The sequence below is a fragment of the Coregonus lavaretus genome, assembly GCF_964263955.1.
Source record: "Coregonus lavaretus genome assembly, chromosome: 2".
Classification (NCBI taxonomy): Eukaryota; Metazoa; Chordata; class Actinopteri; order Salmoniformes; family Salmonidae; genus Coregonus; species Coregonus lavaretus.
Window position 1 is genome coordinate 44,692,460 of NC_139989.1, and position 72,089 is coordinate 44,764,548.

At 45.7% G+C, this 72,089-nt stretch overlaps 1 protein-coding gene and 2 pseudogenes across 3 annotated transcripts; 1 reads left to right on the forward strand and 2 right to left on the reverse strand.

Annotated features, from left to right (window-relative positions):
• Positions 1–217: 217 nt before the first annotated feature.
• Positions 218–1,518, forward strand: LOC311147371 (galectin-2-like; annotated as a pseudogene). Its single transcript has 4 exons — positions 218–232; positions 602–681; positions 873–1,084; positions 1,372–1,518. The product of its transcript is annotated as a galectin-2-like (transcript).
• Positions 1,519–2,275: 757 nt separating this feature from the next.
• LOC311139186 (interferon-induced very large GTPase 1-like) lies at positions 2,276–6,553 on the reverse strand (annotated as a pseudogene). The gene is made up of 2 exons: positions 6,211–6,553; positions 2,276–3,442 (listed from the first exon to the last, which is right to left on the reverse strand). The product of its transcript is annotated as an interferon-induced very large GTPase 1-like (transcript).
• A 15,449-nt stretch (positions 6,554–22,002) lies between these two features.
• On the reverse strand, positions 22,003–26,839 carry LOC311105247 (cdc42 effector protein 1-like). Its single transcript, XM_084147333.1, has 2 exons — positions 24,989–26,839; positions 22,003–23,917 (listed from the first exon to the last, which is right to left on the reverse strand). Exons 1-2 carry the CDS (start codon positions 25,440–25,442, stop codon positions 23,274–23,276), a joined length of 1,098 nt encoding a protein of 365 aa, XP_084003459.1. The 5' UTR covers positions 25,443–26,839; the 3' UTR covers positions 22,003–23,273.
• Positions 26,840–72,089: the final 45,250 nt, after the last annotated feature.

The following is a 72,089-nucleotide window of genomic DNA, read 5'->3' on the forward strand; positions in this document are numbered from 1 at the left end:
TATTTTTTTATTTTTTATCATCATTAAGCACGCCTCATATTAACATGTTAATCAGTGAGTGACCTGTGTGAGGAGGGTTGCGCACATAAAAGGATAGTTCAAACTTGCAACTAACCTTTTACTCTCTGTATCTCAGGAAATAAGGTTATCTTGTCCGATCCCAGTCCGTCTTGCAACTCAAACAACATTCAGGGCCGCTTTCACCACTAGTGAAAACATGGCAATGCCAATGGTAAGTCTCATTAACTTTCATGCTTGTGCTGATACTTTTATTCCACACAGTTACTTACTGAAGAGGCTTAGGCTGTGTTTATATAGACAGCCCAAATCTTATCAGCCCAAAGCCCACATGCTTACTGCACTCAGATATGTGTTGCTTAGTGAATTAATTTAAACGGTCAGGCCCTTGAGTCTTGATTATGTTTCGACAACATGGTAATTGTTGAAAAAGTAATCTATGCATGCACTGTACATTGTGATTCCAGTGATTATTAAAAGCCAGTCATTAAATATTTTATAACCCAACATGACATATTAAAATACCAAATCCCTTTTACCTTATGTTCAAAAACACTCAATTTAATTATATGGTTTTTAATAGGAACTTGAGCTGAAGCATGTGGAGCTGAGAGCTGGAGACCAGTTCAAAGTGCAGGGAAGGATTATGGATGAGGCTGAGAGGTACATTTAACTGTTTTTTGTGTTTATATCACACAGAGGGACCCATAAGATTAATTTGTGCATAAAAAAATTGAAATAACTACCAGTTTCACAAATTATTGCTCAAAAGATTAGAGGACAGACCAGAGAATGGTTTAGTTTTGGTATACTGTATGTGTGAAATCAATTAATGTTAGACAGACATGTATTAGGGATTCTGGAATGATGTGATTTCCTATTTCCCATTTCCAGGTTCCAGATCGACCTGGGCTGTGATGAAGACGACCTGGCACTGCACTTTAATCCACGCTTCAACGATGACACTGATGGGACTGTGCTCGTATGCAACTCAAAGATTGCTGGCTGCTGGGGTGATGAGAAGAGAGAGATCCACAATCCACTCCAAAGGGGTTCTACATTCAAGGTGTGAAAATGGAGGTTGGAAAGATGGAGGGAGGGAGGGGGGTTTGGTCCTGACTAGACAAATGGAGAATCTTGGGCATAGTGTTTCAGGTGTTCAATATAACAGAAACAATTAGGGCCTATATGCATGTATTCTCCCGCTAGTATTGTTTTAAGGAAACCAGCGCTAATACACTGCACAGTGCAAGTCCAGCTTGTACGTTGCAATTGACCATGTGGGTGTAAGGGGGAATGTGCTACAACACTAATGATATAAACAAATGTTGTTTCTGTCCGTTCCCTCTCAAGATTGTGCTGAAGCTGACGGGCGACATGTTTGAAGTGGAGATGCCTGATGGACAGGAGATCCAGTTCCCCAATCGTGAAGGCCTAGACGTCATTACCTACATTCGTATCAAAGGAGACCTCAAACTTACTTCTTTCAAAATCTACTAGACCCCAATATATGAGGGGTGAATTAGTTAGATCAATGGGTTAGGACAGGATCAATGACATTTATCAAATCATTGTTCTAATATATGAATTAGCGAACTGTTGGACATATTAAATATGTATCTGGGTTGACCACAGTCTGTCATTGTTTATCTTTTTTCCCAATGGTATGGTATATTTGTTGCAATAATATTCACAATCGCACGTACACTAAACACAAGGGTAAAATGAGGATAAGGTTATAGTACCATTGGTCAATCACTTTGATTCCTTTACTACTACTACTACAAAAAGTGTTGCACCCACATCTTGGCCAGGTGAAATATTGGAGTCAATATGGAATTATATTGGTGAGAAAGAGCAAACAATATGTTTAATTCATAATTTCAGAGCATTTATTGAGTATTTGCTTACGGTAATACAATACAAATAGTACAAAGGCTTTATCACTTGACAGGAAATGTGATAAATTGTTCACACTCAAAACATTGCATATACATTTTTTATCCCAAAATGAGGCCAATAACTAGGCTTTTTCCTGTTAGTCTATCAGATTGAGTTAAATGATTGTATCAAAATAAGATGTGTAATAGGCCTAGCTGATTAGAATAATACAAGAGGTGCATTATTGTACATTGCTCAAGGGCACACTGCCAAGAGGTTTTTCAGTTTCTGACTATGTTCATGTTTACAATGTCAACATGTTTACAATATCATGCTTGTGCCATCATGTCTGTATGTTTTTACTATTTGAGCTCCCTTAGATTTTCTTTAAGCTTTCAATAGCTTGCTGTTTTGTGAACTTCCTCCATTCAATTGGAATTTCACCTTCACTCTGAAATTCTTTTTCATAAACCCTTTCCAGGTCTTTTTGAAATCGACAAACAAACCACTTCCAGTATGGAAGTTCAGAGAGGTCTGGGGTGATGCTCCAATCAGCAAATCTTGGGACAGCTTTTCTGTATTCTTTCAAAAGATATTTATCCTCTGATTCATGGGATGGGTAAAACCAGCCCATTACTTGTTACTGAAGTTGTACAAACATCAATACAAAATTCTACTTTGTCTTTGAAGTGCCATCCATTGATTGCTTTAGGGCGATGAAAAGGGACATTGTGATCCTTCGGTGGGTGTCCCTCCATGTTGTTTGTGCAGATGGCTTTACAGAAGGGACACTGTGCCCAGCAGCAATCACAAAAGTGTTTGATTAGAATCTCATCTGGCCTCTCCCTGAACTGCTTCATGTGCAGGAGTGACACATTGCTGAGGCTTCTGTTGATCTCCATGATTCTTTTGGTAAGACCTTGCCTTACCTCTTCTTCGAGGAAGTCAAAGTCGGTTATGTCACAGAAATCACTGAAATGCTTTTCAGCAAATTTCAGCTCATCTTTTAGAGCACTGGAAAGCTCTCTAAGCCACATGTTGGTGTCTCCATTCCTGTTTTTGACCGTGTTTGTTGCTGTATGCACTGCATGTCTCACACGCTGCTCTTTACCTTTTATGTTCCCTTCAATCATGGTGAGGACTTTGGACTTTTTTTCTTTCAGGATATATTTCTCTACCTCCTCTCTAATAAATCTCTCAAAGTGTTTCCTTGGGTTGTGAATGTAGGTCATGAATTTGTCAAAGTTCTCCTCCTCCGCCAGTGATGTCAGGATGTGTTTTTCTATGTTAGACCTATTTCCACTGAATGGTGGGTGACTTACTTGCATTTCTCCAGCCAAGTCAATGGCCGTCTGGTCATAGGCCGCCTGTACAATCGATTCTTTCAGTGTGTTGCAAATTAACTCCCCAAGCACAGCTGCAGATGAGGAACCTTTGCAGTAGCTCTTGAAAATCTTGTTGTACTGTGGTCTCTTCTTCTCCAGGTAAGTAAGGGCATCATTGTTGCTTCTGAATTTGCTATGGGAATCTGCTAACTTACTTCCTGCAAGCTCACACACATGAAGTGAAAGATCCACCGTAAACTCCATTTTGAATGCATATTCAAATTCATTCACGCTTTCTTTGACATTAGTTGCTATTTCTTGCATGTAACTGTCATTGTATCCCATATTTTCTATGGGCTTTGTCTCGATTATCTTCTGGCTTTGTTTGACAATATCATTGGTGAAAGCTCTTATCAATTCCTGATCTGTGTATGTTAGAATGTTGCTTGGACCAATGTGGTCAATTGTCATGTTCTCTGGAGACTTAAACCAAAGAAAACTCTTAAAAGCATCCCACACATTCTTTAGCTTCATTTGAGCATCTTTTGAGTGTTGATCATTGTTATGAAGATCTTGGTGCTTAGATACAATTACATACAGTGAGGGAAAAAAGTATTTGATCCCCTGCTGATTTTGTACATTTGCCCACTGACAAAGAAATTATCAGTCTATAATTTTAATGGTAGGTTTATTTGAACAGTGAGAGACAGAATAAAAACAAAAAAATCCAGAAACACACATGTCAAAAATGTTATAAATTGATTTGCATTTTAATGAGGGAAATAAGTATTTGACCCCTCTGCAAAACATGACTTAGTACTTGGTGGCAAAACCCTTGTTGGCAATCACAGAGGTCAGACGTTTCTTGTAGTTGGCCACCAGGTTTGCACACATCTCAGGAGGGATTTTGTCCCACTCCTCTTTGCAGATCTTCTCCAAGTCATTAAGGTTTCGAGGCTGACGTTTGGCAACTCGAACCTTCTGCTCCCTCCACAGATTTTCTATGGGATTAAGGTCTGGAGACTGGCTAGGCCACTCCAGGACCTTAATGTGCTTCTTCTTGAGCCACTCCTTTGTTGCCTTGGCCGTGTGTTTTGGGTCATTGTCATGCTGGAATACCCATCCACGACCCATTTTCAATGCCCTGGCTGAGGGAAGGAGGTTCTCACCCAAGATTTGACGGTACATGGCCCTGTCCATCGTCCCTTTGATGCAGTGAAGTTGTCCTGTCCCCTTAGCAGAAAAACACCCCCAAAGCATAATGTTTCCACCTCCATGTTTGATGGTGGGGATGGTGTTCTTGGGGTCATAGGCACCATTCCTCCTCCTCCAAACACGGCGAGTTGAGTTGATGCCAAAGAGCTCAATTTTGGTCTCATCTGACCACAACACTTTCACCCAGTTCTCCTCTGAATCATTCAGATGTTCATTGGCAAACTTCAGACGGGCATGTATATGTGCTTTCTTGAGCAGGGGGACCTTGCGGGCGCTGCAGGATTTCAGTCCTTCACGGCGTAGTGTGTTACCAATTGTTTTCTTGGTGACTATGGTCCCAGCTGCCTTGAGATCATTGACAAGATCCTCCCGTGTAGTTCTGGGCTGATTCCTCACCATTCTCATGATCATTGCAACTCCACGAGGTGAGATTTTGCATGGAGCCCCAGGCCGAGGGAGATTGACAGTTAATTTGTGTTTCTTCCATTTGCGAATAATCACACCAACTGTTGTCACCTTCTCACCAAGCTGCTTGGCGATGGTCTTGTAGCCCATTCCAGCCTTGTGTAGGTCTACAATCTTGTCCCTGACATCCTTGGAGAGCTCTTTGGTCTTGGCCATGGTGGAGAGTTTGGAATCTGATTGATTGATTGCTTCTGTGGACAGGTGTCTTTTATACAGGTAACAAGATGAGATTAGGAGCACTCCCTTTAAGAGTGTGCTCCAAATCTCAGCTCGTTACCTGTATAAAAGACACCTGGAAGCCAGAAATCTTTCTGATTGCGAGGGGGTCAAATACTTATTTCCCTCATTAAATGAAAATCAATTTATAACATTTTTGACATGCATTTTTCTGAATTTCTTTGTTGTTATTCTGTCTCTCACTGTTCAAATAAATCTACCATTAAAATGATAGACTGATCATTTCTTTGTCAGTGGGCAAACGTACAAAATCAGCAGGGGATCAAATACTTTTTTCCCTCACTGTAGTTCGAATAACTCCCCAAGGTACAAATCTGTCGGTATATTCCGCAACTTTTCCGATCATGTACAAGAGACAATTCATTACCGATCTCTCCAAGGATACAAGTCACATCATCCGATATGTTTATGTCCTTAATGGAAGGTGTATCTTCTGTCAACTCACCAACCCACACTCCCCAAAGAGTATTGAATTCATGCTCAAGTTCTTTTTCATCCTTTGCCTTGTCCTTCAGTTTTGAGGCAAGTTCTTTGCTCTTTTGGAAGAGCTTGTTTTCATACTGTGTCTTCTTGTCATCCAGCTTTTTGCATGCATCCCTCTGCTGAATAACCTCCTCTAACTTTCTTTTTGCTCCCTTCACAAGTTCATCGTGAAGCTCACAAATTTTAGTTTGAAATCTCCCTCGCCACTGAATCAAAATTTTTTAATCTCTGTCTTCATCAAAGTACTTCTCCATTGATTTGTCCACTTCTTCACGAGTCTTTTTCATTTCTTCAACAAGGTAATGTCTCTCAACCTTGTGAAGTTTTCCATTTTCGATTCGGTTTTGTAGTTGATTTTCAATGGTTAGCATGGCACTCCTGAGAGCCCAGATCCATTTTCCATACTGAATCTCAAGCTTTCTGTAAACTGCAATTTCAAGTGTGTTTTTGAAGCTGAACACAAAGTTTTCATTCAGCAGTGCATTCCAAAGGTATTGGATACTGCTTTTGAACTGTGATAGTGTCATGCCAGAAGACTTTGATGTTTTAGAGAGGATCGTTTTCTTTAGCTCCTGGACATTCTCACTGTAGCATGGGTTTGGAGGGGCCATGGGTGGGCTGCCCTCCCACAGCTGGGAAAAGTATTTCACATCTCTTTGTATGTCAAATGCAATGACATCGCTGAAACACTCTGCATTACTGTCCTCTTCTTTGGCAGCTAACTGGGTCATCTCGTCTAGTTTGTCCTGTAAGCGCCTCTTTCCCTCCATGTTTTTCTCTCCAGCCGTGATGTCGCCAACATTCTGGTGCACAAACACACAACTTGGAGACAGATTAACTTTCTTCATCCTCATGAAGGCCTGAACAGCTATCTGAATGATGTCCTGCATCTCAGCAGGATTCTCTCCAAATATGTTGATCAAAGTCATGTTTCCAAGGCCAATGACAAAAGTTGCAAGTTCATTGTCATGGTGCACTGTTGCCTTTCCTGCCAACTCTAAAGCTTGAAGTCCCTCAGTGTCAACAACGAGAACGTAGTCAAACCTAAAGTAATCTTTCATCTCCTCGGTCACTTTCACCAGCTGCATGAAAGCCCCTCTGGTACACCTTCCAGCACTTACTGCGAATTGCAGTCCAAACATTGCAATCAGCATTGTAGATTTCCCAGTGCTCTGGATTCCCAAAATGGACAAAACAAAGACTCTCTGATCTCCTAGTTTCTTGATAACTTCATCTAAAACCCCATTAATTCACGTCAGTGGCACATGAGCTGCATCACCATCCATTAGTTCCATTGGGTGTCCCGATATCATAAGTTCTGCCGCGAGCTCTGGAAGGTTAAACATGGTCACCTCACTTTCTCCTTTGCTTTCCCTGGCTAGAGATGCACGGGCTTCATAGATCTGTCCCATTTCCCTAAGGATGTGCTCAAATCCAAAGGTTGCTGCTTGCAGCTTTTCTGATATTTCTTCCAGCTCCATTTGTCTCATTTTCAGTTGCTCTGATTTATCATGCTTCTTTTTCAAAGCCAGGACCTCGGACCACTTTTCATCATATTTGTGATGAAGGTCTGAGAGCTCATCCGACGACAGGTCATCCAGTAGTATCCCTACCCACTTGAGGAAATATGATTTTTCTTTTTCTCCCAGAGATTGTAGATTTGTGATGAACATCTGCATGAGTTCTGTAAAGGCAACTTGTTGTTGATGGTGTCGAATTTGCATCATTTCACGTTGTATTTTACTTCTTTCCATCTCTAGGTTCCTTTGAAGACGATAAAGGTCTTTATTTTTTTGACACCAGTCATGCCACAGCCTTCCTTGACATGGAAGAAATGTTTCTTTGATCTTGGACAGTTCCATTTCCTGAAGCAGATCCTTTATCTGCAGAGCATTAGTCTTCCCTAGTTGGCAATCTTCATCATCCTCATCTACCCTAACCCCTGAGTCCTCTGCCATGTCCTCAAGTTTGAAGGAGCGACATGGTCTTGACAAATTATTTATAATGATCCCTTTTAGTTCCTCGGACACATCTGACTGATTTCTGTCTCTCAAACCCATTTTGTACTTTCCCGTTTTTTTTTCAGTTGCAACAGAATCCTCTTCAGTGAGCAGACATATCAGAGGTTTAGAAGACTTGAACAGCTCCTGCACGATTGCCATACTTTTGTCGCCTTTTCCAAGACTTGGTAAAAGGATAACATTGACTGAGGCTTTTTCAATCAGTATGTCCCGCTGAATTTCATTCGCTATGGCGTCACCATGGAGATTACAGAATGCAACACAGTCAGTGAAAATATCATTGGGCTTCCCAGCAGGACAATACCATGCAATCTCTACCACCCCATCCATTAGGAGGCAGGTTTTACTGCTTCCTGGACAGTGTCTGTGGAAGAATGTGCTGTGATGTTGGTTGATCAAGTTGTTCATCAGCTGAGATTTTGATGAGGACACAGAACCAAGCCTAAAGAACGACACCATTGGTGTTTCTGCCTTGTAAATAGGCATACTTTGGCTGGTGACCATATTAGAGCCATTAGTGGACTTCCAGGTTTTTCTGATTTGTCGAAATGTCCACAAAGGGCATTCAATCTCTTTGGTGAAGGGATTTGGCACAAGCAAAGGCAAGGCATACTGACACAAGGACAGCTTTGTGACCATGAACTGCCGAAGGAAACTGTCTGAACAGTGAAACACTGCCATCTGGACGTCCATTGGGTGAACATGCGTGTTCCTCTTTATATCACCAGAGACTGTGTTCTTGTTGAAAAGGGCATCAAAGGCACTTTCTTCTGTTTCTGCATTATCACTTCTGTTGTCATTTGTGTCATGCATCTCACTATTCTCCTCTCTTACAGGAATGTACCTGGCTCTGTAGTCCAGCATCAACAACCTTTGTAGGAAAGTAAGAGCTAGTTTGTTCTCTGTTTGGGGTTCATGTTGATGTTGAGCAGAAGAGCCAATGTTCAGGAAGTCTTCAGTTGTCAACTTATCTTGATATTTATCTTGAAGGTGAAGTCTACACATGAGCTCTTCTACTTTTGCTAGTTGTATATTTTCCGGGATGTTATTTTCATTTAAACTCCCGTCGATTTCCTCAAGTCTCATTTCTTCTCCCTTTAACGTTAACCAAACACATTTTAATAGCTTAGTAAGTCAAAACATCTGCCATACTATGAACAGACATACTTAAGAGGGACACAGAGTGATATTTAGGAGATACAGTCTCTAGTGAAATTTTACACACCCCTTGCACAGTCTTCCCTTTTTGCAGCCTTAAAATTAAAGAAAAATTGAAAAAAGGGATTAAATTAGATTTTTTTCCTACCGATCTACACAATCTACTCCACATTTTTAAAATGAACGAAAAATTATATGAATTGTCAATTTATTACAAATAAGAAAACGAAGATGTCTTGATTGTGTATGTCTTCACACCCCAGAGTAATAATTGGTGGAAGCACTTTTGGCAGCCATTACAAATCTTTACCTGGGCTTTGGTCCATTCATTTTTCTTTTGATCCTGACAAACACCCCAGTCCCTGCCAGTGACAAGCATACCCATAACATAAAGCTGCCACCACAATAGTTGAAAATACAGGAGGGTTTCACTCTGTGTTGTATTGGACTTGACCCAAGCCTGTAGATTTTAATCTAGGCAAAAAAGTTATTTAATTTTCTGTATTATCTTGCAGGATTACTTAACGGCGTTGTTGCAAACAATGGATGATTTGGAGTGAAAAAAAAAAAAAAGGATTCCTTCTTTTCACTTTGTCATACAGGCCAGTGATGTGGAGTGAATGCAATGTTGTTGATCCTATGTCTGTCCTGTGGTAGCATCATTTTATGGTTATGGTTGTCACCGGCACGGACTGGGGAGAATTTAATTTTTCAGCGAGACAATTACACACATTTTAATGCCAAAGACACCAGAATGGCTTTCCAATAGGTGTTGAGTGTTCCTGAATGGTCCAGTCTCAGTCCTGACATAGATATGCTTGAAATCAGACATAAGGTTTGAATATTGCTATCAATGATTCCCAACCAAAATAATATTGACAAAAACAATGGATATATGTTGTGCAAAGTTGGTAGAATCTTATTCAAAATTATTCACAGCTGCCAAAGATGCTTCCACCATGTGTGAAGACATACGCAATCAAGATACCTTGGTTTTCATTTTTTATTAATTTGGAAAATATTCTATAATATTTCTTTCACTTTGAAAATGTGGAGTAGGTTCTGTACATGAGTAGGAAAAAAATCGAATTTAATGAATGTTTTGATAGAATTTTAAGGCAGCAAAATGTGAAGACTGTGCAAGGGGTGTGTAGAATTTCACAAGGCACTGTATGTGAGCTTAACAGAGGTTGTGTGAGGTTATTTCAAATTTACCTTTTCTTTGTTTGCAACAGCATCTTCAGGCAAGTTACCTGGAACTGTAAGTAAGAAGGACAGGAAAAAGTAAAGTGTATATTAGACATACAGTATGATAAGCAGAAGTGTTCTCCTAATGTCTCAATCTTTGTGGCATTGATCCCTTTTTTACAGGACAAGTTACCATTGTTAACCAAGCTTTTCCCCCTATCTTCACATGTGAATCCGTTTACACACTTATCCCACTGTTGTCAATACCAAGTCTCGTAAATCCCAGAAAAAAAATGTGGGAATATTCCTTATTTAAGTTCATATACAGTGGGGAGAACAAGTATTTGATACACTGCCGATTTTGCAGGTTTTCCTACTTACAAAGCATGTAGAGGTCTGTCATTTTTATCATAGGTACACTTCAACTGTGAGAGACGGAATCTAAAACAAAAATCCAGAAAATCACATTGTATGATTTTTAAGTAATTAATTTGCATTTTATTGCATGACATAAGTATTTGATCACCTACCAACCAGTAAGAATTCCGGCTCTCACAGACCTGTTAGTTTTTCTTTAAGAAGCCCTCCTGTTCTCCACTCATTACCTGTATTAACTGCACCTGTTTGAACTCGTTACCTGTATAAAAGACACCTGTCCACACACTCAATCAAACAGACTCCAACCTCTCCACAATGGCCAAGACCAGAGAGCTGTGTAAGGACATCAGGGATAAAATTGTAGACCTGCACAAGGCTGGGATGGGTTACAGGACAATAGGCAAGCAGCTTGGTGAGAAGGCAACAACTGTTGGCGCAATTATTAGAAAATGGAAGAAGTTCAAGATGACGGTCAATCACCCTCGGTCTGGGGCTCCATGCAAGATCTCACCTCGTGGGCCATCAATGATCATGAGGAAGGTGAGGGATCAGCCCAGAACTACACGGCAGGACCTGGTCAAAGACCTGAAGAGAGCTGGGACCACAGTCTCAAAGAAAACCATTAGTAACACACTACGCCGTCATGGATTAAAATCCTGCAGCGCACGCAAGGTCCCCCTGCTCAAGCCAGCGCATGTCCAGGCCCGTCTGAAGTTTGCCAATGACCATCTGGATGATCCAGAGGAGGAATGGGAGAAGGTCATGTGGTCTGATGAGACAAAAATAGAGCTTTTTGGTCTAAACTCCACTCGCCGTGTTTGGAGGAAGAAGAAGGATGAGTACAACCCCAAGAACACCATCCCAACCGTGAAGCATGGAGGTGGAAACATCATTCTTTGGGGATGCTTTTCTGCAAAGGGGACAGGACGACTGCACCGTATTGAGGGGAGAATGGATGGGGCCATGTATCGCGAGATCTTGGCCAACAACCTCCTTCCCTCCGTAAGAGCATTGAAGATGGGTCGTGGCTGGGTCTTCCAGCATGACAATGACCCAAAACACACAGCCAGGGCAACTAAGGAGTGGCTCTGTAAGAAGCATCTCAAGGTCCTGGAGTGGCCTAGCCAGTCTCCACACCTGAACCCAATAGAAAATCTTTGGAGGGAGCTGAAAGTCTGTATTGCCCAGCGACAGCCCCGAAACCTGAAGGTCTGTATGGAGGAATGGGCCAAAATCCCTGCTGCAGTGTGTGCAAACCTGGTCAAGACCTACAGGAAACATATGATCTCTGTAATTGCAAACAAAGGTTTCTGTACCAAATATTAAGTTCTGCTTTTCTGATGTATCAAATACTTATGTCATGCAATACAATTTTAATTTATTATTTTAAAATCATACAATGTGATTTTCTGGATTCCGTCTCTCACAGTTGAAGTGTACCTATGATAAAAATTACAGACCTCTACATGCTTTGTAAGTAGGAAAACCTGCAAAATCGGCAGTGTATCAAATACTTGTTCTCCCCACTGTAGGTTAAATGGAATAGTAACTGCAATATTGACACTGACAGTAGGCCTATAACCTTTCACATGTAGTGTAATATAATATTAACTACTGCAGAATTATGCATTTATTGCAGTAAAATCATACAACAAATGTTAATTTTCTTGGGAACAGGAGTGGAGAAATATTATTTATTTATTTCAGCATCTTTTAAGAAAATGCAAATGCACGTGTAATGTGTTATCTGTGACTCTGTTATGCAAGCAGACAGTATTTCAACCACATAAAATATGCACCCAAGACCAACTGAAGTCTTATCAGAAATGGGTTTCATCCTTTTCTCAGCTTTTCATTTCCTTAAAACCGGTCAAACTGATGACATATGGACATTTTGCACAGGACCTATCTTGCCACTGTTTTGGAGTTATTGCGTTTTCTCCCCGGTCCCTAAATGAAACTGACAACTTTACTGGTGTTAACTACATAGATTACCAATGCATTCATTCTCCTGATGTAAGACATTATTCTGGTGAGCACTACTTTATTTAGTCTTATGGGCCAACAAGTTATGACAGAAGAGAAGCTGCATTTGTCTAAATAGTTGACAAACAAATGGCCTACCAAATGTCAGAAATTATAAGCAGAAACTTGTCTGAATTAGGGGTGAAAGTAGCCAGCAGGCTATACGGTCCAGTGTGAGTATCAGCAAACTAAATTATTATGGAATTATTATGGTGGATCAAACCTACTTTTTGAAGTGATTTGTTTGACAATCAGATGAAAACATAACACAACACCCATGATATGTGAAACTGAGCCTGTACAGACCGCGAAAAACAAGATGTTTACATGCCACAGTATCCTGTCGAAGACCAGCATATCCCAGGAATCTTATCCAGGTTTCTCATAACCGGTATACAAGCTTTTGGGGTTATTGTAAACGGGATATGATGTTTATATGCCTCAGCTCAAAAACAGAATACTTAAGTATCCCAAATAATAATGGGATATTGGTGTGCACTAAAAACTGCTATGGTGAAAGCATTTCTGAAGAAAAGTAATCTAGATTCTTCAGCTCTTAGCAATATTTTGGCCAATCTCCAACCTTCCATTCATAAGCAAAATTCTTGAGAAATTGGTCTTCAAACACCTAAATGATTTTGTAGGTGCCAACTGTATTTCTGAAAAATTCCAATGTGGTTTCCATGCCCACCACAGCACAAAGACAGCCTTAGTTAAAGTGGTAAATTATCTTAGAGCCAACACAGATTCCAAACAGCTCTCTGTCCTTGTACTCTTAGATTTAAGTGCTGCATTCGACACTGTTGACCATGATGTCCTTCTGGACAGACTGGAGAGGTGGGTTGGGCTCTCCAGTCCTGTTCTAAATGGGTTCAGGACCTATTTAACCGGCCAATAGTTTTTTTGTGACCCTTGGAGAACATAACTCAGAGAAAATAGATATCACATGTGGCGTTCCACAAGGTTCGATTTTGGGTCCGGTACTGCTGAGTTTATATATGTTACCCCTTGGCAGCATTATCAGAAAGCACAGCATTGATTTTCACTGCTACACAGATAAAACATACTTTACATTTCTGTGTCACCAGAGGAATTTAGCTCCACGGATAAATTATTAGACTGTATTAGTGATTTAAATACTTGGATGGCTCACAACTTCCTCCAGCTAAATCAAGACAAGACCGAGGGAGTTATTGTTGGAGCCAAAGCACAGAGAGAGAATCTAGCTGCACATTTAAATTCACGGGCAATAAAGATAAAACACCAGGTAAAATCCCTAGGTGTTATTTTAGATTCTGAACCCCGAGGAACATTGCCAAGGTGTGGACGTTTCTCTCTCAGGCTGATACAGAGAGACTCATCCATGCTTTTATTACAAGCAGGCTTGACTACTGTAATGCTCTCCTGTCTGGTCTACCCTAGAAAGCCATTGGTCAACTGCAAAACATACTAGTATGCTGCACGGGTACTGACCAAGACCAGATGGAGAGCACACATTACACCGGTTTTAAGGTCTCTGCACTAGCTGCCTGTGAGTTTTATAATACATTTTTAGATTCTTCTATTGGTTTTTAAATCAATCCACGATTGTGCACCCCAATACATGTCAGACATGCTTTTAAGTTATGTACCCAGTAGGTCCCTCAGGTCCTCTGGTAATGGCCTTTTAACTATCCCAGAGCCTAGGACCAAGAGGCATGCAGAGGCAGCCTTTAGTTATTAAGCCTCCAGCCTCTGGAATAGTCTGCCAGAGAACCTAAGGGGGGCTGAAACTGTGGAAATATTTAAAAGAGAGTGTAAAACACATATTTTTATCTTTGCTTTTCCTCAGGGTGCTTTTTAATTGTTCAGTTTGTGTCATTCTTTAGTTTTTATCTTATGTTCGTTGTGTAGTTAATATTTCATCTTTTATTTTCATTGTAATTCATTAGTTTTTTCCTGTAAAGCACATTGCGTTGCATTCCATGTCTGAAATGTGCTGTATAAATGAAGCTTGATTTGATTTGATTTGCATGCAAACATGGTCAATGACAATCGCTGAATGTCATTACACTTTTTGGTGCTTTGTAACGGATGTCTCTTTCCATTCATCAAATGGTGCGAGTGCACAGTGCACTGTTTGGATCTGGAATTCTTTTGGAGTGGATGAACATGTGCAGGTAGCCTACTTTTTGAAGTTATTTGTTTGACAATAAGATGAAAACATCATGACTGGTTGTGTTCATGCCAAATGAAAAGGTAATAAAAAATGTTTTACCCTTAAATGACATGCCTTTACTATTAGGCCCATAAAAAGCAGGCCCATGCAAGCGCGTGCACACATATGAGGTCTATTGAAAAAAATTGATTTCACGTTATAATTCGAACTCTGCCTATCTTAATATGCGAGATATAGACCGAAAAACAGTTTTGGGGTATCGTCGACGATCGGGGTAAGTGTGTGTAGAGGGAAACACATGTCAAGATGGGGAAAATCCTCCTACGGCTTCTGCATCAAATGGATTGAGGACATACCTGATAAAGTTTTCTCCTCGCTTTGTGATCGGTCACCCCAATCTGTTTCCAGTTGCCGTTTCCTGATCTCTTCATCATACATTTCTCCTGTGTAGCAGCACGGATCATTTGTATACACCATGAGGTCTATCTGTTCAAGTACTCTTGAAATCTCGGTTGGATCATTCATACTCCTTTTGCAAGTGAGATACCTATTTCCACACATTTCAATGAGATTCATCAGATCATTGTTCTCCTTTAGATCACCCAATCCAAAGTCTTGCTCATTCTTGTGGGTAAAGACGATTATTGTAACGGCAAGGGCTCTCTCTCCAAGCATTCTTTCCAGCCACCCCACTCCCATTTTGAATTAATCAATATGCTGACCCAATGGTAGAAGTAAGAGGACAGCATTGATACCCTGCTTATGCACAAGTGGACCTATGTGATTCTCCTGGGTAAGTTCAGAACTCTGCAAGCCCAGCATGTTGATGACAGAGATGCAACGACCGAACAAATCATACATCCTGGGTGCTATCTGTGAAAGTTCTGCTGCTGGTAGATCATTTTGATCAAGAAGGAGATTTCCAGATTCAATCTCCATTGAATCAGTGCCACCAATCAATGCAATTGTCAGAACAGGTGTCACTGAAAAATAATTATAAGAACAATTAAATGTACATACTGTTAAGTTAGTAGCTGTAAATCTCTTACAATACTATGACATTATGGTTGACTAAAACAATCCCACCTGTCTTATTTCTATTTGTATGTTGCTCTGGATAAGAGCATCTGCTAAATGAATAAAATGTAAATGTCTTACCACTTTGTGGGAAATTAGAAGACGTTGTGATTTCTTTATTTTCTTCATCAGTCTTGGTTGTCTTGTTATCCTGTTGGTCGCTGTGTTGACTCTCAATGTCTGTGATGCCTCTGTAGAAATAGTTGCAGTGGATGTATCATTATCATGGGAGTATCAAAATACATATCTGGATTACATCATTTGAGTACAAACATTTATACAAGTATTTTGTTGTAGTTACTGTGTGAATTAAAAGGTAGTGATCAGATGACATTTACTTCAGACCCAAGGTTTGGAAAAAATGGGTACGCACTTGTCATGCAAATTCTGCATAGGTCTGCACAAATATTAATATCATATTGAAAGGATGAGTAAGTTATTTCAGAAGCTAGCAGATTCATTAACTACCAACAGCTGCAAATCCCAATTAAACGACATAATGTTTTTAAGTTTACTTTCCATGCTTTGTCTAACAACACTATCATGAATCTAGCAAAGAGGTTTTGTGGATCAGAGTGCAGTACTTATTTAGTTTCATAGCAAAAATGTTTTCTAGCAAGTTTCTCATACTGTCTTAAGCTGGGGCCTGCCAGGGCAAATCCAGGAGGGTTGCCTAGCAACACATTCCTCGGAGGGAGGCAACGGGTGTGTTTGAGCAGTAAGGGCTAACGAAGCCGACTGTAGACGAAAGTCGGCGAGTAAAGTCGAAGGGAGGTGCATCTGCGACAGCCGAAAGTCGGACTCTGTAGTGGCTCAGATCAACATGGCAGTGCCAACATAACTGCTATTGTTTATAAAAAATGTCTTTGTACATTTTGAAAATAAAACGTTTCTATACCCCCATATCACACACTCCCAAACTTTAAATGTGCGTACAATTAATTGGTTAGAAACAGGCCTCAAATATAACTTTTATTTGTATCCGCTGTAGCTTTAGAATCGCGGAAAAGTTGGTTCCTGTTTTAGGGTCACGTTTGTGTGGGTCAACCAAAAACACAGTAATGATTGGTTGACAAATAATGCCTTCCACAATGCAGGTGATGGCTGCATGGTGCAGTTGGTGAGAAGCAACTGCAGTGACTTGAAGGCGACTTCATAAAAAACTGCATGACCTTTGATCACATGGTTTTTGTAAAGTTCATGCAGTCGACATGTAGACGCAAGTCAGAAAATGTTTATCCCAATAATGCAACACACTTTAAAAGGCGGTGACCAACAATGGTCACTGACATGACAAAATTGATCTGCTCGAACGTGCCCAACAGCTGCATCACTTGACAAATTCCCATGATTCAATGCTAGGTTCGGACCAAACAGCTACACTCTAAACATCATTAGGGGTTCAACAAGGGTTCTTCTAAGGTCCTCGAAGTTCTTCAAAGAACCTTAGGATTCTTGGCACTGAAAATGGCACCCAAAAGGTTCTTCCAAGAATCCCATAGGAGTTGGGGTTCATCAAGGAACCTCCTTAGTTGGTGGGGGTTCTTGCAGAAACCTAACTGCCCAACTGAAACATTTTGATTTAAATTTGAAAGGACAGCAGGTGCAGGCACTTAACTTAAATATTTTAAGAGCTCTTCAATTTAAGGTAAGGTTTGTTCCTTGTATGATCTAAATTGATATTGTTTTATGATGATACCATCTATCTTTTCATATTTGTGCAGATCTTTCTAAAACAGAAAATGGACACAATTCAATGGATATCAATCAACAAAGAGGTAAGAATATGTAGGCTATAAGAATATGTTGAAGGCTAGCTGTATTGGGCGCAGATGACTGAACTGATACACAGACAAGGAGGCATACAAAGGTATGTCAATTGGTATTGGTATGTTTTGCAGATCACATGTACCATCCTCCTCCCTTACCTCTTCAATGAAAATCCCATAGGCCTCTACATTATGGACAAGATATGTGTATGAAAACCATTATCAAAACAATTTTTTGTCATTAACATTTACCACAAAAACCAAGGTATGAATACTGTCGTGTGCTTGTTTTGTAAAAAATCTGTATAATTACTATTTTGGGGATTCACAGACTTTACCCTCCCTACACCTCTATTGAATATAACAGGAAACCTGTTCGTTCACCATGCACTGCAAAATCATTTTGGCTATGGATACGGAGAACATCAACACACCAGAGGATTCGGAAAGTAATCAGACCCCTTCCCTTCCTCCACATTTTGTTACATTACAGCCTCTAAAATTGATTAAATAACAGCAATCAGGGGAGAAGGGCCTTGGTCAGGGAGGTGACCAAGAACCCAATGGTCACTCTGACAGAGCTCCAGAGTTCCTCTGTGGCGATGGGAGAACCTTCCAAAAGGACAACCATCTCTGCAGCACCATTTCTGCAGACCTTTATGGTAGACTGGCCAGACGGAAGCCACTCCTCAGTAAAAGGCACATGACAGCCCTCTTGGCCTGAAAACCAAGCGTCACGTCTGGAAGAAACCTGACACCATCCCTACGGTGAAGCATGGTGATGGCAGCATCATGCTGTGGGGATGTTTTTCAGCGGCAGGGACTGGGAGACTAGTCAGGATCGAGGGAAAGATGAACGGAGCAAAGTACAGAGAGATCCTTGATGAAAACCTGCTCCAGAGCGCTCAGGACCTCAGACTGGGGCGAAGGTTCAACTTCCAACAGGACCACGACCCTAAGCACACAGCCAAGACAATGCAGGAGTGGCTTCGGGACAAGTCTCTGAATGTCCTTGAGTGGCCCAGCCAGAGCCCGGACTTGAAACCCGATCTAACATCTCTGGAGAGACCTGAAAATAGCTGCGCAGCAATGCTCCCCATCCAATCTGACAGAGCTTGAGAGGATCTGCAGAGAAGAATGGGAGAAACTCCTCAAATACAGGTGTGCCAAGCTTGTAGCATCATACCCAAGAAGACTCGAGGCTGTAATTGCTGCCAAAGGTGCTTCAATAAAGTACTTAGGAAAGGGTCTGAATACTTATGTAAATGTCTTATTTACGTTTATTTTTTATTTTTATAAATCTTCAAAAATTTATGAAAAGCTGTTTTTGCCTTGTCATTATGGGTATTGTGTGTAGATTGAAGAGGGCAAAAAACATTTAACCCATTTTAGAATAAGGCAGTAACATAACAAAATGTGGAAAAAGTCAAGGGGTCTGAATACCTTCCGAATGCACTGTAACCATTGGACTTGGGGCTCTGTTTGCCTCATATTTTGATTTTTGTATTCTGCTTTGCCACTAAAATCATAATAAACACTGACAACTAAAATAGTGTGTTATTGTTGTTATTGTTATGTGTATTGTTATTAATAATAATAGGGGGGGTGGGGGGGTAGTAAAAATGTTTACCCCAAAAGGTTCTTCAAAAGTTTTTGGAAATGGGGATCTTTAAAGAACCCTTTTAAAAGGTTATTTGAAGAATTTATAGGGGTTCCCCCACAGTTTCAATTTTAAGAACCCCTAAAGGATACTCCAGGAACCTTTTATTTTTAGAGTGCACTCCACAAAGCAAGTCCTGCAGGCTCTAGTTTGATCTTATCTTGATTATTGTCCAGTCATATGGTCGATTGCTGCAAAGAAAGAGCTAGTTAAACTGCAGCTGGCCCAGAACAGAGCGGCACATCTTGCTCTTCATTGTAATCAGAGGGCTGATATTAATACTATGCATGCCAGTCTCTCTTGGCTAAGAGTTGAGGAAAGACTGACTGCGGTCACTTCTTGTTTTTATAAGAAACATTAATGTGTTGGAAATTCCAAATTGTTTGCTTTGTCAACTTACACACAGCACTGACACACACCCTGACCCCACCAGACATGCCACCAGTGGTCTTTTCAAAGTCCCCAGGTCCAGAACAAATTCAAGGAAACGTACAGTATTATACAGAGCCATGATTGCATGGAACTCCTTTCCATCTTATATAGTGCAAGTGAACAGCCAACCTGGTTTAAAAAAAATTATAAAGCACCTCAAGGCACAACGCCTCTCCTCCATGTGACCTACTTGTTGTTTGTATGTATTGCATGTATGTGTAACTGATAGATGCACACACACTACATTTTTATGTTCTTAAATGTATGTCAATTGAAAAGGCTTTTGTCTGTAATGTCTTTTTCGTTATGTGTCGGACCCCAGTAAGACTAGCTGTCGCCATTGGCGTTGGCTAATGGGGGATCCTAATAAATCAAATGAACTGTTTTTCAGACATTGTGAAATTCAGATAGGCCTAATCTGTATAACCTTGTGAAGGGTGGTGTGATTTAGAAACATCCTTCCATTGCAAATCTTTTCAGTTTATTTTACTTAAAGAGTGACTGAATCAACAAACAAACTTATCTGGTTTAAAATGGCCTATGTGGCATCGATATGAGTCAGAAACATTTATTCTAGTGTCAAAATTGACTACAAAGTGTAAATAGGATAATTTTGGACATAAAGTCAGTCTTGTCCAAAACTGAGATTTTCGAGATTATTAGGAAAAAAGTGTATGTCACGGAATGAAGGGTACATAACCGTTTTCCTTGGGTTGGGTTTTGTTTCAATCCTGCCCACAGCTGGCAGCACCCAAGTAATCAACAATTCGGAGTGCAGCTGCACGCGACCCAATCTAATGCCCAGCACACTAACCATGGTAAATTTGGTTTGACTTCGGATATCCCTACGGGGCTAGTTAAGGACCATCAGTAAATTACACAACGTACATGGGACAATAATCAAATATTTCAGTAGCTCCATATTTCAATGACATAAACACCTCAAACCAACTATAAATTGTAGAAATTCATATACAAAAATTTAAAGCATTTAATGAAAACTAAAAGGTGTGTAACATGAAAGTATTGTCCCATTTACATTGTGTAATATATTGACAGCTATTTGGCGAAAGTAGTTGGCTAGCTTGCTAGCTAGCCTAGACACATACCTGGTTAGACTGTTTCAAGTTATCTGGAAGAGTGAGTGACTATAACTGTGTACTGTTTTGTCAGAGTGAATGTACAAACGCTTCGCACGTGCGAACACACACAATAGACACCCACATTAAAGCACGCCTCCGAGACCCAAATCTTGTTACATTTCCTAATGAGGACCATTGAAACTGAGGCTAAATCAGTATGTTCAGCGTCCCTTTAAATAAAATTAATTTAGGTTGTTTCTCAATGTTTTCAATCAGAGGTAGGGGAGAGTGGGGTATGTTGAGCCATGTTTTACATTCAGCATCACTATGTCAAGGGAAATACAGTTTTCTTTCCAACAAAGATATCTACATATATGTCAGGATGTTGTGTATCCCTGGAAATAATCATAATTAATGTAAACATAACAGTTTTGAAAACATAGCTTATTCTAAAAAAGTGGTCTCTTTGCACAATTTACCCCGGGTATGGGTTAAATTGAGCATAGGGCAATGACTGTATATATGAATGGACAAAGCCATTGATCACGTGACACCATTCATTCCTATAGACAGCTTAGCTGACAAAGTCACAAATTAGATGCAGCACAGTGATAACACATTCTGCTGTTCTATAAACAAAATATCAGACATTGTTTTCCCATTGGAACTTTGTTGTGCTTTTAAATAGTTGGAAGCGCAGTGATAACCCATTTAGGTGACAACTAAATAAAAAAATCTGACATTGTTTTTAGATGGTTGAAAGCATAGTGATAACACATTGGGAATTCAACAAACTTTTGGCTGTCTTTTTGAGTGGGTGATTATAGGTTGTAATTACATTTTACACATTTAGCAGATACTCTTATCCAGAGCCACTTAGAGGCGCAATTAGGGTTAAGTGTCTTGCTCAAGGGCACATTGACAGATTTTTCATCTAGTCGGCTCGGGGATTCGGACCTGCAACCTTTCGGTTACTGGCCCAATGCTCTGAACTGCTAGGCTACCCTGTCGTCCCCCTCTCATTGATCAACATCAAACCTCTCATTGATCAACATCAAACCTCTCATTGATCAACATCTAAGCCAAATATTACCCAATTGTCCACATTGAAATTATGTGATGTGCCTAGTAGGATGCTTGTCTCTTTGTCTCTGTTTAAATTATAATTTTCCAGATTTATTTGTGAGTCAATTCCTGACACTCTCTGCCTTGCTGTTCCTAACATGAAGTTCCTCAGTTCCTCACATGTTCTTCTCCTGACAATTGACATGTACTCTCAGACGACGGGTCCAGTGTGTCTTCAGTCTTTGTCTCCATTTCCTTATTTTCTCCAGTCTCCATATTAATATAACTTCCTGGTTGAAAATCACTGTTGCTTGTTTCTGTATATTTTCTTTATCCACTCAATGTGTCAAAAAGGACAGAACCATGCTTATTAAAAAACTGTATTTATTGTTAACAATATGATTGCTATGACAGCTACTGGTAAATAGATCATATTATAAAATCGTATTTTACTCCGTATACATACTGAATTCATATGTGACATCACATACAAGTCTGTACTGGTCATTTTAAGTAGAGTGCCATGCATCTTATGAACATAGCTAATATTCAACTTAATTTGATTACCTTCATGTATGACAATGCATTTGTTTCCTTGTTATTTAAAAAAAGGTATACTCACATGTATGAACATAACACTGAGAACAAACATACTTGGAAAAAGTACTTGACAATAACTATCACTGAAAGGCAGCTATAGGTTTAAACGATTATAGGGCTGTGTATCCCAAATGAGTTTTATACATTTTACAGGGCACACCCTTCATTTCACCCTTAGCATGCAGTGCAATCTCAGATATTATTCCAGATATTAGTGAGAAAAGCTTTATTCCTTTCACACTTTTCTCAGGAAATAATAATTTATGAAACTGGCTTTGTATTAGGCCTAACTGATAATAAAAACTGCGACCTTTGAACACAGATTATTTTGTCACTGAAGATATGTCAATTTAGGTCAGGTGGATAGAAACAAAATCAAACCAAACGTAATGTATTGTCCCTTTAGTATCCACATACTGTTATAAATTGTTTTGCAGACAGTCATGTTTTATTTCCCTTTTTAATCCTTTTCACAGAAGTAGTGTGCCATTAGGCTGGAAATCCTACCCTTTGTCTTCTAAAAATAAAACATATTATGTTCCTTACATCCATGTAGCATGTCTGTGAATGACCACTATGAGTGGTTTTGACAGACACAGCCTTGGTTCATGATCACTGTGCCCTTCCTTCTGGTCTTTGTACGCCTTGTGACTGTTGCACTGCAGCTGCTATAGCACAGAGTTGCGTGATTTCCATGGAATCTGCTTAGTATAAGGTATATTTATTATGAAGATATAATGAAACCTGTCATGTTTTTAAGGTTGTTTTTTTAAATATACCCTGTCCAATGTTGCTGTCAGCTCATGTCTGATAAACTCTACACAAGCTTCTCTAAAGCTGAACAAGAGTATTGATCCAGTTGTTAGATGGTAGATAAGAAAGCTCTTATCATTATGAGGAGGAGCTTTCCAATTCAAATTAGTAATGTAAAAGGTTTATAGAAAAACATGGATCCCTCTGAAGGTCTTGAGTGCAAGGATTCAGAACCAAGTTCACCCACTCTTCTCCTCACAATGATAGACATATGGTAAATGTTTCAGACTTTGATCTCCTCTTCCTCAGGGAAGGCGTAAGGGACTTTAGACTGGCTGCGGGGTGAGGAGGAGGAGGAGGCAGAATTGCTGCGATGACTCCTGGAGAAGGAGCCTCCCCCGTAGTGACGCGCCAGCACGTCAGCTGCCCTCTGGAACCTCTCAGCTTCCATAGCTGGTTCTACCTGTGTAGGAGACCTCATAGATGCGTCTGGCATCTTAAGAGACCTCTCATCCTCCTCCTCTCCCTCTGCCCACTCTGAGCTGCAAGAGCGCCCCCTGTTGTTCACATTCACTTTGAGCGGCGTGCTTGACATGGAAGGGTTTGATGAGCTTAACTTGGGGCTCTGCACAGCCAGCTCAAACACAGAGCTCTGCTCCTCCTCTTCCTCCTCTTCCCCCAACTCCCAGCTGTGATTGGGCATTGTGAGGCAACTGGGGCTGTCAATCATGCCCAGAACCTCGCTCATGAGGGAGGGGCCAAGGTCCACTGTGAACGAGGTGAAGGAGTCGGAGCGTGTCAGCGCGAAGCCGTCGTTGTCTGCGAACGAGCCGCAGCGAAAGTCCTGAGCGAAGAGTCCGGTGCCGTCCTGCAGCTGTTTATCAAGGCGGGAGTGGCGGGGTAGTGTGACGAAACCAGACTGCAGACCTGCAGACAGGAAGGAGACAGACATATTAAAATGTTTTTTACAAATGGAGAACAGTTCATGCCTTGAAAAAAGCCATTGTCTATTCTATTAATGCATCTACAATATAATATCCAATTACTTTCATTAGACAGAGAAAACAACTTTCATTGAAGTGCATTGAAAATAATGTCAGTGAGCCTTGCAGTTTGCCTCATTGGCCAGAGGGTGACAGTATAAAACAAGCAAGATGTTTAGTCGTTTCAGAGCACCAGCCCAACCCACACACATTCCATGGTGCATGACTCCACTGGTTCTGAATGCTCCCTAGAAGAGGAGGGGGGGGCTTGGTTTTATATCTAGGGGGGGGGGCTTGGTTTTATATCTAGTGGACAGTTGTTAGCCGCTATTGAAAGAGAAGGAGGACCCAGAAAGAGATATAAAGAGGATAACAGAGTGGGAAAGAGAAAGGAACTTCAAGTCAAAAAAGTGATGAAGTGGAGAGTAGAAAAGGAATGAGAGGAAAATGGGACAGGAGGAAAGAAAGAAGAGCTAAAGAAATGACCAGAATATACAAATGAACATGTGTACATCACAGTAAGGGGTGGTACAGTGTGAGTTAACCTGTTGATCCCCTAGGTCTTCTAGCTCTCTGTGCCCTCTGTTGGTGCTCTTTATTTGGGTAAATTCCATCTGAGTTGGGTAACTATTCCTGTGGCTGGGGGGAATTCCAGACATCCCACATACTGTTCTAAAAACCCCTACCCCTGAACACACACACACACACAGTTTCACTGTACCAGCAGTGATTTAAGAGGGAGATGATGAGTGTTGGGTTTATGCGTTGCAGTCAAGCAGCACACAAACACAAAAGATGACAGGAAATGCCCTCTTGGTATCTTTCTCTCCTCAGCTGTGTTTGTTTGTGTTTATAGGCGTAATTGTGCGCAGGTGTTACCAAGGATATTCCAGATGACTCCAAAAAAAATAGTTTGTTTGTTGACTGTTTGTAGGGTTGAGAAGAGGAAATGTCAACCTGTGTGTGTGTGTGCAATATGTGCTTTTTCCCATTCCAGATGTAGCAGTGTTCTTACCGTAGCTGTAGAGGGAGGTATCTGGGGAGCTCACTGAGCTGGGGAACAGCACCCTCTGGTAGCCGTTGGGCATGTCAATGTTCAGCTGGGGCAGTGAGATGGCGTTCTTGATGATGGGCGAGACAGGAGGCGGTGGGGGTGAAAGGTCACGGGAACCAGTCCTGGCGCGGGGCACAGGGGACCTGCGTACATGCCTCAGGGTGCGGGAGAAGAAGCGGGTGGTCTTCGAGCTGCTGGTGGGTGAATCGGGGCTCATTGGTTCCCCTTTGCCCCCGTGGTTGCTAAGGAAGGAGGTGTCTCCGAACACATCGCCGCCGCGGCCCACATGCATGGTGTGGCGAAAATCCGGGAGTGGCGGGCTGATCATGTCCACGGAGAGTTCGCTCTTAAAGCGCCTCTTCCCCTGAGAGCCCGACACCAGGCCTTTAATCCCGGGCAGTTTTCCCAGACTCATGGTAGCAGAAATGAAAAATCCAATAAGAAATCAGTAAACTTTTCCAATGTAAAATGAGTGTAAAAAGACACTTAAAAAACGATCTGGATCCTTAAAAAAAAGAAGAACTCAAATAACTGGTTGGTGTATGTGCTGAGAATGTGTGTAGAATACATTCTCCACACGGCAGCAAGTGCCAGCTATTCATCGAGCGTGAGCCTGCAGTTTTAGGACATCCCACTGAAGTTTTCAGTTGAATGTTGGTTATCTATGGAGTCAGTCAACATTGAAAGCTTTCTCTCTCAGGGCCAATTCTGTGCTTTAGAATGACTCCAGCCTCAAAGAAATCCTGTCCTCCGTCCCAGCTGCTTTCAGTCATGAGGAATAAAAAGAGGAGGAATGACACATCCCAGTGTTTCTGGTATAACCACAGCCTATGTGCCTATGTGGTCTGAGAGCTTGGGATCCACTGGGCTTTTTTCAGATGGTGGGTTTGTGAATGTCAGTTCAGAAAATATATCCAGTTGCAGCTCCAAATATATACTCACAGTGAAAGATAACTCATCCAGTATTTGTGCAGTGAAAGAGTGAGAGAATACCAAGAGATGCTCATATTTTGTCCGTCAGACAAAATACATTTAACTTGATTATATCTTTGTGGATTGGAGTAGTGCCTGACTGTTATTTTGAACTTGTGTTTCTGCTTGTGAACACTAACAATATAACTATCATGCTCTCTCTGTTGGCAAGCTCATACCTGTGAACGTTTCTAGAGCTAAATCAATCTTAGACGTTCACAACAATTTCTATAATTATGTCATTTAAATGCACATTTCCCTTCAACAACCAAAATATAACAGTCCTTAAACTTCCCTCTCAAAGTTAATCTATGAGGCTTTATAAAAAACGATTCTTGTTCTTCCCTTTTAAGATCAGTCCAAACTGAAGTCTAGACCTACCTCCTTTAAAATGAGCACCAATGTCTTCTGTCAAGGCTGGACAGCCAGCAGTGTTACCTAGTTACCCCTTTCCATAAAAACCATCCAAGGTCTTGTTAACAAACAGTTAATGAACATCCCACCCGTCTAGACACTAATCACCTTGCCAGAGGTTTACGAGATCCTTGTAAAACGAGAATAAATATTTAGATTTTCTTTAAACCTAGTTTAAATTCCCTCTCGACTTGGCACAGTACAATAGATATGAGTTAGGCTGTGTTATACATCTGAAAGTGGTTATGTTTAAGATGCTTGGACCTGTGTGCTCTGTACAATAAACTTGTTGGAGATTATAAATAACTTGTTAAGGAACTGTAATGGGATTATGTCAGCTTTAAAACACCCTTTATTACCACTTCACTCTCACCCAGTGCGTTGTCTTTTCACCACTGCAGGCTCCAACACCAAGAAAACACCAAGAAAACACCAAGACAACAACCCTCACCAACCAGGTCACTTTAGCTATGGCTTAATGAGGAGTGACTCAATAGGCTGACACCTTTGCTTGTCAGCTAATAATCTCCTCTAATGCACCTACACACATGAACACACTGCACTCAAATACCAAAACACACACTTGATAATTAATCACTTAACTGACAACTCAGATCCTTCCAGTTACCGATGGAGGTTTCTAGGCTGCCGCAAGTCTCCTCAATCAAGTCCTTCTTCCCTTCAGATACAGTAAGTGTTTCCAGAAATTACTTTGTAATCCTGCTATGAAATCAACCTCACCTTATACACCCCTGTAATCAACAACAAAAATATATCCAACCTGTCACTCACTAGCCACTCAGTCATTTTAGTATTCCCTCATAGAAGTTTGATCTTGAATGTACCGTCCACAGGGGTGGTCAGCTTTCAGTCCCTCTGAGACCCAGCAGGAAGAGCAGGGGGTCCGTTCACACATGTCGTCTTCACTAAAGAGCTTTATCTGCGTGTGGCACCACACAGTCCATGTGACATCCTGTCACTTCGCTCCCCTCTCACAGGGCCTGTTGTCCTCTTTTATCCTTTGTTGTCGAGTTCAGCAAATTTACCACAGGCCCAGGACACCAGGCATTTAGGGGCAATGAAACACCATACAAAAGGGATACCGCTTTTAAAAAAAGGCAACACACTAAAGTGCTGTAATCCGTGCGGTTGTTTTGTCTGCGTCTTGGACGAAAAGGAGGTCCTCTGGGATTGGCCGTGTCCTGGATTAGTTTCTAATCCCTCCCTCCCTCTCCTCTCTCGTTCTCTGCCTCCCTCAATCCAGATAGTGTTTTGAGATACAGGTAGGTGGCTCCTCTCTCTGTCTTCATTCAGACCACGTCAGGGCTGCCTGGAGAAGACTTCACAGAGCGTTACAGAGTTAGAGAAAAGGCAACTATTAATAGGACTCACATAAATGGGGTCACATAAATGTGTCCGGTTGCTAAACATCTAGATTGACTTATTTTGGGAATGCTTATTTTCACCCAGTTTTGGCTCACAAGTCACTTACAACGGCCAACAGGTCATAAAATGTATTTATTTGGTATGTGAGCTATTTTCCACACTAAGAGAGCATCACAACACATTTTAGAGAGCCTTGTATGTCATTGCCAGCCTCCAAATGCAATATATCAATTTCAACAAGACGAGTTCTCACAGAGGTCTTTACAGCAGGGTTCCCCAACTGGCGGTCCACGGCCAGGTGATTCTATTTGGCCCCCCATGTTTTCTGAAGCAAAAAAACTAAACTAAAAGTATTTTATTTTTTATTGTTGGACATAAAAGACTGTAAAAACACCAGCAAATCAGCTCCAAGTGACTTTGATTTAGGAAATCTGTTCGAAAGTATTCCCACGCACAATAGAGAGATATGTGATTTAATAAAAATGTAATGTGATTATGTTTTTGTCAAACATTATATCTGTTTGGGCTTTTTGCGGTCAATTTGCAGTCTACAAATTATTTGTAATTATGTTCCGGCCCCCTGACCATCTGCTCAAGAAAAAATCGGTCCGCGGCTGAATCTAGTTGATGATCCCTGCTTTATAGGATCTTAATTGTTTAATTGTCAGGTTTGTCTCAAACCCTCTTAACTAAACTGACACCCTAGGCAGAATGCAGAATGCCATAATTCTGTATTCTAGAGTTACAGTGTACCTCTAATTTTACACCACTAACTGTTTTTAAGGGACTTCAGGACTGTGTATGTACAAGGTAGCCATGTTTGTGTTTTCCTGGTCATAGGCCTACTCTAGTCTGCCATGTTCTTCCTGCATGCTGAGGAAGTGAACACCTAGCTAAGCCTCATGTGGCTTTGGCTGACTGCTCAACAGCATCTCTGAGGATAAGTGTCACGGCCTGTCAGTGTGATGTGGTGTCTCATTTGGAGTACAGGGGTTAGAGTAGAGGCACCTGTAGCTGCTGCTACTCGGGCTTAGGATAGTGAGGGAAGGAAAGGGGGAAGGAGGACTGAGGATTTTTGTTGTCGGCGCCTGTACTGATCCGTCTTCTCATTAACGATGAGCTGTAATTCAATTAAGACGCTGATTAGTCGTGTGCGACGTTAGCGTGCGAGTGGCAGGGAGGAGGGACGGTAGCTGCTGGCTGGTTGCCTGTTGTGTCAACACCAATCTGTTATAAGGGATGGCTGTCCCTGGCTAGTTTCCACTCCTATCATTCACTGTGGGTGTCTCTATCTGCAAGCTCCCTTAATCTCACACTAAATGGCTCTCTCCTTCCCCTACCCTGAGATTTTACACTGTCCCATCTCTCCCTCTCCTTTTCAGTATTTCCACAACTTTATGTGAGCTTTTAGATGCCTCTATGCTCATAAACCCTATACTGCAGATTAGGAATCCACTGCAGGCTCTTTATACAGTACATGGACTGATTAATGACGCACAGGGAGACGCATGGCTCTGCTAAACATGACATTTATTATTTAATTGTACCTGCGCACATCCGTAAACAAGACGAGTGTTGCCGCGAGGCTGGCGAGGGCAGCCTGCCTGATTGCATCTAAACTGTGGAGGGGGAGAGGGAGGGAAGATCTGAAACTGTAATGGAAGCAGTGTGTGAGGGAAAGACAGCCGGACGCGCTTCATTATGGCCGTCAAAGAAAGGACCCAAAGCTCTGAATTGAAACACATTCAATCTCCCTTTCTTTTCAATTTTTTCATTCTTCGTCTCCCTTTACTCTTTTTTCTTTCTCGTCACTCTTTCCTTGCCTCTCTCTCTCTTTCTTTCTTTCTTTTCTTCTTTCCCCTCCCTGCGTCCTCCTGCTCGCCCAGTAAATGGGTTTAAGGCTTCAGAGGAACAGCTGTTACCACAAAACCCCAAAATTGCAGAACTGAGCTCTGCACTGGGATGGTTCTGCCACGGTGGGTCAGCTCTGAGGCTGTTTCCACTGGAGAGTCCTGGTCCCTTTAGAGCAGGATTCCCCAACTTGTGGCCCGCGGGCGCGGTTGGTTATATCCCCCCCCCCCCCCAAGATGTATGAAAATAAAAAAGTAATTGTTGGACATAAAAAGGAGGAAATCAGCTCCAAGTCATTTTAATTTTGGAAATCTGTTTCCAGGTATTCCCACGCATTATAGAGGGACATGTGATCATATACAAACGTAAGCAATGTTTGAAATGATTGTGTTTTAGTCAAACAATGTACATCTGCTCAAGAAAAAATCGTCCCACAGCAGAATCTAGTTGATGATCCATGCTTTAGAGCATTGCACCACCAGGCTGTGGGTTAAGACGCGACGTGGCTATAGAAGGTCTGCCAGGTCCCCTAGTGGTGTGGTGAGTGTGTGTGTGTGTGTGTGTGCATAGTACTCCCTCCCCATAATTCCCTTGATGCAATACATTGCAACATTTCAACACTGCATTTGCCTAATGCTCAAATCAATCTCCAAAGATGTTAATTTCCCAACACTCTGTCTCGTCATTTACCAGTATCTTCTTGACCATACTTACTGTATGTTAACACAACAGAGAGGCAATAAGTCAGAACAACAGTGGAGTGTAAATACATCCCTATTCCATTTCAATAACATGTTAGACCACCAGACCAGAGAGTGTAAGGAAGTGTTTGCTCTCTAAACTTCCACATAGCAAACATCAATAGAGGCCATTTACAGAAATATCATCATAAATGTCTCAATAAGGGAACCTCTTATGATGAATGTTTTGCTGCTGCTCTCAGATCAGTTATTAGCAGAGTGATTGTGTGAGGTAAGCCTTACTATTCACTGGCCTGTGATGCTGGCGGGATCTCAGTACAGTTGTGCCATCACACACCAGCAGTAGCCAATTTATTTCACTGTTTAGAAGTATTGGGTTTCTTGGAATCCAATTGAAAGCCGCAGAGGTTTTAAGACACCTGTTTGTGAAATAATTAACCCCTTTAGAATTAATATGAGAGAGCATTGATTTAGTATTACATATTCAAAGCATTACAGGACAATGAATTAGGCTTTTGGTTACTCTTGTTCTATCTACACATCATGTTGAATACTGGCAGTGGGCAGTAATTTCCTGATGTAGGGGTACACACATTCAGAGGAAATAATCAATGTTGAACTCTGACCTCATCTTGTAAATTAACCCTGATTTACAGTTTCTTAAACATGTACATGTAGCCAAGATGAGTGGTCTGGTTTTAGGTTGTTTCTACAGTATGCACCAGGTGATGTTGAGAATGTAAGTATGTAAGGGGCCAGAAATGGGGATAGAGAAAGAAAATATCAAAACACAAACACAACTATACTCTCCCGCTGAGATTGGATTTCCAGACCCTTGTTGGTGACACACACGCGCACGAGCGTGCACACACACACTCACAATAAAACATAAATGCATAAGAGATGATGCCTCCAGAGCGGCGTAGTGCCAATAGAGATCCTGGTTCGAATCCAGCCTCTGTCGTAGCCGGCCGCGACTGGGAGACCCATGGGGCCGCGCACAATTGTGTCGTCCAGGGTAGGGGAGGGAATGGCCGGCAGGGATGTAGCTCAGTTGGTAGAGCATGGCGTTTGCAACGCCAGGGTTGTGGGTTCATTTCCCACGGGGGGCCAGTATGAAAATAATTATAAAAAATAATGTATGCACTAACAGTAAGTCGCTCTGGATAAGAGCGTCTGCTAAATGACTAAAATGTAATGATGGTCACAGACTAATTAGCCTACCTTCCTGTAGCCTACTTGAAATTATAATCACTGAAACACAGTAACAATGTGAATTTCTAATTATATTTTGGTAACAGGACTGAGAACATTCACTAAGTGGCGGTTGCTGAATATGCAGACGCGTGTGTCACCTTGTGCACTGGTCCCTCTGTCCGCAGCTATGCGCCACTGTCAGCTCTCTTTCTACGTACAATTATGCGCTCCAGGCGCACAACGGATCCCAACTCCTGTCTAGAATATCCGACAGTCTACCTCGTCTCGATGTAGAAAATGACTACACAACGTTACAGATTTGATAAGAAATAAAAGTGACTGATCAACGTGACTTATACCAGTACATTGCCACCAGCATCAGCAGCTAAATTGAAAACAAATTGTTTCAATTTGTCTTTACTTTACTGTTTATTTATGCATTAGCCTACAATAATAATGAATCGGCAGTTCGGATAAAGATATGTGAATAAGGTAATCGATGTAAACTTACCATAAAGTCCGCAGAAAGTTCGCTATCGCTCCATAAGCTATGAAGGGAAAAGGCACAGAGAAAATGGTATTCTCAATGTGTGCCACCTTTGTCTTCTTTGATATGTTTCGATGTATTAAAATGTTTACAGTAATGTCCATATAATGTGCTGTGCAGGGGTGTTGTGCTGCTGCTTAGAAAATGTTTCGCGGGAAGGTGGGAAGGAGATATAGGGGTGAGCAGCAGGAACGTGAGCGAGAAAACAGTTGTCAAATCAGGATTTGAATGACGCCTTCAACAAATGTTCATGGTAAGAAACAAATGGGGAGGGGACTTGTAACATTTATGCACAGTAATCGCTGTACTGTTGCAGCAGCAAACGCTTGTAAGATACATCCATTAATTTTCTTTTCTTTTCTCATTTACAAGTACTATGTGGTTGTTAATCAACTCCAGCTTTAGGTTCAGTTGAAACGTTCTCTTTATGTTAGTTCCTGAAGTTAGGATATTTTTTAGGCCAATACAAAAACTTGCCAGTAATTATTTGCCACTAATGTACTGTACACTCTTGAAAAAAGGTGCTATCTAGAACCTAAAATAGTTATTTGACTGTCCCCATATAAGAATCCTTTGAAGAACCCTTTTGGGTTCCATGTAGGACCCTTTCCACAGAGGTTTCTACATGGAACCCAAAAGGGTTCTACATGGAAACAAAAAGGGTTCTTCCTGGAACCAAAAAGGGTTCTCCTATGGGGACAGCCGAAGAACCCTTTTGGAACCCTTTTTTCCATAGATTGTAGGTCTTGAAGTCTACATAGCATTGCCATCCATTCCAGCCATCAAGAGCTTGGAACAGGGAGTTAGATGGATGGGGTTAGGGGGGTAGGTGGGGGGTTGCCCTGCTGGACACTCCAAAAGGATACAGCCTCGGCAGGAATGCCCAAGAATCGACAAAGACTTGATGTGCCAGCAAATAGTTTCCAAATTCCAAAGTGGTTAGTGATTGGGCTAATCTTGTAAAACTCCTTGACCCCCGGTGACCTGGGCTGTTGGCTGTTTCTCAAACCATCAGACAATCAGCAGGAAGTCAGGCAGCTCTGGAGTGTCTGGGGGTCAGTGTGCTGCAGCTCATGTCTATCCCCCAAAAACCAAACAACATACCGCTAGGCTGAAGTTAGATGTCACGGATTCAGCCGAGGCTGCCCCTCCTCCTTGCTCGGGCAGGCTTCGGCGTTCGTCGTCACCGGAGTACTAGCTGCTACCGATCCATGTATCAATGTTCGACTTGTTTTGTCTTAATTGGTCACACCTGTTTCCCATTATGTAGTTATGTCTTCCCTATTCAATCCTCTGTCTCACACTGTGTGTTGTGCGTGTTTGTTCATGTTTCGGTTGTCGTTAGTGTGCGGGTTTGTTCCCTCCCTGCGTGGAGGTTGTTGTTCATACTTTTACCTACGAGTAAAGTACGCCTTTTGATTAGCTCTGTGTCCTGCGCCTGACTTCGCCTACCGCATTACACTGACGCCTTGACAGAAACACGCACCATCTACATGGAGTCAGCAGGTACAGCTATGCCAGCCGGATCGATGGAGGAACGCGTCCAACAACAAGCGGCCATGATCCAGGCTCTAGGCACCACTATGGAATGAGTAGTGAATACTATGCAGCGATGGGAGAGAGGAGGTATCCCTATACCTCCTCCGATTACACCACCACCTACACCGATGTCCATCGCTTCACCCTCTGGGTCCAGTGGGATTCGGCTCTCGCTCCCGAGGGCTTATGACGGTACAGCTGCCGGGTGTCAGGGTTTTCTGCTCTAGGTGGAGCTCTACCTGGCAACCATCCACCCGGCTCCCTCGGGATACGAGAGCGTGTCCGCCCTCATCTCCTGTCTGTCCGGTAAAGCGCTGGAGTAGGCTAACGCAGAGTGGGGGGGAATAGACGCCGCAACTGTAAGCTATGCAGAGTTTACCCGCCGCTTTAGGGCGGGTGAGCGTCTATTCCACCTCAGACAGGGGAAGAGGAGCGCGCAGGAATTTGCACTGGACTTTCGGACTCTGGCTGCCAGCGCAGGATGGAATGAGAGGGCCCTCATCGACCACTATCGTTGCAGCTTAAGGGAGGACGTTCGTCAGGAATTGACCTGCAGGGACACCAACCTAAACCTGGACCAACTGGTGGATATGTCAATTCGACTGGATAACCTGTTGGCTACCTGCGGACGTCCGGATCAGGGGCCATCCATTCCATCCCCCAGCACCTCCGACCCTACCCCTATGGAGCTCGGAGGTGCTGCTATGAGGGAGACCGGTAGAGGGGCCGTCCCCTGCACCAACTGTGGCCGCAGAGGACACACTGCTGGTCGGTGCTGGGGAGGGCCTTCAAGGAGTCGAGGCAGTAGGCAGCGCACTGATGAACCATTTCAGGTGAGTAGGCACCCAACTCACCCAGAGCTCCCTGTTGCGCATATGTGTATTAATGTTGTATTTCCCGAGTTTTCTTCTTATTCCCAGCATAAGGCGCTAGTAGATTCAGGTGCAGCTGGGAACTTTATTGATCGTCAGTTTACCCGTAGGTTAGGGATTCCTATTGTGCCAGTCGATGTGCCCTTCCCTATCCATGCCCTAGATAGTCGCCCTTTAGGGTCAGGTCTGATTAGGGAGGTCACAGCGCCACTCTGGATGAAGACGCAGGAGGGGCATGAGGAAATAATTAGTCTATATCTGATTGATTCTCCTGCGTTTCCAGTGGTGTTGGGGCTTCCCTGGTTAACTTCTCATGACCCCACTATGTCATGGCAACAGAGGGCTCTCAAGGGATGGTCAAGTCAGTGCTTGGGGAGGTGTGTAGGTGTTTCCGTAGGGGCAACTACGGTGGAAAGTCCAAACCAGGTTCCCACCATGCACATTCCACCTGAATATGCCGATTTGGCTCTCGCCTTCTGTAAAAAGAAGGCGACTCAATTACCACCCCATCGACAGGGGGATTGTGCGATAACCCTCCAGGTAGGCGCTGCGCTTCCCCGGAGTCACGTGTATCCTCTGTCACAGGAAGAGACGGCGGCTATGGAAACATATGTAATAATATAATAATATAATAATAATAATAATATAATATGCCATTTAGCAGACGCTTTTATCCAAAGCGACTTACAGTCATGCGTGCATACATTTTTTTTGTTTTTTGTGTATGGGTGGTCCCGGGGATCGAACCCACTACCTTGGCGTTACAAACGCCGTGCTCTACCAGCTGAGCTACAGAGGACCACCCATACATACCACCGACTCTCTGAGACAGGGATACATTCGGCCGTCCACTTCCCCTGTGTCATCGAGTTTCTTTTTTGTGAAGAAGGATGGTGGCTTACGCTCGTGCATTGACTACCGTGGTCTAAATCAGATCACTGTAAAATACACCTATCCATTACCTCTGATTGCGAGTATGACGGAGTCATTGCACGGGGCGCGCTTCTTCACGAAATTGGATCTCAGGAGCGCGTACAACCTGGTGCGTATCCGGGAGGGAGATGAGTGGAAGACGGCATTTAGTACCACCTCGGGGCACTATGAGTACCTCGTCATGCCATACGGTTTGATGAATGCTCCTTCAGTCTTCCAATCTTTTGTTGATGAGATTTTCAGGGACCTGCATGGACAGGGTGTAGTGGTGTATATTGATGACATTCTCATATACTCCGCTACACGGGCCGAGCATGTGTCCCTGGTGCGTCAGGTGCTTGGTAGACTGTTGGAGCATGACCTGTATGTGAAGGCGGAGAAATGTCTGTTCTTCCAAGAGTCCATCTCCTTCCTAGGACACCGCCTGTCCACGTCAGGTGTGGAGATGGAGATTGACCGCATTTCGGCCGTGCGTAATTGGCCGACTCCAACCACGGTGAAGGAGGTGCAGCGATTCTTGGGTTTTGCCAATTACTACCGGAGGTTTATCCGGGGCTTTGGTCAGGTAGCGGCTCCCATTACCTCCTTGCTAAAGGGAGGACCGGTGCGTCTACAGTGGTCAGTTGAGGCGGACAGGGCTTTTGGGCATCTGAAGGACCTGTTTACTTTGGCTCCGGTGCTGGCTCATCCGGATCCTTCCTTGACATTCCAGGTTGAGGTGGATGCGTCCGAGGCTGGGATTGGAGCTGTACTGTCTCAGCACTCGGGTACGCCACCAAAACTCTGCCCCTGTGCTTTCTTTTCTAAGAAGCTCAGTCCGGCGGAGCGCAATTATGATGTGGGGGACCGGGAGCTGTTAGCTGTGGTTCAAGCTCTGAAAGTGTGGAGGGGGCTAAACACCCTTTTCTCATTTTGACTGACCATCGTAATCTGGAGTACATCCGGGCGGCGAGGAGGCTGAACCCTCATCAGACAAGGTGGGCCATGTTCTTCACTCGTTTTGTGTTTACTCTCACTTACAGACCAGGTTCCCAGAACGCTAAGGCAGATGCCCTGTCCCGACTGTATGACACAGAGGAGAGGTCCATTGAGCCCACTCCCATACTCCCGGCGTCGTGTCTGGTGGCACCGGTGGTGTGAGAGGTTGACGCGGACATCGAGCGGGCGTTACGTACCGAGCCCACTCCCCCCCAGTGTCCAGAGGGTCGGATATACGTGCCGCTCGAGGTTCGTGATCGATTGATCTATTGGGCTCACGCGTCACCCTCCTCTGGTCATCCTGGCATCGGTCGGACAGTGCACTGTCTTAGTGGGAAGTACTGGTGGCCCACTTTAGCCAAGGACGTGAGAGTTTGTGTCCTCCTGCTCGGTGTGCGCCCAGTGTAAGGCACCTAGACACCTGCCCAGAGGGAAATTACAACCCCTACCCGTTCCACAACGGCCGTGGTCCCACCTATCGGTGGATTTTGTGACGGACCATCCCCCCTCACAAGGGAACACCACGATTCTGGTCGTTGTGGATCGGTTTTCGAAGTCCTGCTGTCTCATTCCTATGCCAGGTCTCCCTACAGCCCTACAAACTGCTGAGGCCCTGTTTACACACGTCTTCCGGCACTACGGGGTACCTGAGGATATTGTGTCGGTTCGGGGTCCCCAGTTCACCTCAAGGGTCTGGAGGGCGTTCATGGAACGTCTGGGGGTCTCGATTAGCCTTACCTCAGGTTTTCACCCCGAGAGTAATGGGCAGGTGGGGAGAGTTAACCAGGATGTGGGTAGGTTTCTGAGGTCCTATTGCCAGGGCCAGCAGGGGGAGTGGTCAGGTTATATCCCCTGGGCAGAGATAGCCCAAAACTCACTCCGCCACTCCTCTACTAACCTTACGCCTTTCCAGTGTGTGTTAGGTTATCAGCCGGTCCTGGCACCTTGGCATCAGAGCCAGATCGAGGCTCCTGCGGTGGATGAGTGGTTTCGGTGCTCAGAAGAGACCTGGAACGCTGCTCATGTACACCTGCAGCGGGCAATCAGGCGACAAAAGGCGAGCGCCGATCGCCACTGCAGTGAGGCCCCGGTGTATGCACCGGGGGACCGGGTCTGGCTCTCGACCTGAAACCTGCCCCTTCGCCTGCCCTGCTGGAAGCTGGGTCAGCGGTTTGTGGGGCCATTTAAAGTCCTGAGGAGATTGAACAAGGTTTATTATAGGTTACAACTTCCTATTAATTACCGTATTAACTCCTCGTTCCATGTGTCTCTCCTCAGGCCGGTAGTAGCTGGTCCACTCCAGGAGTCTGAAGTACGGGAGGTTCCTCCGCCCCCACTGGACATCGAGGGGGCTCCGGCGTACTCGGTCCGGTCCATCTTGGATTCGAGGCGTCGGGTGGGGGGCCTGCAGTATCTCGTGGAGTGGGAGAGGTACGGTCCGGAGGAACGGTGCTGGGTCCCTAGGAGGGACATCCTCGATCCCTCCATGTTGAGGGATTTCCACCAGAGTCATCCGACCCGCCCTGCTCCACATCCTCCTGGCCGGAGCCGCGCGTCAAGGGGGGGGGTACTGTCACGGATTCAGCCGAGGCTGCCCCTCCTCCTTGCTCGGGCAGGCTTCGGCGTTCGTCGTCACCGGTGTACTAGCTGCTACCGACCCATGTATCTATGTTCAACTTGTTTTGTCTTAATTGCTCACACCTGTTTCCCATTATGTAGTTATGTCTTCCCTATTTAACCCTCTGTCTCACACTGTGTGTTGTGCGTGTTTGTTCATGTTTCGGTTGTCGTTAGTGTGCGGGTTTGTTCCCTCCCTGCGTGGAGGTTGTTGTTCATTATTTTACCTACGAGTAAAGTACGCCTTTTGATTAGCTCTGTGTCCTGCGCCTGACTTCGCCTACCGCATTACACTGACGCCTTGACATTAGAAGGCAATTAGAAGAGGGGATGTAAGGATGTCAGACACTGAAGACACTCTGAGACCAGAACAATGAGGCATAGTTTGGAACCTTGATTTCCCTTACTCATATAACCCTCTCAGTCATCTCTCTCCCTCCCTCTCTCCCCCTTTTCTTATTTTTTCTCCCTCACAATTGCCCACTCCACTCTCTCACAAGGAAAACAGTCTTGGCTGAGTATGCCGGTTCTTCAACAAAAAACAGCATGGCAGTTTTGGACCCTGGACAGAAATGGGTCCCTAAAGGAAGGCAAGATTACAACACCCTCTTTTACTCTTTTTCCCTTTCACACTTTCTCATACATATAATTAATTCCTCACACATTATTTACCATTTTCCATCGCTCTCCTCTCTTTTTCTACCCTCTCAACTCTCTAATCCTCACCTTTTTATGATATTTTCTCACATTTTCACTTTCTCTCTTCCATGCTCTCTCCTTTCCATGTGAACTCTCTCCTCCATGCTCTCATTCAAAAGTAGAGATACTGATGTTCAGCAGCTGCTGTCAACAGGACCTGGTAGTCCTCATACATTTACAAATCCATCCTTTACGCCCACTCCTCCTCCTCTCCCTCCCTCTCTCCATCCCTCCCTCTTGGCTTCTGAGGTTCTAGCACATTCCCCTTCATGGGAAATTGATTTCTCCACTGATCATTTATTTCCCAGTTAACTATTAAAGCCTCTCCTGCCATTAGCCTCTATTTATTCAGTTCTCCAGCTGCCAGGCCTTCCTGAAGTGGGTGTAAGTGAAACCGCAGGCACACCCATGAACCCCAGAAGCCTCGGTGCAAAGTTGTGGGTGAGAACAAACAGTATCCACATCGTCAGAATGGCCCAGAATATCTTTGTATAGTGGCAAATTCTGACAAACTCTTATAGGATTGTTTTTTATAGGATGCCCTGTATGCTGGTTGAGGCATTGGCACATACAGCACTATCGTTTTACAGTCTTGAGTGTCCCAGATCTCTTTGCAGAGTGAGGTCTGACTCTGATTCTGTGTAGTTTTTGGTGGCTGTGAAGTTTCTGTCCCCATGGTCTTCAGGTCCTGATCCCTCATGCTGAGATTGGTGCTCCCACTTGACCCACTTCACTCATAAACCAGTCAGCAGGCCAGAATCCAATCAACCACTTAAAGAAGCAACTGAAGTCAGTCAAGGGTCAGTCAAGTTAATAATACATAATACATACAGTAGCAACACATAGTAAATGGATACATAGATCAGTCAAATTATACAGAATAAAGGGTCTTGGTCTGCATGTCTATGCATTCCTTTTGCTTTTCTATGTATTCCTTCCTTTTCCTGTTTTATGAAGTGCTATTCTCTTGGACTCCTTGTTTAGTCATTTATCCATACATCTATGCTTTTCTTCATACACTCTGTATGATATTGTGACCCATTGGATCTGCCTCAGAGTAGCCTACGGTGGCTGGGTACTAATGGAGTGTGATCTCCACAGTTCACACTCGCACTCACACACACGCACACAGCCACACACACACTGTTTACACAGTGGAAATGAGAGAGGAGTTGAAAAGGACTGATGGCGCCTTTGGGACCACTTAGGGGATCATATATTTTTAAGCTCCACTGACGGCTTTTGAGTGTGGGAATGTGTGTGTGTGTGCTTGTGTGTGTGCATGCATGGCTGCATGTGTTTCCTTTCAATTGTACCTGAGTTCTGTGCCAATATGTTTTACTGTGCATAAGATGTTTTGATGAGGTATCTATGCAATACCAGTTGTCTTGTCATGCTTTACAGTAATGAGATGAGTTTGCATTTGCATGCATCACCTTAACAAACCGCCTGAACTGTGACAGACCCTAGAATCGAAGGGATTGAAGGGGATTGCTGGTGACAAATGAGCTATGTGATGTCATCTGACACCCTGATGCAGAGAGTACAGATGCAGCCTGGGAACAGCTGGCCCTCTTCACACCAGAAGCTCAGAGGTTAAGACGGGAATCTGCTGAGTTCAGAGACTGGGGGGCTTTTCACTTTCGTAGGCTGATAAAATATAGACACATGCGCACAAATGCACGAATGCACTAGCATATACACACACACGCACACACACACACTGGCCTGGGAACAGTCACAACTGGTTATTATTATAGGATCCTCCTGTAGCCACATACACCCACGCAGTCGCCGCTGCGTACACAGCACTCACACATGGGAATGTATACAGTGTTGAGTATCTCTGTTTATAAGAGTGATTTGCTTTGATGGCCTCAGGCTGACACTGTTGTTGTTTTCCTGTTGGGATTTAGCCATTTGAGATCCAAACTAAAGGGGGTTTAGAGCTGGGCCCATGCCAGTCACACAGACAGACAGAGAGAGAGCTGGAGCTGAGCAGAAATTTCACATCCAAAAGAAAGCTAGGAATTCTGTCGACCAGTGTTCCATTTCTTTTAAGGGGAGCCACATTAGCTAAATAAAATGAGGGAAACAAGGGAGGGAGAGGGAGAAAAAGAAACCAGAAGAGACATGCATAAAAAGAGGATGAACGGACATAGAGACGTGGAGAGCAAAAGATGAAGGAAGATAGAGCAAGGAGGAGGGGAGCCCTTGGGTATGCATGAGAGGAGGAAAGAGAGGGTGGTAGAGGGGAAGGAGGCTAGTAAAACAGGATGAGAAGTCTCTCAGACAGAAAAAGGATTTCTCCTCAGGAAATTACTTTCACACAGTTTTTACAGTCGGCCAAGAAACACTTTCAGTAGCTTACTGTATATGATTTTACTACAGTAGAAATACACTGAATTGTAAGATATGAAAGTTTTGTTAGTTGATTGTAATAAGAGCGACTACTCTGACTTAATTTGGCTTGTCATACTAAAGTTATTGTTTAATGTGTGATGCTGTATTGCTCTTTTCTACCACACGTTTCCAATTGAGCGCTCACTGTTGCAAGTCCATCAAAATACTTGTGGACATTAAAAAGTGCTTTCCCACTAGGCACAAACTGGTTGAATCAATGTTGTTTCCACGTAATTTCAACGAAATTCAATGTAATGACGTTGAATCAATGTGGAAACTGATAAAACTGATTTATTTTGCAAAAAGTCATAAACGCAAAGACATTTCCGGAATGTTTGTCTTTTTTCCCTAAACTTTTAACCTAAATCCAATGACATAGTTAACATTGTTGTTGATATCACATTGAATTCACATTAGATGACAATTCAATCAAATGTTAATCAAAAATAAACATTGAACTGACGTCTATGTCTAGTGGGTTATCTTTAATAAATTAATATTGTAGAGTAGTAGTGCTGATTCTGCACTATGTTCATACAATCATCCAGAGCATAAATCCAAGTGGCAGACCAGCATGCAACAGTCACCACTCCGCAGACCACATCCCTCAGTTAAGATTAATTATTTGTGTGTGATCGCCAGAATTAAAACAGTTTTGAATTATGTTGCGTCGACCATCTCTTCAGCCGGCCAAACAAAACAATACCAAGAATATACTGTAGTAGGGCATGGGCCAAGAGCAGCATGGCCAAGGGCAGGGGGCATAATGTGGGTCTATGCATGCCTCCCAGTCCCCTGCTGGTCTGTTCAAAGCCTCTTCAGCCCTTACAAAAACTAGCCACTAACCTGTATCTAGAACAGTCAATCAAACATACAGTACAAAGCTGGTGGGATATGGAAAAATACCTAAACATATTTGTAGAATGCAAATGGTTAATTTCTGTATTTTCCTCTGCCATTCTTCCAGGGCTGCCTTGCCAGGCGTGCTATTAAAGTGCATTAGGAGAGCTGTGGAGAGCAGAGCTGGAGTCAGAATCCCTTATGAAACCCAGATGTTCTCCTGGAACGTAGGGGAAGCCAGGGAGAGGAGGGGAGGGATGTAGGAGGGGGATTCAGGGAGACCATGGTGGTGCCATTGGGGTAGCGTCTCTTCGGACCCAGAGTCGAGGGTTTTCCTGCAGGGTCTGAGAATTATGCAGCTACCGCTCTGCCATAACCACACTGTGGATGGGATGGCATTGCACGGTCTGTGGTAAAATAGGAAGAGGGTGAACAAAGCTATGACAGACTCAATTGGTCTCTGGTATACTGAAGGTTCCTAGACCTAGCGTATATGAACCCATTCACTGTGTTACATACATATCCCCTTCAGATGTATTTGTCCTCTTTCTGTGGGAGGAACAGGATCTCCTCAATTTGGCTCCCATCCAGACAGAGACATACTGTGTGTGTGTGTGTGTGTATGTGTGTGTGTGTGTGTGTATGTGTTTGGTTTTCCTATCTTTGTGGGGACCAGAAGTCCTCACAAGGATAGTAAAACAAGGAAAATTGTGAGGCCATTTCGCTGGTCCCCACAAAGAACAAGGCTATTTTAGGCTTAGGGGTTAGAATTAGGGTTAGGGTAAAGGGTTAGGTTTAGGGTTAGGGTTAGGTTTAGTGTTAGGGGTTAAGATTAGGGTTAAGGTTAAGGTTTAGGGTTAGGTTTAGGGGTTAGGGAAAATATAATTTTGAATGGGAATCAATTGTTTGGTCCCCACAAGGATAGTAAAACAAACGTGTGTGTGTGCGTGTGTGCGTGTGTGTGTGGTTGAAAGGGTAATGTATGGAAAGGTTGGGTTATTGGGTACATACTAAGGGACTGTGGGTCAAAGTCACCACCCTTTGTTTTTGTTTGGACTGCACCCCTATTTCCGTGAATTCTGACCCGTCAGGAAGCCATGCTTGGCCCAGAGACAATGGATAATTGTGCTGTCCAGCCCACCGCTTCTGTCAGGCTAAAACAAAGACTGACTTGAGTGCACACAAATACACATATACACAGACATGCACACTCATGCAGAGACACACATTGAAAAATTCACTCACACACACTGAGAGGCTGTGAGGCTCTGAAATTCACTTCTGTGTTTTTACGAGCCAGGCTATATATAGACCTGTGTGTCTCCGGGGTCAGATGTTACGCTGAACATGACTTGACAGATGATCCGGCACAGTATCGAGCCCACAGGGTATCCTGCAATCCTTCCACCTCCACTACTTTTCCTTCTTCCAGTACGTCTTCCTTCCAATCAAATTTTCCATAATTCAGGCATCTCTTGTAGTCAGAGCTCCTCAAAGAACCAAACAGGGGGTTTCTAAAAGTTATAACTCTTTCAAAGATATATACTCTTTCAAAGGTAAATATTCTCATATGCACTTATAGTATGAGATGCTCACTTTAACACACCAATCAACAGATATATTTTACTGACACACCATAGAAACTAGAGAACCAGGTTTCACCAGTCAAAGGTGGAAGAAGAGGGGGGGATTGAACAGACGGGGTCAGAGGAACTCAGTTGAAAAGAGGGGACATTAGTGGAGTGGAGTCTTCCAGTTTGAGTCATGTGTCAACGCGTGCTGTAGGTGGGTGCAGTGGTGGAATCAAACGCAGGACACCGACGGATAGTCCAACAGACTTTAGTAATCGCCAAACACGGAAATAGGACAACTCTTGCCCGAAGGCGAAATACGCACGAAGGCGCACAAAACAAAAGCGCACAAAACAGGTGCGTAATACTCCAACGCAGTGGAGGGAAGCTCAACCGAGCGAAATACAAGAATGAAGCCCTACACACGACTGACCAAAATCAATAACACACAACACTAGACAAACACAACGAGAAACTTATAGAACACTAATTAGGCTAAACGAAAACAGGTGTGATAACAAACAGACAAAAGCAAACGAACATGAAACATACAACGGTGGCAGCTAGTATTCCGGAGACAACGAACGCCGAAGCCTGCCCGAACAAGGGAGAGAGGCAGCCTCGGCCGAAACCGTGACAGTACCCCCCCCCTTGACGCGCGGCTCCAGACGTGCGCCGACTCCGGCCTCGGGGACGACCCGGAGGACGCGGAGCAGGGTGCGTCGGGTGCCCACGATGGAATTCCGTCAGGAGAGACGGGTCCAAAATGTCTCTCCTCGGCACCCAGCACCGCTCCTCCGGACCGTACCCCTCCCACTCCACTAGATACTGGAGACCCCCCATCCGACGTCTCGAATCCAAGATGGACCTCACAGTGTACGCCGGTGCCCCCTCGATGTCCAATGGGGGCGGAGGAGTCTCCCTGATCTCACTTTCTTGGAGTGGGACAGCTACCACCGGCCTGAGAAGGGACACATGGAACGAGGGGTTAATACTTTTATATTCAACAGGCAGTTGTAATTTGTAACACACCTCGTTCAACCTTCCCAGGACTTTAAAGGGCCCTACAAACCGCCGACCCAGTTTCCGACAGGGCAGGCGGAGGGGCAGGTTTCTGGTAGAGAGCCAGACTCGATCACCAGGTGCGTACACCGGTCCCTCACTGCGGTGGAGATCGGCGCTCGCCTTATGACGTCGGAGGGCCCGCTGCAGGTGGACGTGTGCAGCGTTCCATGTCTCGATCTGGCTCTGCTGCCAAGGTGCCAGAACCGGCTGGTACCCTAACACACATTGGAAAGGGGTTAGGTTAGTGGAGGAATGGCGTAGGGAATTCTGGGCCATTTCGGCCCAGGGAACGTACCTTGCCCACTCCTCCGGCCGGTCCTGGCAGTATGTTCTAAGAAACCTACCCACATCCTGGTTCACACGTTCCACCTGCCCATTACTCTCCGGGTGGTAACCCGAGGTGAGGCTCACCGAGACCCCCAACCGCTCCATAAAGGCTCTCCAGACCCTGGAGGTAAATTGGTGACCCCGATCAGACACAATATCCTCGGGTACCCCGTAGTGCCGGAACACATGGGTGAATAGTGCTTCGGCGGTTTGCAGGGCAGTAGGAAGGCCCGGCATGGGGAGCAAACGACAGGCCTTAGAAAACCGGTCCACAACGACCAGTATAGTGGTGTTCCCCTGTGAAGGAGGAAGGTCAGTAAGGAAATCCACCGAGAGGTGAGACCATGGTCGTTGTGGAACGGGCAGGGGTAGTAACTTACCCCTAGGCAGATGTCTAGGCGCCTTACACTGGGCGCACACCGAGCAGGAGGAAACATAAACCCTCACATCCTTCGCCAACGTGGGCCACCAGTACTTGGCACTAAGACAGTGCACTGTCCGGCCGATACCAGGATGTCCAGAGGAGGGTGACGTGTGAGCCCAATAGATCAACCGATCCCGAACCTCGAGCGGAACGTACTTCCGACCCTCAGGGCATTGCGGTGGACTAGGGTCGGTGCGTAACGCCCGCTCGAGTTCAGCATCGACCTCCCACACTACCGGTGCCACCAGACACGACTCCGGCAGTATGGGAGTGGGCTCCACGGACCTCTCCTCTGTGTCATACCGCCGAGACAGCGCATCTGCCTTACCGTTCTGTGACCCAGGGATGTACGTGATCTTAAATGTAAACCTGGTCAAGAACATATTCCATCTTGCCTGGCGAGGGTTCAGCCTCCTCGCTGCCCGGATGTACTCCAGGTTACGGTGGTCCGTCAAAATGAGGAAAGGGTGTTGAGCCCCCTCAAGCCAGTGCCTCCACACCTTTAGGGCCTGTACCACGGCTAACAGCTCCCTGTCCCCTACGTCATAGTTCCGCTCCGCCGGACTGAGCTTCTTAGAATAAAAAGCACAGGGGCGGAGTTTAGGTGGCGCGCCAGACCGTTGTGAAAGCACGGCTCCTAGACCGGCCTCTGACGCGTCCACCTCTACCTGGAACGGCAAAGAGGGATCCGGATGCGCCAGCACCGGGGCCGAGGTAAACAGGTCCTTCAGCCTCCCAAACGCCCTGTCCGCCTCGGCCGACCACTGCAGACGCACCGGACCCCCCTTCAAAAGAGACGTGATGGGAGCTGCCACCTGTCCAAAACCCCGGATAAACCTCCGGTAGTAATTCGCAAACCCCAAAAACTGCTGCACCTCCTTCACAGTGGTTGGTGTTTGCCAATTACGCACGGCCGACACCCGGTCTACCTCCATCTTCACCCCTGACGCAGACAACTGATACCCCAAAAAGGAGACCGACTCCTGGAAAAACAGACACTTCTCTGCCTTAACATACAGGTCGTGCTCCACCAGCCTCCGCAACACTCTGCGCACCAGGGCCACATGCTCGACACGGGTAGGCGAGTACACGAGAATGTCATCTATGTACACAACCACCCCCTGCCCCTGCATGTCCCTGAAGATCTCATCCACGAATGATTGGAAAACTGACGGAGCGTTCATCAACCCGTATGGCATGACCAGATACTCGTAATGGCCCGAGGTGGTACTAAAGGCTGTCTTCCATTCATCGCCCTCCCTGATGCGCACCAAGTTGTACGCGCTCCTGAGATCTAATTTAGTGAAGAAACGCGCCCCATGCAATGACTCAGTCATGGTCGCAATCAGCGGGAGTGGATAACTGTACTTCACCGTAATCTGATTGAGACCACGGTAATCGATGCACGGGCGCAAACCACCATCCTTTTTCTTCACAAAAAAGAAACTCGAGGACGCAGGGGAAGTGGAAGGCCGTATGTATCCTTGTCTCAGAGATTCCTCTATGTAAGTCTCCATAGCTTTCTTCTCCTCTTGAGACAGAGGATACACATGGCTCCGTGGGAGCGCAGCTCCTGCCTGGAGGTCTATCGCACAATCTCCCTGCCTATGGGGCGGCAACTGCGTCGCCCTCGACTTACTAAACGCAATAGCCAAATCCCCATACTCAGGGGGAACGTGCAATGCGGGCACCTGGTTTGGACTCTCCACCGAGGTAGCCCCTACGGAAACGCCTAAACATCTACCCACACACTGGGCAGACCACTCCATCAGAGCCCTCTCCTGCCACGAAATAGATGGGTTATGGGTACTCAACCAGGGCATGCCCAGCACCACCGGATACGCAGGAGAGTCAATCAGAAATAGCTGAATCATCTCCTGATGACCCCCCTGCGCACACATCCTAAGTGGCGCAGTGACCTCCCTGATCAAGCCCGCACCCAACGGACGGCTATCTAGGGCATGAACGGGGAAAGGGACATCAACAGGAAGAAGGGGAATCCCTAAAGCTAAACAAAACTTCTTATCAATAAAATTCCCAGCCGCGCCTGAATCTACCAGCGCCTTATGCTGGGAATGAGGTGCTACCTGTGGAAAACGCACAGGTATACAGAAATGTGCAACAGAGAGCTCTGGGTGAGTGGGGCGCCTACTCACCTGGAAGGAATCCCCAGTGCGGGACCTGTCGTCCTCTCCCCTAGGAGGCCATCCCCAGCACCTAGCCGCGGTGTGTCCTCCCCGACCACAGTTGGTGCAGGGGATGGACCCCCTAGTAAGCCGACCCCTCCTCTCTCTAGCGCCAGCGCCCCCGAGCTCCATGGGGCACGGCTCGGAGGCGCTGGAGGGTGAAATGGACGGACCCCCCTCGGGACGTCCGCGGGTAGCTAGCAGGTTATCCAGCCTGATGGACATGTCGACCAACTGGTCGAACGTGAGGCTGGTGTCCCTACAGGCCAGCTCCCGACGGACGTCCTCTCGTAGACTACATCTGTAGTGATCGACGAGGGCCCGATCATTCCACCCTGCATCTGCCGCTAGAGTACGGAATTCGAGGGAGAACTCCTGAGCACTCCTCCTCCCCTGCCGGAGGAAGACCAGACGCTCCCCCGCCGCTTTCCCCTCCGGGGGATGGTCAAACACCGCCTTGAAGCGGCGGGAGAACCCGTCGTAAGTTATGGTGTCCGCGTCGATCCTCCTCCACTCCGCGTTGGCCCATTCCAACGCCTTCCCGGACAGGCAGGAGATCAGGGCGGACACGCTCTCATGTCCCGAGGGCGCCGGGTGCACGGTGGCCAGGTACAGCTCCACCTGGAGAAGGAAACCCTGGCACCCGGCCGCGGTCCCATCGTAAGCCCTCGGGAGCGAGAGTCGGACTCCTCGGGGTTCCGGTGCGGGAATAGGCTGACTGGCCGATGGTGCTGGCAGGGAGGGTGGCGGTGGAGGCGTCCCCCAGCCTCGGATGGTGGTGATCACCTCCTGCAGCGCGGTCCCCATCTGCAGGATCTGGTCACCTTGTTCCCGGACCCTGTCCTCCAGCGTCGCCTGGGCTGCTGCGGCTCCTGCTGATTCCATTGTTTGGTGTGTTATTCTGTCAACGCGTGCTGTAGGTGGGTGCAGTGGTGGAATCAAACGCAGGACACCGACGGATAGTCCAACAGACTTTAGTAATCGCCAAACACGGAAATAGGACAACTCTTGCCCGAAGGCGAAATACGCACGAAGGCGCACAAAACAAAAGCGCACAAAACAGGTGCGTAATACTCCAACGCAGTGGAGGGAAGCTCAACCGAGCGAAATACAAGAATGAAGCCCTACACACGACTGACCAAAATCAATAACACACAACACTAGACAAACACAACGAGAAACTTATAGAACACTAATTAGGCTAAACGAAAACAGGTGTGACAACAAACAGACAAAAGCAAACGAACATGAAACATACAACGGTGGCAGCTAGTATTCCGGAGACAACGAACGCCGAAGCCTGCCCGAACAAGGGAGAGAGGCAGCCTCGGCCGAAACCGTGACATCATGGGTGAGACATAGAGACACAGGGGTTAATCATCTCTCCCTTTCTCTATATTTGGATGTCTGGTTGAGACAGTCCATTGTATGAAACAGCCCATTGTGCGCCTAAACATGCACACATTCATGGTCCAGACACGCACACATCAAAACAGTCCTTCAACCGTTGAGTGCACTGTGGTTCATTGTGTGAGACGTTCCCCTAGAAAGTATACTGAAGTATGTAAATATGTCTGTCTAAAACATTAGCGTACAAACACAATTCCTAAATAGTGTCCCTCACCTAATTATAACAACTAAAACGCACGCACCACTAATACAACAGCATATCCTGCTGTTACCCTGCAACCTCCCATCCCGTCCCCATGACACTCTTCCCATTGTTATGATCCTCATGAAAGATGGCACTTCTGTGCCTGTTGACTTTATTCCAGATGTAGGGGGAATCTCTTGGGCCAAGGGAATGTGAGGAGGGAGATGTGTGGCTGCCAAGATTCGTGAAAAATGTCCCTGTGTCACCTTTAACTGTTGACCTGTGACTGAGGGTCTTGACCCCTCTGAGACATTTCTATGTCTGGCTTCTCTAATACGCACGCGCAAATGCGTGCGTATGCCCGTGCTCACACACAGTAACAGACACACACTCATTGGCATATAATCGCTGATTCAGAGATAGTCACATCCAAAATGATTGCCCCACTTGATAAAGATTAGCAAAAAAAGACTATGTAAAATAAATAATACAAATACTGAGCTATATTGTATGCCCCCCCCCCAAAAAAAAATATATATACATGTATAATTTTATACTAATACAATTGCTTAGAGAAATAGATTTATTTTAACAAGTAAAACATTTTAAACACAAAAAGATAGGTGTCCAAATTATTGGCACCCCTAACGATTCTTCTACATTTACCTTTACATTTTAGTCATTTAGCAGACGCTCTTATCCAGAGCGACTTACAGTTAGAGCATTCATCTTAAGATAGCTAGGTTGGACAACCACATACAGTGGGGAAAAAAATTATTTAGTCAGCCACCAATTGTGGCATAATTTGCAAATAAATTCATTAAAAATCCTACAATGTGATTTTTTCTCATTTTGTCTGTCATAGTTGACGTGTACCTATGATGAAAATTACAGGCCTCTTTCATCTTTTTAAGTGGGAGAACTTGCACAATTGGTGGCTGACTAAATACTTTTTCCCCCACTGTATAACAGTCATAGTAAGTACATTTTTCCTCAATAAAGGAGCTATCAGCAAAGTCAGAGCTAGTAAGTTGAATACACCAATTTGTAAGTCGCTCTGGATAAGAGCGTCTGCTAAATGATGTAAATGTAAATGTAAATGTAAGAAAGTTACGTGCGAGTGTTAGTTCACTGCTGTGGGATTATTTCAGATACTCTTTGAAGAGGTAGGGTTTCAGATGTTTTCGGAAGATGGGCAGGGACTCTCATGTCCTAGCTTCAGGGGGAAGCTGGTTCCACGATTGGGGTGCCAGGACAGAGAAGAGCTTGAACTGGGCTGAGCGGGTGCTGCCCTCCTGTAGGGGTGGGAGGGCAAAGAGACCAGAGGTGGCAGAATGGAGTGCTCGAGTTGGGATGTAGGGTTTGAGCATAGCCTGAAGGTAGGGCAGGGAAGTTCCTCTTGCTGCTCCATAGGCAAGTACCGTGGTCTATGGTAGATAATTCTACTTTTTTAAGTTAATCTCAGTTTAAGGAACTGTATAGTGGCATTTCATGGCATCTCACTGGGGTATAAAAATGAGGTAACGTGCATGTAAAATTCATTTGTCATCCATCACCATGAGGAAAGGCAAAGAACTCACAAAAGAAAAGAGACAAATGGTTGTTGACTTTCATAAACCAGGCAATGGGTACAAAAAAACGACAGATTTTTTTTATTTATTGTGCCTCCAGAAAGTATACACACCCCTTTACTTTTTACACATTTTGTTTTGTTACAGCTTGAGTTTAAAATGGATTAAATTGAGATTGTGTGTCACTGGCCTACACACAATACCCCATAATGTAAAAGTGGAATTATGTTTTTAGAAAAATTTATAAAAAATGAAAAGCTTGAGTCAATAAGTATTCAACCCCTTTGTTATGGCAAACCTAAATAAGTTCAGGAATAAAAATGTGCTTAACAAGTCACATAATAAGTTGTATGGACTCACTCTGTGTGCAATAATATTAATTAACATGATTTTCGAATGACTACCTCATCTCTGTACCCCACACATTATCTGTAAGGTCCCTCAGTCAAGCAGTGAATTTCAAACACAGATTCAACCACAAAGACCAGGAAGGTGTTCCAATGCCTTGCAAAGAAGAGCACATATACTGACATTGAATATCCCTTTGATATCCCTTTGATATCCCTTTGAACATGGTGAAGTTATTAATTACACTTTGGATGGTGTATCAATACACTCAGTCACTACAAAGATACAGGTGTCCTTCCTAAGTCAGTTGCTGGAGAGGAAGGAAACTGCTCAAGGCTTTTACCATGAGGCCAATGGTGACTTTAAAACAGTTACAGAGTTTAATGGCTGTGATAGGAGAATGTGGATGGATCAACATCATTGTAGTTACTCGAAAATACTATCCTAAATGACCGAGTGAAAAGAAGGAAGCCTGTACAGAATAAAACATATTCCAAAAAAATTTGGCAAAGAAATTAACTTTATGTCCTGAATACAAAGCGTTATGTTTGGGGCAAATCCAACACAACACTGAGTACCACTCTTCATATTTCAAGCATGGTGGTGGCTGCATCATGTTATGGGTATGCTTGTCATCGGCAAGGACTAGGGAGTTTTTAAGGATAAAACAAAACAGAATAGAGCTAAGCACAGGCAAACAGGAGACAAAGGGCTGTGAGACAGAGGTTTAATCCTAGACACATGAAAAGTGGAATGTATACGGAGGATGCGGGGCAACAGAAGACGAACAGCAGAGGGGCTAAGAATCTTAGAGATGGGGAAAGGGCCGACAAAACGGGGGGAAAGTTTACGGGACTCCACCCTGAGGGGCAGATACCCTCTGCCCGAGACAATAGCGGGGAGCAGGGGTTTGGTGGTGGTCCACCTGTCACCGATATCTGGAGGTGGTCTTGAGAAGAGCAGACCGGGCTCTCTTCCAGGTACGGCGACAGCGGCAGACTTACATCTGGGCTGAGAGTATGCTGACCTCTTCCTCTTGCTCAGGGAAGAGCAGGGGCTGATATCCCATGGAACACTCAAAAGGCGAGAGACCAGTGGCCGAGTAGGGAAGGGTGTTGCGGGCGTATTCCACCCACACGAGTTGCTGGCTCCAGGTGGTGGGGTTGGCGGAGACGAGGCAACGAAGAGCCATCTCCAGGTCCTGGTTGGCTCGCTCCGACTGGTCGTTAGACAGAGGACAGGCTGGCCGACGACCCAATGAGGGTTCAGAACGCCTTCCAAAACCAGGACGAGAACTGAGGGCCGCGATCGGAAACCATGTCCACAGATCCAGAAGACATGCTGCACCATGAGCTGGGCCGTCTCCTTGGCTGAGGGTAACTTGGGAAGGGGAATGAAATGGGTGGCTTTGGAAAACCTATCCACCACTGTAAGGTTGCCATCTGATGGAGGGAGACCCGTGACGAAGTCCAGGGATATATGGGACCAGGGGCAGTGAGGAACATGGAGTGGTTGAAGGTGCAGAGATATTCCAGGTTCTTGTGATCAGTCCACACAACGAATGGACGTTTTTTAACCGTGATGTCATTCAAGCCTCAGTAGTTGATACACGGGGGAGGCAGAAGGACGGATACACCCTGCAGCCAGGGAGTCCTCAATGTACCTTTCCATCGCCTTGGTCTCCGGACCCGACAGGGAATAAAGCCGGCCCTAAGGTGGTGTAGTTCCCGGGAGAAGGTCGATAGCGCAGTCGTAGGGCCGATGCGGAGGAAGCGATGTGATGTTGATGAAAACCTCCCGGATCTCCTGGTACACTGCGGGAACGGCGCAGAGGTCCGAGGCATCTCCCAAGCCCACAGGAAGATGTCCTGGGGCAGGCTGTGCCGACTTCAGGCAATGAGCATGGCAGAATGGGCTCCAACCCTTGATAGAACCAACAGTCCAGTCGATAAGGGGATTGTGCCTCTGGAGCCATGAAAACCCCAAAACTATGGTTACCTGAGGAGACTCGATGAGCAGAAATTGCATAGACTCACTGTGGTTACCTGACACTCGCAGGTTGATAGGAACCGTATTATGGGTGACTTTACCATTGGAATGGAGAGGGGTTGAGTGGGGATTCCCAGCTAAATGGGAATCCCCATTGACAGCTAAATGTCAATAAAACTCTTAGTCGGTCCCAGAGTCAATGAGTACCCGGAGAGATTTAGACCGGTCACCCCACAGCAGGATGGCATGGAGAAGGGTACGAGTAATGGGAGATTGAACATTCTCCGCATGGCCCACCAGCGTACTCGTACCTACTGATGAGCCTGGTCTTTTAATGGACAGGTAGAAATGTAATGACCTGTAGTCGTACCTACTCGTACCTACTGATGAGCCTGGTCTTTTAATGGACAGGTAGAAATGTAATGACCTGTAGTCCCACAATACAGACAGCTCTTGGTGTTCAGTCTGCGTAAACGTTCGGCAGGAGACAATCTAGCTCTGCCATGTTGCATAGGCTCCGGAGGAGGCGAGTCGGTAGACCTCGGTGATTCCCGGGGGAACTCAGGTAACCTCGGATTCTCTTGGTCATGTAGACACCGGGGACTTCCGGGATTCCTCGGAGGCGAGGTGGGATCCTTGGACGATCGAGTGTGACTGGGAACAGACCTCCTGTCCCTCCTACGTTCCCGTAGCCGCCCATCGACCCGTATGGTCGATGGGCGGCTCCCATGGATCTCGACTCTCTCGTCGCCTTGACCATACGGGTCGATGGGCTGCGAGCTCGTCTTTAACCTCCTCTGATACTCCATGAAGGAACATGTCGAACAGGGATTCCGGGTTCCAGGCACTCTCGGCGGCCAACGTGCGGAAATCGACTGCATAGTCTGTCACACTACGGGAATCTTGACGTAGTAGGAGTAGCTTCCGAGCAGCCTCTCTCCCGGACAACGGAGAATCAAACACCTTTTTCACCTCCGCTATGAACTCCTCCAGACTGAAGCACACGGTGGATTGTTGCTCCCACACTGCCGTAGCCGAGGCGAGAGCCCTCCCGGACATCAGCATTATAAGGTACGCTATCTTCGAGCTGTCCGAGGGAAAAGAAGAGGGCTGCAGCTCGAAGATGAGGGAGCACTGGGAGAGAAACGCCCGACAGATTCCTGAATCTCCAACGTACTGTTCAGGAGGAGGTAAGCAGGGTTCTCGGGAAGCCGGGGTGGGCTGGGGAGACGCGCTGCTAACAGCGGGGTTACTGAGAGGCTGGGAGGTTACTGTAGTGGCTGGCTCCCTAATAGACAATCCGCTGAATTGCTTCAGCAATGTATTGAAAGTGCGATCGTGATGTTCCGCCAAGGTCTGGAATCCTTCCATTCGATTTTTAAGTAACACCTCGTGTCTACCAATGGTGGCTCCTTGGGAGGAGACGGCATTGCGGAACACACGTCACTCTCCTCTGGTCATCCAGGTATCGGTCATACAGTGCGCTGCCTGACCGGAAAGTACTGGTGGCCTACCTTGGCTAAGGACGTGAGGGTGTACGTCTCCTCCTGCTCGGTGTGCGCCTAGACTAAGGCACCTATGCACCTCCCAGCGGGTAAGTTACAACCTTTACCAGTTCCACAACGACCATGGTCTCACATAAGTGTTGATTTCCTGACTGATCTTCCCCTCTCCAAAGGTAACACCACCATCCTGGTCATTGTGGACTCTGTATTCGGTGATTTACCCTCCTGCGCCTGACTCCTTCTAATCACACTCATCACACAGGCTGAAATTTCAGGCGTCTTTTCAAACAGCTCTTACACTAAAAGGGCATTATCATAATTTTCACAATTTCACAGTATTATGCCAACCTCATAGTGTGGAAATATATACACTGCTCAAAAAAAAGGGAACACTAAAATAACACATCCTAGATCTGAATGAATGAAATAATCTTATTAAATACTTTTTTCTTTACATAGTTGTGTGCTGACAACAAAAATCACACAAAAATGATCAATGGAAATCAAATTTATCAACCCATGGAGGTCTGGATTTGGAGTCACCTTCAAAATTAAGGTGGAAAACCACACTACAGGCTGATCCAACTTTGATGTAATGTCCTTAAAACAAGTCAAAATGAGGCTCAGTAGTGTGTGTGGCCTCCACGTGCCTGTATGACCTCTCTACAACGCCTGGGCATGCTCCTGATGAGGTGGCGGATGGTCTCCTGAGGGATCTCCTCCCAGACCTGGACTAAAGCATCCGCCAACTCCTGGACAGTCTGTGGTGCAACGTGGCGTTGGTGGATGGAGCAAGACATGATGTCCCAGATGTGCTCAATTGGATTCAGGTCTGGGGAACGGGTGGGCCAGTCCATAGCATCAATGCCTTCCTCTTGCAGGAACTGCTGACACACTCCAGCCACATGAGGTCTAGCATTGTCTTGCATTAGGAGGAACCCAGGGCCAACCGCACCAGCATATGGTCTCACAAGGGGTCTTGTGAGACCCACACCATGACTGACCCACCGCCAAACTGGTCATGCTGGAGGATGTTGCAGGCAGCAGAACGTTCTCCACAGCGTCTCCAGACTCTGTCACGTCTGTCACATGTGCTCAGTGTGAACCTGCTTTCATCTGTGAAGAGCACAGGGCGCCAGTGGCGAATTTGCCAATCTTGGTGTTCTCTGGCAAATGCCAAATGTCCTGCACGGTGTTGGGCTGTAAGCACAACCCCCACCTGTGGACGTCGGGCCCTCATACCACCCTCATGGAGTCTGTTTCTGACCGTTTGAGCAGACACATGCACATTTGTGGCCTGCTGGAGGTCATTTTGCAGGGCTCTGGCAGTGCTCCTCCTTCTCCTCCTTGCACAAAGGCGGAGGTAGCAGTCCTGCTGCTGGGTTGTTTCCCTCCTACGGCCTCCTCCACGTCTCCTGATGTACTGGCCTGTCTCCTGGTAGCGCCTCCATGCTCTGGACACTACGCTGACAGACACAGCAAACCTTCTTGCCACAGCTCGCATTGATGTGCCATCCTGGATGAGCTGCACTACCTGAGCCACTTGTGTGGGTTGTAGGCTCCGTCTCATGCTACCTCTAGAGTGAAAGCACCGCCAGCATTCAAAAGTGACCAAAACATCAGCCAGGAAGCATAGGAACTGAGAAGTGGTCTGTGGTCACCACCTGCAAAACCAGTCCTTTATTGGGGGTGTCTTGCTAATTGCCTATAATTTCCACCTGTTGTCTATTCCATTTGCACAACAGCATGTGAAATTTATTGTCAATCAGTGTTGCTTCCTAAGTGGACAGTTTGATTTCACAGAAGTGTGATTGACTTGGAGTTACATTGTGTTGTTTAAGTGTTCCCTTTATTTTTTTGAGCAGTGCATATAAAACCCAGGAAAAATTGCATTTTTGACTGCACTGGGCTTTTAAACAAAATATTTTTCTCAATTGTATAAGTACCAAATAAAATAATTTCCCAAATTTTTTGGAGCATTCTGTCACGCGACGTGTATGCGGTAGCGAAGTCAAAAGCAGGACACAGAGCGGCTGGCAACGTTTTTTACTGAACACAGTAAAATCAACGTACAAAAACAACAAACCTCCAAACAGGGAGGAAAGCACAAAGACCCGTACATACAAGAACTGCCGAAATGACAACAAACAATAACACACAAAGTACCAATGAGAGACAGGGGTTAATATAGGGAATACAATCCAACATATTGGGAAACAGGTGTAAACAATAAAGACCAAACAAGACAAACACCGAAACATTGATCGGCAGCAGCTAGTACTCCGGGGACGACGAACGCCGAAGCCTGCCTGAGCAAGGAGGAGGAGCAGCCTCGGCTGAATCCGTGACAGTACCCCCCCCCCCCCCTCCCTTGATGCGCGGCTCCAGCCGTGCGCCGACCACGGCCTCGGGGACGGCCAGGAGGACGTGGTGCAGGGCGAGTCGGATGACTCCGGTGGAAATCCCTCAACAGGGAGGGATCTAGGATGTCCCTCCCAGGGACCCAGCACCGTTCTTCCGGACCGTACCCCTCCCACTCCACGAGATACTGCAGACCCCCCATCCGACGCCTCGAATCCACGATGGAACGGACTGAGTACGCCGGAGCCCCCTCGATGTCTAGTGGGGGCGGAGGAGCCTCTCGTATCTCATTCTCCTGGAGTGGACCAGCTACCACCGGCCTGAGGAGAGACACATGGAACGAGGGGTTAATGCGGTAATTAATGGGCAGTTGTAACCTATAACATACCTCTGTTCAATCTCCTCAGGACTTTAAATGGCCCCACAAACCGCCGACCCAGCTTCCGGCAGGGCAGGCGAAGGGGCAGGTTTCGGGTCGAGAGCCAGACCCGATCTCCCGGTGCATAAACCGGACCCTCACTGCGGTGGCGATCGGCGCTCGCCTTTTGCCGTCTGATAGCCCGCTGCAGATGGACATGCGCAGCGTTCCATGTTTCCTCCGAGCGCAGAATCCACTCATCCACCGCAGGGGCTTCGATCTGGCTCTGATGCCAGGGTGCCAGGACCGGCTAATAACCCAGCACACACTGAAAAGGCGTAAGATTAGTGGAGGAGTGGCGGAGTGAGTTTTGGGCTATCTCTGCCCAGGGGATATACCCCGACCACTCCTCCTGCCGGTCCTGGCAATAGGACCTCAGAAACCTACCCACATCCTGGTTTACTCTCTCCACCTGCCCATTACTCTCAGGGTGAAAACCCGAGGTAAGGCTAATCGAGACCCCCAAACGTTCCATAAACGCCCTCCAGACTCTAGAGGTGAACTGGGGACCCCGATCAGACACTATATCCTCAGGCACCCCGTAGTGCCGGAAGACGTGAGTAAACAGGGCGTCGGCCGTTTGTAGGGCTGTAGGAAGACCTGGCATAGGAATAAGACGGCAGGCCTTAGAAAACCGATCCACAACGACCAAGATCGTGGTATTCCCCTGGGATAGGTGAGACCACGGCCGTTGTGGAACAGGTAGAGGTTGTAACTTCCCTCTGGGCAGGTGTCTAGGTGCCTTACACTGGGCGCACACCGAGCAGGAAGAAACGTAAACCCTCACGTCCCTAGCTAAGGTGGGCCACCAGTACTTCCCGCTAAGGCAGTGCACTGTCCGACCAATACCAGGATGACCAGAGGAGGGTGACGTGTGAGCCCAATATATCAGTCGATCACGGACCTCGAGCGGCACGTACCTCCGCCCCTCTGGACACTCTGGGGGAGTAGGGTCGGCACGTAACGCCCGCTCGATTTCCGCATCGACCTCCCACACCACCGGTGCCACCAGACAAGATTCCGGTAGTATGGGAGTGGGCTCAATGGACCTCTCCTCTGTGTCATATTGTCGGGACAGGGCGTCTGCCTTAGCGTTCTGTGACCCTGGTATATAAGTGAGCTTAAATACAAACCGGGTAAGAAACATGGCCCACCTAGCCTGACGAGGGTTCAGTCTCCTCGCTGCCCGGATGTACTCCAGGTTACGACGGTCAGTCAGAATGAGAAAAGGGTGTTTAGCCCCCTCAAGCCAATGCCTCCACACCTTCAGGGCTTGGACCACCTCTAGCAGCTCCCTGTCCCCCACGTCATAATTGCGTTCCGCCGGACTGAGCTTCTTGGAATAGAAAGCACAGGGGCGGAGTTTTGGAGGCGTGCCCGAGCGCTGAGACAGTATAGCACCGATCCCCGCCTCGGACGCATCCACCTCAACTTGGAACGCCAAAGAGGGATCCGGATGTGCCAGCACCGGAGCCGAGGTGAACTGAACTCGAGGACACAGGGGAAGTGGACGGCCGTATGTATCCCTTTCTCAGAGATTCGGTGACGTATGTCTCCATAGCTACCGTCTCCTCCTGAGACAGAGGATACACATGACTATGAGGAAGCGCAGCGCCTACCTGGAGTTCTATCGCACAATCCCCCTGTCGATGAGGTGGTAATTGAGTGAGTGCCAAATCGGCATACTCAGGAGGAATGTGCATGGTGGGAATATGGTTCGGACTTTCCACCGCCGTTGCCCCTACGGAAACACCTACACACCGCCCGACACACTGATCAGACCAACCCTTGAGAGCCCTCTGTTGCCATGAAATCTTGGGGTCATGAGATGTTAACCAGGGAAGCCCCAACACCACGGGAAACGCAGGAGAGTCAATCAAATACAACTGTATAATCTCCTCATGGTCCTCCTGCGTCTTCATCTTAAGTGGCGCTGTGACCTCCCTAATCAATCCCGACCCCAAAGGGCGGCTATCTAGGGCATGGATAGGGAAGGGCACATCAACTGGTACAATAGGAATCCCTAACTTATACGTGAACCGGCGATCGATAAAATTCCCAGCTGCGCCTGAATCTACTAGCGCCTTATGCTGGGAGTGAGAAGAGACCTCGGGAAACACAACTTTAATACACATATGTACAACAGAGAGCTCTGGGTGAGTTGGGTGCTTACTCACCTGGAATGACTCATCAGTGCGTTGCCTACTGCCTCGATTCCTAGGAGATCCTCCCCAGCACCGAACCGCAGTGTGTCCTCTGCGGCCACAGTTGGTGCAGGGGACGGCCTCTCTCCTGGTCTCTCTCCTCGTCTCCTTAGCACCAGCACCCCCGAGCTCCATAGGGCTCGGCTCGGAAGTACTGGGGGATGGAATGGACGGCCCCAACTCCGGACGTCCGCGGGTAGCCAACAGGGTATCTAGGCGAATCGACATGTCCACCAGCTGATCGAAGCTTAGGTTGGTGTCCCTGCAGGCCAACTCCTGACGAACGTCCTCCCTTAGGCTGCACCTGTAGTGGTCGATGAGGGCCCTCTCATTCCATCCCGCGTTGGCAGCCAGAGTCCGGAAGTCCAGTGCGAACTCCTGCGCTCCTCTTCCCCTGTCTGAGGTGGAACAGACGCTCACCCACCGCCTTCCCCTCTGGGGGATGATCGAACACCGCCCTGAAGCGGCGGGTGAACTCTGCATAGTTGACTGTAGCGGCGTCTATTCCCCCCCACTCGGCGCGTCAAGGGGGGGGGGTACTGTCACGGATTCAGCCGAGGCTGCTCCTCCTCCTTGCTCAGGCAGGTTTCGGGTCGAGAGCCAGACCCGATCTCCCGGTGCATAAACCGGACCCTCACTGCGGTGGCGATCGGCGCTCGCCTTTTGCCGTCTGATAGCCCGCTGCAGATGGACATGCGCAGCGTTCCATGTTTCCTCCGAGCGCAGAATCCACTCATCCACCGCAGGGGCTTCGATCTGGCTCTGATGCCAGGGTGCCAGGACCGGCTAATAACCCAGCACACACTGAAAAGTCGTAAGATTAGTGGAGGAGTGGCGGAGTGAGTTTTGGGCTATCTCTGCCCAGGGGATATACCCCCACCACGCCTCCTGCCGGTCCTGGCAATAGGACCTCAGAAACCTACCCACATCCTGGTTTACTCTCTCCACCTGCCCATTACTCTCAGGGTGAAAACCTGAGGTAAGGCTAATCGAGACCCCCAAACGTTCCATAAACGCCCTCCAGACTCTAGAGGTGAACTGGGGACCCCGATCAGACACTATATCCTCAGGCACCCCGTAGTGCCGGAAGACGTGAGTAAACAGGGCGTCGGCCGTTTGTAGGGCTGTAGGAAGACCTGGCATAGGAATAAGACGGCAGGCCTTAGAGAACCGATCCACAACGACCAAGATCGTGGTATTCCCCTGGGATAGGTGAGACCACGGCCGTTGTGGAACGGGTAGAGGTTGTAACTTCCCTCTGGGCAGGTGTCTAGGTGCCTTACACTGGGCGCACACCGAGCAGGAAGAAACGTAAACCCTCACGTCCCTAGCTAAGGTGGGCCACAAGTACTTCCCGCTAAGGCAGTGCACTGTCCGACCAATACCAGGATGACCAGAGGAGGGTGACGTGTGAGCCCAATATATCAGTCGATCACGGACCTCGAGCGGCACGTACCTCCGCCCCTCTGGACACTCTGGGGGAGTAGGGTCGGCACGTAACGCCCGCTCGATTTCCGCATCGACCTCCCACACCACCGGTGCCACCAGACAAGACTCCGGTAGTGTGGGAGTGGGCTCAATGGACCTCTCCTCTGTGTCATATCGTCGGGACAGGGCGTCTGCCTTAGCGTTCTGTGACCCTGGTATATAAGTGAGCTTAAATACAAACCGGGTAAGAAACATGGCCCACCTAGCCTGACGAGGGTTCAGTCTCCTCGCTGCCCGGATGTACTCCAGGTTACGACGGTCAGTCAGAATGAGAAAAGGGTGTTTAGCCCCCTCAAGCCAATGCCTCCACACCTTCAGGGCTTGGACCACCTCTAGCAGCTCCCTGTCCCCCACGTCATAATTGCGTTCCGCCGGACTGAGCTTCTTGGAATAGAAAGCACAGGGGCAGAGTTTTGGAGGCGTGCCCGAGCGCTGAGACAGTATAGCACCGATCCCCGCCTCGGACGCATCCACCTCAACTTGGAACGCCAAAGAGGGATCCGGATGTGCCAGCACCGGAGCCGAGGTGAACTGGTCCTTCAGATGTCTAAACGCCCTGTCCGCCTCAGCCGACCACTGCAAACGCACCGGGCCCCCCTTTAGCAGGGAGGTGATGGGAGCTGCTACCTGTCCAAAGCCCCGGATAAGAGACCACGGTAATCAATACACGGGCGTAAACCCCCATCCTTCTTCTTCACAAAAAAGAAACTCGAGGACACAGGGGAAGTGACGGCCGTATGTATCCCTTTCTCAGAGATTCAGTGACGTATGTCTCCATAGCTGCCGTCTCCTCCTGAGACAGAGGATACACATGACTACGAGGAAGCGCAGCGCCTACCTGGAGGTCTATCGCACAATCCCCCTGTCGATGAGGTGGTAATTGAGTGAGTGCCAAATCGGCATACTCAGGAGGAATGTGCATGGTGGGAATTTGGTTCGGACTTTCCACCGCCGTTGCCCCTACAGAAACACCTACACACCGCCCGACACACTGATCAGACCATCCCTTGAGAGCCCTCTGTTGCCATGAAATGTTGGGGTCATGAGATGTTAACCAGGGAAGCCCCAACACCACGGGAAACGCAGGAGAGTCAATCAAATACAACTGTATAATCTCCTCATGGCCCTCCTGCGTCTTCATCTTAAGTGGCGCTGTGACCTCCCTAATCAATCCCGACCCCAAAGGGCGGCTATCTAGGGCATGGATAGGGAAGGGCACATCAACTGGTACAATAGGAATCCCTAACTTATACGTGAACCGGCGATCGATAAAATTCCCAGCTGCGCCTGAATCTACTAGCGCCTTATGCTGGGAGTGAGAAGAAACCTCGGGAAACACAACTTTAATACACATATGTACAACAGAGAGCTCTGGGTGAGTTGGGTGCTTACTCACCTGGAATGACTCATCAGTGTGTTGCCTACTGCCTCGATTCCTAGGAGATCCTCCCCAGCACCGAACCGCAGTGTGTCCTCTGCGGCCACAGTTGGTGCAGGGGACGGCCTCTCTCCTGGTCTCTCTCCTCGTCTCCCTAGCACCAGCACCCCCGAGCTCCATAGGGCTCGGCTCGGAAGTGCTGGGGGATGGAATGGACGGCCCCAACTCCGGACGTCCGCGGGTAGCCAACAGGGTATCTAGGCGAATCGACATGTCCACCAGCTGATCGAAGCTTAGGTTGGTGTCCCTGCAGGCCAACTCCTGACGAACGTCCTCCCTTAGGCTGCACCTGTAGTGGTCGATGAGGGCCCTCTCATTCCATCCTGCGTTGGCAGCCAGAGTCCGGAAGTCCAGTGCGAACTCCTGCGCGCTCCTCTTCCCCTGTCTGAGGTGGAACAGACGCTCACCCAACGCCTTCCCCTCTGGGGGATGATCGAACACCGCCCTGAAGCGGCGGGTGAACTCTGCATAGTTGACTGTAGCGGCGTCTATTCCCCCCCACTCGGCGTTGGCCCACTCCAGTGCCTTGCCGGACAGACAGGAGATGAGGGCGGACACACTCTCGTATCCCGAGGCCACCGGGTGGATGGTTGCCAGGTAGAGTTCCACTTGGAGCAGGAAACCCTGACACCCGGCCGCGGTGCCATCATAAGCCCTCGGGAGCGAGAGCCGAATCCCACTGGACTCCGGAGGTGAAGCGATGGGTATAGCTGATGGTGGTGGTATCGTTGGAGGAGGTGTGGGCAAACCTCCTCTTTCCCATCGCCTCAAGGTGTTCATCACCCCTTCCATGGCGGTGCCGAGATCCTGGATCATGGACGCTTGTTGTATAACGCGCTCCTCCAGTGATCCAGCTGGCACCGCCGCTCCTGCTGACTCCATGGTGGTGTGTTATTCTGTCACGAAGTCAAAAGCAGGACACAGAGCGGCTGGCAACGTTTTTTACTGAACACAGTAAAATCAACGTACAAAAACAACAAACCTCCAAACAGGGAGGAAAGCACAAATACCCGTACATACAAGAACTGCCGAAATGACAACAAACAATAACACACAAAGTACCAATGAGAGACAGGGGTTAATATAGGGAATACAATCCAACATAATGGGAAACAGGTGTAAACAATAAAGACCAAACAAGACAAACACCGAAACATCGATCGGCAGCAGCTAGTACTCCGGGGACGACGAACGCCGAAGCCTGCCCGAGCAAGGAGGAGGAGCAGCCTCGGCTGAATCCGTGACACATACAATATAGCTCAGTATTTGTATTATTTATTTTATACAGTCTTATTTTGCTCTTCTTTATCAAGGGTGTCAATATTTCAGATGTGACTGTACCTGATCTATTTTCAACATTACCGGGAGTCCCTCTAATAGGAAAGACAAAAAATGTCCGTGTTTATTGTATGTGGCTAGCATTGGCACAACTTTCCATTTCTGTTTGTGTGCTTTTTCTCAAATGTGCCTTAACCCATTTAACACAATACTAAAAGGCACATTCTAAAATCTAAATGTTTTATGAAGTCTGAGTGATCAACAAAGCTGTCTATAAATGCAGTTCATATGTGTGGCAGTGCTTACATTTAGATAGCCATGCATGCTAAATACACCCTATCAACTACAACCACATGTTTTTGGAAAGAAAGTGATAAAGATATGGCTGGCGTTAGGGTAATATTGGATAAGGTGATGTTGGGTGGTGCATTTGTGTGCATGTGCAAGGGCTGTAAATGTTGGGTAGAGGGTCGTTTTCTTTTAGGTGTGTCTATAAGTGAGAGTGAGGGAGTTGTTAAGACCAATAAGGTCTAGAATTTCAACCCATGACCCCTCCGCAAATCCTCTAACTATGCAAACTGAACCGCTAATGCTAATATGCTCCATTTATTACTGGGCTTTACGTTACAGTCTTCATCCTGCGGTACACAGGGCCTGATGGAAAACACAGGCAGGTCTGTGGATGTGGCTGCTCTGCTGCCCACGGCTCTGTGCCCAGATCCCAGTATAGTGTTCCATGGTTAGCAGAGAGGGAATGTCCTGGAATGCTTACTAGATCTACAAAACACCATGGGCTGAGTTTAATGGTGTTGGATGGTTATTCTGACTGAACAATTCATTTATAGTGAGGAGAGCCATGGAAGGAGAGTGAGAAATGTTGATCTTCTCTCTCTGTCAATTTACAGAGTACAGTATGTTCCCAGATCACAATTTATTATTTCACTCTTTAGTCGTGAGTCTCATACTGTATACCAATAAAGACCAGTTCATCTCATTAACACTGATTAACATTTGTAGACAGTGGAGTTAGAGTATGACCTCTGATGTCTGGAGTGCTGAGGAACAGACACTATTTAGGTAACACACACACACACACACACATACATACACACACTCGCACACGCAGCAGCAAGACAATTCACCTTGAGGTGGGTTTCTGCACATAGTGCACAGCTGTCTTTGTTGCCAGTAGTGGGACATATACAGTATACAACATTGTTCAGAAATGTTCACTGAAATGTTTTAGATTAATTGTATCCTTTCATCCATAAAAAAAACAAAACAATTTGACATTGGCTGGCTCAAAGTCTCTGATCCGTGGCCAGTTCCTTTATATTTCAGTTGGCAGCTGTCAGCTGTCAGCTTCTTAATAGTGCTTGGGTGATTGACTGGTTTATTCAAACACTGTTCTAAAGGAGTCACTGTTCTAATGGAAGTTCTATGACCTACACACACACAAAAATAAAAATATATAGTGCTAAATAAGGGTTATTTGGCTTGTAACCATGGTATATCCCTTTTTGGTGCAATATAGAACCCTTTTTTAAAGGTTCTATAAATAACCATGCTCATAAGGTTCTAAACGGAACCTTTATGGTGCTATAAAGAACCCCTTCCTAAGATTCTACAAAGAACCATTAATAAAGGTTCTACAGTGGGGGAAAAAAGTATTTAGTCAGCCACCAATTGTGCAAGTTCTCCCACTTAAAAAGATGAGAGAGGCCTGTCATTTTCATCATAGGTACACGTCAACTATGACAGACAAATTGAGAAAAGAAAATCCAGAAAATCACATTGTAGGATTTTTTATGAATTGATTTGCATATTATGGTGGAAAATAAGTATTTGGTCACCTACAAACAAGCAAGATTTCTGGCTCTCACAGACCTGTAACTTCTTCTTTAAGAGGCTCCTCTGTCCTCCACTCGTTACCTGTATTAATGGCACCTGTTTGAACTTGTTATCAGTATAAAAGACACCTGTCCACAACCTCAAACAGTCACACTCCAAACTCCACTATGGCCAAGACCAAAAGGCTGTCAAAGGACACCAGAAACAAAATTGTAGACCTGCACCAGGCTGGGAAGACTGAATCTGCAATAGGTAAGCAGCTTGGTTTAAAGAAATCAACTGTGGGAGCAAGTATTAGGAAATGGAAGACATACAAGACCACTGATAATTTCCCTCGATCTGGGGCTCCACGCATGATCTCACCCCGTGGGGTCAAAATGATCACAAGAACGGTGAGCAAAAATCCCAGAACCACACGGGGGGACCTAGTGAATGACCTGCAGAGAGCTGGGACCAAAGTAACAAAGCCTACCATCAGTAACACACTACGCCGCCAGGGACTCAAATCCTGCAGTGCCAGACGTGTCCCCCTGCTTAAGCCAGTACATGTCCAGGCCCGTCTGAAGTTTGCTAGAGTGCATTTGGATGATCCAGAAGAGGATTGGGAGAATGTCATATGGTCAGATGAAACCAAAATAGAACTTTTTGGTAAAAACTCAACTCGTCGTGTTTGGAGGACAAAGAATGTTGAGTTGCATCCAAAGAACACCATACCTACTGTGAAGAATGGGGGTGGAAACATCATGCTTTGGGGCTGTTTTTCTGCAAAGGGACTAGGACGACTGATCCGTGTAAAGGAAAGAATGAATGGGGCCATGTATCGTGAGATTTTGAGTGAAAACCTCCTACCATCAGCAAGGGCATTGAAGATGAAACGTGGCTGGGTCTTTCAGCATGACAATGATCAAAAACACACCGCCCGGGCAACGAAGGAGTGGCTTCGTAAGAAGCATTTCAAGGTCCTGGAGTGGCCTAGCCAGTCTCCAGATCTCAACCCCATAGAAAATCTTTGGAGGGAGTTGAAAGTCCGTGTTGCCCAACGACAGCCCCAAAACATCACCGCTCTAGAGGAGATCTGCATGGAGGAATGGGCCAAAATACCAGCAACAGTGTGTGAAAACCTTGTGAAGACTTACAGAAAACATTTGACCTGTGTTATTGCCAACAAAGGGTATATAACAAAGTATTGAGAAACTTTTGTTATTGACCAAATACTTATTTTCCACCATAATTTGCAAATAAATTCATTAAAAATCCTACAATGTGATTTTCTTGATTTTTTTTCTCATTTTGTCTGTCATAGTTGACGTGTACCTATGATGAAAATTACAGGCCTCTCTCTTCTTTTTAAGTGGGAGAACTTGCACAATTGGTGGCTGACTAATTCTTTTCCCCCCCACTGTATATAGCATCAAAAAGGGTTCCGCTATGGTTACAACCCTTTTTGGTGCTACTTTTAAATGGTTCTTTATAGAACCTTAATGGAGAATAGTTATATAAAAAACCTTTTCTCAATTTCAGAGGTTCTACAAATAACCTTTTGAAGAACCATGCAAGTTTTTTTAAATTCTGGTTAGCCATATTATATTATATAAAATTCCATAGGTGTTATTATTGTGTTAATTGACAAGTTGAATCAGGTGTGCCAGCTCTGGCATGCCTGTCCATGAGGGGAGAATTGAGAACCACTGATTTAGTCAACAGTTCTCAATTGACACAAGGCTATACGTGAGTCTTTCACAAGATACCGTTACTGGCCATAGTCATATTTAACATGCAAAGACATAACGCAACAGATTAGATCAACCGGAATGACACCCTCACTCACGGTAAAACCCCGCCCCAAAATATTCGAATGAGCTGCCGCCCCTTCATTTTAATTATCACTAAATATGAACTAACCCTTTTCTGAACTGCAAAGAACCATTAAAGGGCACAAACCCTTACCAAATAACCCTTGAGGAAAAAACTATTTTCTAAGTGTGTAACCCTGTTTTTATTTTTTTTATTCACCACTGGGTTTGAACTTCTTGCCAAGAAAGTGGACTGAACTCATTTGTGTGAAGTATATCTGTGTTTTTTAATTGCTGGCTGAGCAGCCGTTGACAAAGCAAAACAAAGAAGCTGCCAGTGACAGTCACTCACCCCTCAGCAAACATCCTGTTTCCTCTGAGCTTGTGAGACCTGTCCACTCATAAAAAACCTAAACAGATTATAATGTTACTAATTATAGGACTTAGGAAATAATGTGGGTTAAATGAGAGTACTAAGCTATTTCACAGTGCTGTGTTCTCTCACTCCAACTTTGTATAGACATCTACAAACACAGGGGGCCCAGCACAGGACCTTGAGGAATGCCTGCTCCTTTCCTGTTTACTCTCAGCACTTCCACAGTTAGGCACGCATGCCTTGGTGAAGTGCATTGGCGTTTTTTGAGGAGCAGTCACTGTGTCTCCAGGAAATCGTAATTTTTCTGACTGATTGGCTAGAAGCTGCTGTGTTATCTGGACTGGACTGAGCAGCTGCTGAGACACCTAACCGTTACAGTGGGCCCTGCCTTCATCATCAGCCTCCATCTGAGAGTTAATGGCTTTGAAAGATGTCACTACCCAGCTGACATATTTGAATCACCAATCACTCAGGGTGAATCCATTGAAAGAGAGCCCTTCCAACTTTTGAAAACAGTGCGTAATGCCCAAAGAGAGCCTCCTCTGATGGGCTGAGGAATTTTCTCTCAGTATAGATGCATCATATTTTCCCCTCTTCTTTGTTTTTCCTCTGACTTTGTTTAAATACAAATTCCTCACACTGTGACCCTCTGGATCCTCCTTGGTGTTCTTGCCTCTTTTGTGTTGATCTGAATCTAAAACAAGAAAATGCATAATCTCATCCACATCATACAGTGCCTTGCAAAAGTATTCATCCCCATTGGCATTTTTCCTATTTTGTTGCATTACATCCTTTAATTTAAATGGATTTTTATTTGGATTTCATGTAATGGACATACACAAAATAGTCCAAATTGGTGAAGTGGAATGAAAAAAATAACTTGTTTCAGAAAATTCTAAAAAATAAATAACGGAAAAGTGGTGACTGCATATGTATTCACCCCCTTTGCTATAAAGCCTAGAAAAATAGGATCTGGTGCAACCTTCAGAAGTCACATAATTAGTTAAATAAAGTCCACCTGGGTGCAATCTATGTATCACATGATCTGTCACATGATCTCAGTATACAGTTGAAGTCGGAACTTTACATACACTTAGGTTGGAGTCATTAAAACTCATTTTTCAACCACTCCACAAATTTCTTGTTAACAAACTATAGTTTTGGCAAGTTGGTTAGGACATCTACTTTGTGCATGACACAAGTATTTTTCCAACAATTGTTTACAGACAGATTATTTCATTTATAATTCACTGTATCACAATTCCAGTGGGTCAGAAGTTTACATACACTAAGTTGACTGTGCCTTTAAACAGCTTGGAAAATTCCAGAAAATAATGTCATGGCTTTAGAAGCTTCCGATAGGCTAATTGACATCATTTGAGTCAATTGGAGGTGTACCTGTGGATGTATTTCAAGGCCTACCTTCAAACTCTTTGTTTGACATCATGGGAAAATCAGAAGAAATCAGCCAAGACCTCAGAAAAACAATTGTAGACCTCCACAGGTCTGGTTCATCCTTGGGAGTAATTTCCAAATGCCTGAAGGTACCACGTTCATCTGTACAAACAATAGTTTGCAAGTATAAACACCATGGGACCACGCAGCTGTCATACCGCTCAGAAAAGAGACGCATTCTGTCTCCTAGAGATGAACGTACTTTGGTGCGAAAAGTGCAAATCAATCCCAGAACAACAGCAAAGGACCTTGTGAAGATGCTGGAGGAAACAGGTACAAAAGTATCTATATCCACAGTAAAACGAGTCCTATATTGACATAACCTGAAAGGCTGCTCAGCAATGAAGAAGCCACTGCTCCAAAACTGCCATAAAAAAGCCAGACTACAGTTTGCAACTGCACATGGGGACAAAGATCTTACTTTTTGGAGAAATGTCAAAAATAGAACTGTTTGGCCATAATGACCATTGTTATGTTTGGAGGAAAAAGGTGGTAGCTTGGAAGCCGAAGAACACCATCCCAACCGTGAAGCACGGAGGTGGCAGCATCATGCTGTGGGGGTGCTTTGCTGCTGGAGGGACTGGTGCACTTCACAAAATAGATCGCATCATGAGGAAGGAAAATGATGTGGATATATTGAAGCAACATCTCAAGACATCAGTCAGGAAGTTAAAGCTTGGTCGCAAATGGGTCTTTCAAATGGACAATGACCCCAAGCATACTTCCAAAGTTGAGGCAAAATGGCTTAAGGACAACAAAATCAAGGTTTTGGAGTGGCCATCACGAAGCCTTGACCTCAATCCTATAGAACATTTGTGGGCAGAACTGAAAAAGTGTGTGCGAGCAAGGAGGCCTAAATTCCTGACTCACTTACACCAGCTCTGTCAGGAAGAATGGGCCAGCTTATTGTGGGAAGCTTGTGGAAGGCTACCCGAAATGTTTGACCCAAGTTAAACAATTTAAAGGCAATGCTACCAAATACTAATTGAGTGTATGTACACTTCTGACCCACTGGGAATGTGATTAAATAAATAAAAGCTGAAATAAATCATTTTCTCTACTATTATTCTGACATTTCACATTCTTAAAATAAAGTGGTGATCCTAACTGACCTAAGACAGGGAATTTTTACTAGGATTAAATGACAGGAATTGTGAAAAGCTGAGTTTAAATGTATTTGGCTAAGGTATATGTAAACTTCCGACTTCAACTGTATATATACCTGTTCTGAAAGGCCCCAGAGTCTGCAACACCACTAAGCAAGGGGCACCACCAAGCAAGCGGCACCATGAAGACCAAGGAGCTCTCCAAACAGGTCAGGGACAAAGTTGTGGAGAAGTACAGATCAAATATCCGAAACTTTGAACATCCCATGGAGCACCATTAAATCCATTATTAAAAAAGGGAAAGAATATGGCACCACAACAAACCTGCCAAGAGAGGGCCACCAACCAAAACTCATGGATCAGGCAAGGAGGGCATTAATCAGAGAGGCAACAAAGACACCAAAGATAACCCTGAAGGAGCTGCAAAGCTCCACAGCGGAGATTGGAGTATCTGTCCATAGGACCACTTTAAGCCGTACACTCCACAGAGCTGGGCTTTACGGAAGAGTGGCCAGAAAAAAAGCCATTGCTTAAAGAAAAAAATAAGCAAACACGCTTGGTGTTCGCCAAAAGGCATGTGGGAGACTCCCCAAACATATGGAAGAAGGTACTCTAGTCAGATGAGACTAAAATTGAGCTTTTTGGCCATCAAGGAAAACGCTATGTCTGGCGCAAACCCAACACCTCTCATCACCCCGAGAACACCATCCCCACATTGAAGAATGGTGGTGGCAGCATCATGCTGTGGGGATGTTTTTCATCGGCAGGGACTGGGAAACTGGTCAGAAAAGGAATGATGGATGGCGCTAAATACAGGGAAATTCTTGAGGGAAACCTGTTTCAGTCTTCCAGAGATTTGAGTCTGGGACGGAGGTTCACCTTCCAGCAGGACAATGACCCTAAGCATACTGCTAAAGCAACACTCGAGTGGTTTAAGGGGAAACATTTAAAATGTCTTGGAATGGCCTAGTCAAAGCCCAGACCTCAATCCAATTGAGAATCTGTGGTATGACTTAAAGATTGCTGTACACCAGCGGAACCCATCCAACTTGAAGGAGCTGGAGCAGTTTTGCCTTGAAGAATGGCAAAAATCCCAGTGGCTAGATGTGCCAAGCTTGTAGAGACATACCCCAAGAGACTTGCAGCTGTAATTGCTGCAAAAGGTGGCTCTACAAAGTATTGACTTTGGGGGGGGGGGGGGTGAATAGTTACGCACGCTCAAGTTTTCTGTTTTTTTGTCTTATTTCTTGTTTGTTTCACAATAAAAAATATTTTGTATCTTCAAAGTGGTAGGCATGTTGTGTAAATCAAATGATACAAACCCCAAACAAATCTTTTTTAATTCCAGGTTGTAAGGCAACAAAATAGGAAAAATGTCAAGGGGGGTGAATACTTTCACAAGCCACTGTATGGGGACAATTAGAGGATAATAAATTGCAGAGCAATGTTTGAATTTACTCATACCACCCATCCTCTTTTGTTCACTGTTTTCCACAAGAAAGTGAGAAAATACACATTCTTTGTGGGGACAAAGGGTTGATTCTGCTGCACCAGAACCGACAGTGAGGCCCGAGTCAGAGATGGGGCCTTGGGTCTACTGGGTGAAGGCTAGTGTGGTTATGCTGGACTGGGACAACGCATTCCACCAATGCAGCACTGGGCTCTGGGGCTCTCTCAATGCCCTCTCTGTTTCTGTCACCTCAGAAACGACAAGAACGCTGTTCCCTCTGGGTCTGGCCTGTGGCCACAGTGCTTCTGAATGTGA

Coding starts and splice junctions, on each gene's coding strand:
- LOC311105247 (XM_084147333.1), bottom strand. CDS start 25,442: ATGAGTCTGGGAAAACTGCCCGGGATTAAAGGCCTGGTGTCGGGCTCT. Junction 23,918..24,988: donor TACCTCCCTCTACAGCTACG/GTAAGAACACTG, acceptor TCCTGTCTGCAG/GTCTGCAGTCTGGTTTCGTC.